The sequence below is a fragment of the Geotrypetes seraphini genome, chromosome 14 (assembly GCF_902459505.1).
Source record: "Geotrypetes seraphini chromosome 14, aGeoSer1.1, whole genome shotgun sequence".
NCBI classification, from domain to species: Eukaryota; Metazoa; Chordata; class Amphibia; order Gymnophiona; family Dermophiidae; genus Geotrypetes; species Geotrypetes seraphini.
Genome location: NC_047097.1, coordinates 54,618,207 through 54,690,295, shown reverse-complemented (window position 1 = coordinate 54,690,295; position 72,089 = coordinate 54,618,207). Strand labels below are relative to the sequence as shown.

Genomic DNA, 72,089 nt, shown 5'->3' with positions numbered 1-72,089 from the left:
GGGACCCCCCCTTCCACTACACTTAAAAGATTCACTTGCTATCTAGTGTTAGGGTAAGGTTTACATACGATTATGGGAACCCTTTACATAAGCTGATATCTGGAAGACCCTAATTTGCTCAGACTCTTCAGGCCCCATCCCTTGGGAGGGGCTTCAGGCGCCCTCATTACCTCACGCTTAGACTACTGCAACTCGCTACTCTCAGGCCTTCCGCTTAACCATCTCGCTCGGTTCATAGACAACCCTGCGAAAGACAAAGGCGCGCGCCGACAACTGAGTGCAAGACGGAGGCGCACACCGAAGAAAATTAGTTTTTAGGGGCTCCGACGGGGGTTTTGTTGGGGAGCCCCCCCCAGTTTACTTAATAGAAATCGCGCCGGCGTTGTGGGGGGTTTGGGGGGTTGTAACCCTCCACATTTTACTGTAAACTTAACTTTTTCCCTAAAAACAAGGAAAAAGTAAAGTTTTCAGTAAAATGTGGAGGGTTACAACCCCCCAAACCCCCCACAACGTCCTCACAATGCGGCGTGATCTCTATTAAGTAAAGTGGGGGGTTCCCCCCCCACCCTACCCCCATTGGAGCCCTAAAAACAGTAATTTTCTGCGGCGCGTGCCTCCGCCCTGCGCTCAATTGTCTGCGCACGCCTTTGTCCCGGCGCGCTTTTGACCTGACACCACATAAAACCTTTGAAATCAAAATGATAAAATATTTTGACACCTTCCAGACAGGACTGTGTACAATTCTGGAGGCCGCATTATCAAAAAGATGTGCTGAGAGTTGAGTCGGTTCAGCGAATGGCCACCAGGATGGTCTCAGGACTCAAGGATCTTCCGTATGAGGAACGGATGGGTAAGTTGCAGCTATACTCACTCGAGGAACGCAGAGAGAGGGGAGACATGATCGAGACGTTCAAATATGTCACGGGCCGTATTGAAGTGGAAGAAGATCTCTTTTTTCTTAAAGGACCCACGGCAACTAGAGGGCATCCATTGAGAATCAGGGGAGGGAAATTCCATGGCGACACCAGAAAATATTTCTTCACCGAAAGGGTGCTTGATCGCTGGAATAATCTTCCGCAACACGTAATTGAGGCCAGCAGCGTGCCAGACTTTAAGAAAAGATGGGATTGGCATGTGGGATCACTTCATGGGCGTAGTTAGGGGGTGGGTCATTAGTGTGGGCAGACTGGATGGGCCGTGGCCCTTTTCTGCCGTCATTTGCTATGACTTAACAGAGATCTGGACTTCCTTTCCTACTACAAAGACATTTAAAATTGCTCTGCCACCTTTCGGTCTCCTACCCACCCACCCACCCCTCCATCCCTCTTCCTATCCCGAAATGCTTTCATGTTTTCCTTATATATACTGAGATTTGTCAACATTTTCTTATTTCTTTTTTTTTTTTTTTTTGTAATTCTTTATTTAAACACTGTACACACACAAAGAACAAAATGAAACATTACAGAGCGCAACACAAAGGCTCTGCATATCCCACATCAACAATCTGATCTGAAGGTTACCTTCGAAAGCTTATAAAATGCATTGAGTTAGTCCAATAAAAAAAGTAATCACCTTATTTCCATTGTTTTTTTTTTAATTTTATTTCTTTATGTTACCTATACCCTCCACAGAAAAGAGGAGAGACTGCAGGAAAACAAGAGGTAGCCTTTCCAATGATCGGCTTGGTCATTCAACCCCAGGGAGTGCCAATATCCTCTGCTTAATCACTGCTAAATGCTGAAGACTGAAGAAACAGCCAGACATGATGTTCCTGAATTGCAGGACCGGCATTAGCGAGATGCAATCAGGACAATTGCCCTGGGGCCCATGCTATAGGGGGACCTAGACCTGCTGAAGCTGCTGCCGGCCTGCCCCAAAAGCCGCCTCTTGGCAACTCCCGAGGGAACAGGAAGTCCTGCACATAGGGCAGGCCGGCAGTAGCAGGCTTTCCTTATCGCTGCTGCTGCTGGCTGCCTGACGATACAATTACAGCAGCTGGGCCTGTGGAGGAGGTAAGTGGGGGAGTCAGGAGCCAGAGAGATCATGAGGTGAAGCAGTGTCAGGGGAGGGGAGGGGGCTGGAGAAGCAGCATGAAGGGAGGGAGGGGGGCTAGAGAAGAGCATGAAGGGAGGGAGGGGAGCTAGAGAAGCAGCATGAAGGGAGGGAGGGGGGCTAGAGAAGCAGAATGGTGGGGGGATGGAGAAATAGCATGGGGGCTGGAGAAATAATATGGAGAGAGAAAGGGAGGGAGGGAGGATCACTGGAGAAACAGCATGAAGGGAGCGAGGGAGGGGGCTGGATAAACAGCAGGAGGGAGAACTGGAGAAACAGCATGGAAGGAGGGAGGAAGAGCTGGAGGAACAGCATGGATGAAGGAAGAGAGGAAGGGGGAAACAGTATGAAGGGAGTGAAGACTGAAGAAACAGCATGGAGGGAGGAGGGGCTGGAGAAGCATTATAGAAAGCAGAGAGTGCTGGAGAAAAAAGCATGGAGTAGGGTAGAGCTGAATGGGAGAGGAAAGACAGAAACACCACCTGTAGGGAGGGGGGTTGGAAGGAGAAAGAAGCACCCACAAGAGGGGGGTTGGAAGGAAAGAGAGAGAGAGAGAAAAACCCACAGGAAAGGGGGGTTGGAAGGAGAGAGAGAGAGACACACACACACACACTAAAATGGTACAGAGGATGGGAAGGGGGACCGATGAAATGGTGAAGTGTGGGCAGGGCTGTGGGTGGAGTATTGGCGGGGTCAGGTGTCCTCTTTTTTGTCTTCACAAATATGGTAACCCTACCCAACATCCTGTTATTCATAGAATCACTTTTAAGTTATGTACAATTATTTTTAAAACTCTAAACAATAAGACCCCTGCATTTTTATTTAGGTTACTTATTCCATATTCTGCAAAGAGAACTCTACGATCTAGCGAACAAAATCTGCTATCTATTCCTTCATTAAAAATTATTAATACGAGGAGACAATTTATTTTTTCATGTACAGCACCGCAGACTTGGAACGCCCTCTCTATTTTTTTACGGGAGGAGAAAGAGTTTGGAAAATTTAAAACTGAGTTAAAAACCTTCCTTTTTAAAGATGCCTTTACAATATAATTTTATTATTGGAGTATTATATTTTACTTTGTTATACCTGTGTTACCAATTTCCCTTTTGTATTTTCCCTCAATGTTTCATCTTTACTTTAAGAATTGTATTTCATCCCTCCTTACCCTATGTTTAGTAATGTTAAAATTAAGAGCAATTTACCATTATTTAAGTATTTGTACGTATTGTATTGTTTTCTAATAATTGTAAATTTTATAGTGTACATCGCTTAGAATGTTTGATTAAGCGATTAATCAAGTCACCTAATAAACTTGAAACTTGAACATCTCCAGTATGAAACTGGGTAACTTGGCATCTCGGCATATGTTCTCTGCTCCCTGCTTGTGTAATTCTGATGGACAGCTCTGGAAGGAGATACGACTGTTATTCTCTTACACAGAAGAGACCTGTGGCAAATCTCTGAGAATGGACTGTAGCAGTCCACAGATATGACCCAGGCAGGCATGACAAAAGAGAGAAATAAGATGTGGAACAAAGAAAGACATTTCAACTGAAACAAACAGGGAAAAATCCAAGTATTCCCTTGTTTGAGCACTGGGAATGGATGGAGGAAAAGGGGAAAGGGAGGGGAGGTGAAAATGCGATTGCAGGCAAGGACCAAACTTTCAGTGCTGGCAAGAGCAGCCTTGTCTGTGACATCATCTCTGGTATTTCGGACTCTCAGAGGGGAAATGATAAAACAAGAAAAGAAAACATGACTAGGAAATAGCAGACAGGCCGAAAGAAAGTTTTCTGGGTCCTAGAGTCCCTTGCGCAGAGCCACATGCTGAGCACAAACACTTTAAAAATATTGTATACAGATTCCAAAAGTATGTAGGTGTCTACAGATGTCACCGAGGGGCAGAATGCACAATGCTCTGACAAAATGGTAAAAAGATAATAATAATCATATATAATAAAATGCTAGAGCGCGCACGCGCTCTCGAAAATTCGTGCGGTGTGGCACCGTGAGGCGTGCTTCTGTGGCAACATTCTAACCTCACGGCGCATGCGGGGGCTGAAGGCGCGCGACTGTGCTCTCTCCCTGCCTCGGCGCGTCACCGCCCGCCCTCACTCACCGCTGCCTCTCACTCGCTGCCTGCCCGCGTCCTCGCCCGTGTCACCTCACTCGCCGCCACCGCCGATCCTCTTCAGAGCAGTCTGCGATCATGGCCGGCTTTAAACAACCTCACAGGCCTTTCTCCAACCTCAGTAGCACGCTCCCTCTGACGCACAGGATCGCGTCAGAGGGAACGTGCTACCGAGTTGGAGAGCAGCCTGCGAGGTTCGCTAAAGCCGGCCACCACAATCGCAGGCTGCTTTGAAGAGGAGCAGGCCAGAAGACGCCGGGATGGAGGGGAGGGTAAGAAGGGGGATCAATACCAGGAGCCAGGGGTAGAGGGAAAGGGAAAGGGGGCTGCTTTGGGGGGAGGGGTGTGCTGGGGGGAGACAGAAGAGGCCATGGATAGGGAGAGGGAAAGGGGGCTGCTTTGGGGGGGAGGTGTGCTGGGGACAGCTTTGCTCTGAGAGGAGACAGAAGGGGCCATGGAGAGATAGGGAGAGGGAAAGGGGGCTATTTTGGGGGGGAGGTGTGCTGGGGACAGACAACTTTGCTCGGGGGGGGGGTGAGACAGAAGAGGGCCATGAAGAGATAGGGAGAGGGAAAGGGGGCTGCTTTGGGGGGGAGGTGTGTCCTGGGGGAAGACAGCTATGCTCAAGGGGGGAGGGGGGAGACAGAAGGATACAGACAGCGGTCAAGGAGAGAGAGATTAAGAAACACAGACAGACAGACACATCTATTCTAGCACCCGTTAATGTAACGGGCTTAAAGACTAGTAATAATAATATCATGTCTAGAGCAATTTTCTTTTATAGGGCTATGCACAAACAGCATGCATGCTATTTGTGTGGAGTAGCCCCGTAAAAGAGGGGAGGAATTGTGCCTGGCACCTTCTCAGAAGACCAATGGCTAGGCACAGCTCCTCCTCCTGTCTGCAGCTGCCACTATCCGCTCTGCCAGCTCTCAGCTGATCGCAGCTCTGAAGCCGACATCAGCTGAGCAGAGGAAAGATGAACAGAAGCTAGCTTCAGGCTAGTATTTTGTTTTTTAAATAGGCGCAGCTGCTGCGCGCGTGTTGAGCGAGCACGCAACATCCGCACAACAGCTGCACTCATTTTTTTTTAAAATGTATGCAGCTGATCCAGCAGCCCCTGCTTTCCCTGCTGGCTCAGCCGATCACGGTTCTGGAGCTGCGATCAAGATGAGCAGGGGCTGCCTGCTTAGATGTGGTTTTTTTGTTTTTTTTTTAAGGGGGGGGGCACAGGTGTTGTGAAAGTGCACAACACACGCACAGCATTTACCAGCAGCTCCAGAACTGCTGGAAATTTTTGGGCGGAAATGGGGGGGGAGGGGGGGGCTTTCCCTTTTAGGCATCACAAGGAAAGCTCATTAGAATACGAATGAGCTCCTAGTAATGCATTTCAATAGGATTCTAGGTGGCAGCCAAACCTTTTGAGCATTGGGACCTGAGAAACTCCATTAGGTAGGACTTCTCACAGGTTGCTCATTTCCATTTACAGAAATATGCAACTTTTGTGACTGGTCACTTTGTTGTTCATTAAATAATAAAATGAGCCCCAGGTAAAGTCCTATTTATGATGTTTAACCAGGGCTGGCTCAACTATTAGGCAAGACTAGGTGGTTACCTAGGACAACAGCTTCTTGGCAGCCGCAAAGAGCAGCTGCAGTCAGAGCACCACGAGCAGATACTTTAACCTGTATTTCATAGCATATTTGTGAAATGATCACGTTTATTTGATTTAGCAAAATCACGGGGAGAGGGGCTGGAGGCAGAGGGCCTGAAAGTTAATTGAGACAGGCTGTATGCCTGAAGGTTCACTTGAAGTAGTGTTACCAGGTTTTCTGTTTGGAAAATCTGGACCTTAGACCCGCCCATCCCTGTCCCAGCATGCCTCAGTCCTGACAAAGTGCCGAGTTTTGAAAAGCCGTCCGGGGAAATCCGGACGTCTAGTAACCCTAATCTGAGGTGCCCACTGCCCTGGCATAGGCTCTGCTTCTACCCAGCTAGAAATTCCTCTGCCAAAGAGATCATAACGACTATTTTATTAACTATAAGAAACTCAGGGCTTCTATTGCTAAATAGCGCTAGAGGTTTGCAGTGCAGGCCAGTGAGGTAAATGCTCCGGCGCTCATAGAATGTGTCAGAACATTTACCTCGCCGGCCCGCATTAAAAACCTCTAGCGCCATTAAGAACTACACATTTTAACTTAATAAGATAGATTAAATTACTGTGCAGACTAAGGGGAAAATTCTTTACATGGCACCAAAAATTAGGCACACCACGCGTTCAAGGACGAGAGCACTCTATAGAATAACCCGGTGTGAAATGCAAGTTGGGCATGGATCCGTGCTATTTTGTAATAATCAGTGCACCGTCTCATCCCAACGCATACAGACATCTCTTTGAAATGCTAATAAAACAGCCTATGATGGTCTCATTAACAACTGACTCCGTGCTTATTCACTAGAGTTCGGTTGTTGGGTCTGAGCTTTTCACATACACACAAATATTATGTATTTAAATATTTAAAGAAAAAGTGTTATTAAAACTTTATGAAGTGATAACTATTTTTGGATTACGATCAAGATCACTCAACTGAAAATTTTTTTTTCCGAGTATAGAAACATGATGGCCGACAAAGGCCAAATGGCCCATCCACAGCATCCGCTATCTCCTCCTCTCCCTAGGAGATCCCAAATGCCTGTCCCATGCTTTCTTGAATTCAGTCTGTCTCTACCACCTCTACCAGGAGACTGTTACACGCATCTACCACCCTTTCTATAAAAAAGTATTTCCTTAGATTACTCCTGAGCCTATCACCTCTTAACTCCATCCTATGCCTTCTCATTCCAGAGCTTCTTTTCAAATGAAAATGTATAGTTTATTTAGTTATAGTTCCCCTTTAATAAGGTGGGTTACAGTAATACATTCATGGTAAGTATTACAAAACAACCATAAATACAGACACACAGAAATTTCATCCACATATCCTACAAAATAAGCGGCCATATTTCATTTCGAAAAAGAGATGTCTCTTCAAAAGCTTCTTTAAAACAGTTACTTCCTTTTGCTTTCTAATGTAAAAGACTAACAGCCTCTTTTACAAAGCCACGCTAGCGGCCCCGAAGCCCAGAGATTTAAAGGGCTTCGGGGCTGCTAGCGTGGCTTTGTAAAAGAGGCCGTAAGTAGCCTTCCTCTGAACTGACTCCAGCCTGTTTATATCTTTTTGAAAGTGTAATCTCCAGAATTGCACACTATATGAGGTCTCACCAGAGTCTTATACAGCAGTTATCAATACCTCCATTTTCCTACTGGCCACACCTCTCCCTGTGCACCCTAGCATCGCTCTAGCTTTTGCCGTCGCCTTTTCAACCTGTTTGGCAACCAGCCAGATCTGCGTTCAAATCATAACTAATGCCAATTAAGTGCTTGTCAAGTCCAAAAATTAAATATTTGCTGCCCATTAACTAATTATTTTGCATGCAGATCTTGGATCTGTGCCCAATTTTGGACAACCTTTATAGATTCTGGGGGTATATGGACAGTGTGCTGAAAATTCTTCTGTCACAAACACTCCTCAGAGCTATGTTCTGGCGTGTCCCCTACAACCAGGGGTATCTTCAGGCCTTCTACTTGGTCCTAGGTAACTGCCTAGGCCTGGGAGCAAAGGTTAGTACTGGCTTCAACCAACCAAATACAAAACTCAGGCAGAATCTATCACAGTCAAGAATTGGCTTTATTCTGACCTCAGTGGTCAAAAAGGTATAACAAAGAAAACACATTCAGCTTTTCACAAAAATCAGTTTTCAAAATAAAGTCACGCACAGGAGCATCTCACACCCCAGAGCTACAGCCTTGCTCAAAACAGTGTGAAACATAGGTTACAAAAATCCCCCCAGTAACTCCCATCCCTCCCCACTTCCCTCCACCCCTTCCCCCCCCCCAAGAGAAAGCTGAGAATCTCCAAGCCCATGCACCCCACACCCTTAACCTGAGGAAAGTAAGAGATGCACATGCCCCCTGCCACAGTCACCAATACACGTCAGGCCCTCCGGTCCACCTAATCCGTACCCATCACCTAAACTAAACTAAAGCTTAACTTTGTATACCGAGTCATCATTCTGAGAAAGCTCGACTCTGCTTACAGCAATTAAATAAATAGGGAATGATTTACAAATCTCTACAAATCGTCTCCAAATATCCTCAAATTGTCTGCACCTCGGCAAGGACGCCGAAAACCTATATTTCTCACAAACCCAGCCCAATTTTCAATGTGTTGTGCTTTCTGTTTTGAGCAGTGTTATAAATAAAGAATTATATTAAAAAAAAAAAAAAAAAAGGAACACATATGCTCCTGGCACACAATACCAAGAATGCTAGGAGCTTCAAACCCCAGCTCTAGTCCAGCACTACAGTAGCGATTCATCAGCATTCGACTCCTTGCATGAAGGCATAGACCTCACTCCCGATTGTATTTTGAAAAGAAATGAAAAAAAACACCTACATTTGTCTTGACTGAGACCATCCACTCTGGCTCAGCCTTCAAATTACCCTTGTTTGCCAGAAAACAAAACTTCTTTCCTGTGGCAGTTTCTTTATAGGCAGGAACAAGGTTATTCAGAGCATAGTGCATATCAGAATATTATAATCCCCAGCAGCAGACAATGAACATTCTCCCAGCACCAAACAGCAGGGAAACTCTGCCTCAGGCTCTCTAGCAACTGTAGCATAGGCAGCACAGCTGAATGGGATTCTGTGATTGCTTCACCACCACGGCAAGCACAGTGAGTTTCAGCATACAAAAAAACATTCACTCTGCCTCAATGCCTTTTGGCTCAAGCTAAGCATACAGTTAGCAACTTGCAAAAGAAACCAGGTAAGTAATTACTGCTTAGCCAGGAAAACTGTCCACCAAAACACAAAGTATACATTGAAAGGAAAAAAAAAAAACACCAGCTGTCTCACAGCTACTCACTGCCTCAGTTAATTTTCATGAGCTCTGCTTGGACCTCTGAGATAGGGCAGGCTCCCTGGATTTCCACTTCCATCAAATCCTCTGGAACATGAAGGTTGGAAGTAGAGCAACTGGCCTCTACTTCCTGCATGGGCCAATCTACCATCTCAGAGTCTTATTACTTTCTCCAAGGCTCCGGCCTTGCTTCATCCTGCTGGAGAGCCTTTGCCACTTCACTCTCCATTCCCCTGGCCTTACTGCTTACTTCCCTTCAGCCCAAAGCCACTCCCCTTCAGCCTGTAGAGGGGGATGGGCTTTGGTTTCTCAGCATGCTGCCTAAGCTCCAGCTTCCCGTCTGTTCTGCCTCAATCTCCTAGGCACAGCCACTTTGGCTTTAGCTGCCCTAGCTGATATACTGACAAGGTGCACATGTCGTGTTTCTGCCTGCTCATGAACATCCTGATCCACACCAGATAGCACTGAAGCAGGGCTTGGATGGAGTGTGGCAAGTGATCCAGAGTACAGTCCATCCTGCATGGATACTCGTTGCCGCTCACTATTCCAAACAATGCCACTGAATGTCAGTGATTACGGCATTTAGAACAAATCCAGCTGGGGTGTTTAGATATCGACCCACATGTTTTTGCTAATAATGCAAGAAAGAAACTGATTGTAGATTGTTCAAGGCCAGCTGAGAGAAGAAAAAGTGCTTTAGAACTGTTTGTGCATATAACTTTTCCAATGCTACAGTCCTTAGTAAATTAAAACAAATACCAAAATATACTCACCTCATACCAATCTTCAATACTCCCTCCTGCTCATGGACTCAGCTATCCCAGTGCTCTGTCCCCAAACCTCATCTCCACCTCTGCCTCCTCAAGCTTGACGTATAGTACCACTTCCCCCCCCCTGACAATGGGTTCAGGTCCCATCCAATATTGCAGCATTGGATGGTTAGGATGTCCAAAACAATGCTCCCTCTAAGGATTGGCTGGGTATGCACAAATTTTTTTTGTGTGTGTGTGTGAGCGACAAGTTCTAAAAAGATACAGTTTTCCAGATTTGCAAGTATTTTTGTGAGCGACTGTGTAAAATCTGTGAGCAATGCTCCTAGAATGCATGAGAGATTGCTTACTTAGAGGGAACATAAGTCAAAACCCTGCTGGATGAGCTCCCACCCATGCTGCTTCAGCAGAAAGGAAGCCAATGTGGTACTTTAGCTGAGGATGCTGGTACTTCCATGCATGCTCAGTTCTGAGCATGTGCAGATGTGCCATCATCTGCAGCTGACAACCCCGCCAGCTTCCTCGCTACTGGGGCAGCATGGGTGGGGGCTCAGCCAGCACATCTCTTTGGCTGCTGGGACTTGGGTATCCCTGCCAGTAAAGGAATGCATCCAAGATGCATTGAGAGGGGGAAGCACACGGCCCTGTGGGCAGAAAGGAGTGAGCTTCCCTCGTTCCGTTTGCTCTTCCGAACGTATGGGAAGGGGTTCTAGGGATGTGGGAGGCGGAGATGTCAGGGGAGGTCTGGGATGTCAGTGGGATATTGGGGATGTCAGGAGGATAAAGAAGGACTCTTTCAAAAAATGGAAATGCACGAAGACAACCGAAGCCTGGAACAAACATAAAGATGAACAGAAGAAATGTCACAAGGCGGTGAGGGAAGCAAAACAGGACTATGAGGAAAAAATAGCCCGGGAGGCCAAAAACTTCAAGCCCTTCTTTAGATACGTGAAAGGGAAAAAACCTGCAAAAGAGGCAGTGGGACCCCTGGACGACAAGGGAAGAAAAGGGTACATCAAGGAAGATAAACAAATCGCAGACAAACTAAATTCCTTCTTTGCGTCCGTTTTTACGAAGGAGGACACCTCAACAATACCTGAAGCGGAGAAAGTGTTTGCAGGAGAAATAGAAGACAGCCTCACCACAGTTGAAGTGGACTTAGCCCAGATATACTATCAGATCGACAAACTTAAAAGTGACAAATCACCTGGACCGGATGAAATTCACCCGAGAGTCTTGAAGGAATTGAAGATTGAAATTGGAGAGTTATTGCAAAAACTTGCAAACCTGTCAATCAGAACTGGTCAGATACCAGACGACTGGAGGAAAGCGAACGTCACGCCAATTTTCAAAAAAGGATCGAGAGGAGAACCGGGCAACTATAGACCTGTGAGTCTTACGTCTGTCCCCGGCAAGATGATTGAATCACTGATCAAGGATAGCATAGTTCAGCACTTGGACACACACGACTTGATGAAACCCAGTCAACATGGATTCAGGAAAGGGAAATCGTGTCTGACGAATTTACTCCAATTCTTTGAGACCGTGAATGAGCAAATTGATAGTGGAAAGCCGGTGGACATAATATACTTGGACTTCCAGAAAGCATTTGACAAAGTTCCACACGAAAGACTTCTCAGGAAGCTACAAAGCCATGGCATAGAGGGAGATATACAAAGATGGATAGGCAAATGGCTGGAAAACCGAAAGCAGAGAGTGGGCATAAATGGGAAGTTCTCCGACTGGGAGAGAGTGACTAGTGGTGTGCCCCAGGGCTCGGTACTTGGGCCGATCCTTTTTAATATTTATATCAATGACCTGGAAAACGGAACATCCAGTGAGATCATCAAGTTTGCAGACGACACAAAACTCTGCCGGGCAATTAGATCGCAGGAGGACAGTGAGGAACTCCAGAGCGATTTGTGTCGGTTAGAAAAATGGGCGGAGAAATGGCAGATGAAGTTCAACGTGGAGAAATGCAAGGTAATGCATTTAGGCAGTAAAAATAAGGAATACGAGTACAGAATGTCAGGTGCAACTCTGGGGAAAAGTGAACAAGAAAGAGATCTGGGTGTACTGATAGATAGGACCCTGAAGCCGTCGGCACAATGCGTGGCAGCGGCAAATAAGGCAAATAGAATGTTGGGCATGATAAAGAAAGGAATCTCGAGTAGATCGGAGAAAGTTATAATGCCGCTTTATAGGGCAATGGTCAGACCCCACTTGGAATACTGCGTCCAACATTGGTCTCCCTACCTAAAGAAGGATATAAAACTGCTGGAGAGGGTGCAGAGACGAGCAACTAAACTAGTGAAGGGTATGGAGAAACTGGAATATGAGGATCGACTTAAAACACTGGGATTGTTCTCCCTTGAGAAAAGGAGACTGCGTGGGGATATGATCGAGACCTTCAAAATACTGAAAGGAATTGACAAAATAGAGCGGAGAAGATTATTTACAATGTCCAATTTGACACGGACAAGAGGACATGAAATGAAGCTAAGGGGGGGCAAGTTCAGGACTAATGTCAGGAAGTTCTGCTTCACACAGAGAGTGGTTGACATCTGGAATACTCTCCCAGGGGAGATTATTGCGGAATCGACAGTCCTAGGTTTCAAAAGCAAACTAGATGCATATCTCCTTGAGATAGGCATATAAAGATATGGTTGGCTATAAAATAAGCCAGGTGAATACCTAGCAGGGCCTCCGCGTGTGCGGATCGCCGGACTTGATGGACCGAAGGTCTGATCCGGAGATGGCGCTTCTTATGTTCTTATGTTCTTATGTTCTTATGATATGGGGGATGTCAGCGGGATATCGGGAATGTCAAGGGAAGGTCCGGGATGTCAGGGGGAGGGGTGTAGGGCTCCACAGCTCAGCTGATCCTGGCAAGGAGAATCCCCATCAGCTGAGACACCAGGAATCTCCGAAACTGGCTCAGCTGATGGGGATTTCTTCTGCCATGATCAGCTGATGGAAAGCCTATGGGTTTTTCTTGTTGTTGTTCTTTGGGTGGTGGAAGGAGGTCATGACCACTGGGGGAGTAAGGGGGGTGGGGTCATGCCTAAAATCCTCCAGTGGTCTTCTTGTTAGTTTGGGCACTGTCTAAGTTCCCTCAAGGAAAGCTTTGATTATGGCTGGGGTATGTCCAGGTTGAAGTCCTCCCGATTCCTGCCCATAACACACCTCCCAACACGCCCCTTTACTCTTTGGATGCATGGCAGCTTAGAAGTACAGCTGCACGTTCAGAAAGTTGGTTTTGATTATCACCATTTGGACATCCAAGTGCCGACTTAGGCTGGTTTTTGGACATTTAATTTTTTTTGATTATGAGCCCCATAGGGTCTAATATTCATGCATACCTGCTATTCAGCTAAGTGTGACCGACCGGGACCGTTTGGATAGTGCCAGTGAAAATCACTACAGGCTGCGGCACTATTTGCCTAGGCAGAGATAAAAATGATCCGGATGATAGCGTTGCCTGCTCTATCCGGATATTTGACACTGTCCAGATAACGGCAAGAAATATCCAGATTTATTTAAACATTGCAGCTGATGTTTAAAAAAAAAAAAAAAAAAAATCACTGACCATAAAGTTTAAATACTTCCCTGGTAGCAATCTGTGCATTTTCCCTTTCTGTTCCAATGGTAGAAATGCTATTTAATTTCTCATGTTACCGACACACTCTGCTGCCCAAGGTATTCAGAGGTTTCTTTCTTTTTAGGGGGGACCTGACAACCAGTAAGCCACAAGAGTTTAGTCAATCCAGCAACCAGTAACAAAAGCAATAAGTCTTGTTACCGGTTGCTGAACTGAATAAACTCTTGTGATACTTCAGTGGCCATCGCCCTGCTTTGTTTTTCTGCTGTTTCTCTGGAGTGGGGGAGTTAATTGAAGAGGGTGTACAGTTGAAGGTTCCTGGAGTATCTGATACCTTTCCACTGGCCCTGAATCCTGTGGCGTAAAAAAGGGAACATGGATAGTGTGACCATATGGCTCCAGAAAAAAGGGGACGGATTGAGACATCCGGGTTTTACTTCCATTGAAAGCAACCAAGATGTCTCAATCTGTTCTCCTTACTTCCATTGCTTTCAATGGAAGTAAAACCCGGATGTCTCAATCCGTCCCCTTTTTTCTGGAGCCATATGGTCACACTAAACATGGTAAATATGCATGTTGGCTCTTGGTAGCATTTTTATTTATTTATTTTTTTGTAGTAAATCTAGCCCTTATATTAGGTGGACCACTTTTATCAGCTTTTGTTGCTCTCCTCTGGAGTTTCTTCATAATCTCCACAATTCTGGAAACCACAATTGAATAATACATCAACCAACCCCCTCAAAAAAAAAAAAAATCCCTTGCTTTTGTTTTTCATATTTCACAATTCGAGTTCCACTTCTGTGCCCATTTGACAGAAAGTTTTACTAAAAACCATGCCAAAGGTAAAAGATGAATGCATTCCATAAACATGTTTTTGAAAAGCACTTTGTTACTGGAATAGAAGTCAACAATTCAGCTATAACAATTGTCTAATTAGAGCAGGGGTGTCAAAGTCCCTCCTCGAGGGCCGCAATCCAGTCGGGTTTTCAGGATTTTCCCAATGAATATGCATGAGATCTATTTGCATGCACTGCTTTTATTGTGTGCTAATAGATCTCATGCATGCATATTCATTGGGGAAATCCTGAAAACCTGACTGGATTGCGGCCCTCGAGGAGGGACTTTGACACCCTGAATTAGAGGGTTATGCTCAGAGACATGGAGGTAAAAGGGGAACTTGTTCTCCAAAAACCTCACCACCCAATCATTGATTTACCCTCAAAATTTACTGAAATACTATTGTGCAAAGCATCAAAATATCTAAACTGAAACTTATCTGTTGAGCAATGTTCTATGGCCTCTTTTTTATTTTATTTTAGAGCAGGGGTGCCAAAGTCCCTCCTTGAGGGCCGCAAACCAGTCGGGTTTTCAGGATTTCCCCAATGAATATGCATGAGATCTATTTGCATGCACTGCTTTCATTGTGTGCTAATAGATCTCATGCATATTCATTGGGGAAATCCTGAAAACCCGACTGGATTGCGGCCCTCGAGGAAGGACTTTGACACCCCTGTTTTAGAGGGTTATGCTCAGAGACATGGAGGAAAAAGGTTAAAGATGGGCTGGGTCTGTATATATCAGTGGTTCCCAAACCTGTCCTGGGGGACCCCCAGCCAGTCAGGTTTTCAAGATATCCCTAATGAATATGCATGAGAGAGATTTGCATATAATGGAAGTGACAGGTATGCAAATCTCTCTCATGCATATTCATTAGGGATATCTTGAAAACCTGACAGGCTGGGGGTCCCCCAGGACAGGTTTGGGAACCACTGGTATATATTGTCAGTATGAGTCAGGGAAACGAAAACACAATCTTTAATCAGCTCTGTAAGGTCTCCTCTCATTTTCTCACCAGGAGGAGAGAAATGTTTATAAAGTGCAATGCACACTTTTTAACCTAGGGTGGAAACAGCTGCTCTTATCTTACAAGAAAGATGTGAACATTGCAGACTCTAGGACCAAGTGGAAGTCACCCCAGGCTACTCTGATATCCTGCAAACTTTTTACAGCCTGCCTCTTGTTCATTCAGGGCTAGAGCATAAGCTCTCCAGCCAAGAGAAAGCAGAGGTTACATCCCCACACAGTACTCAAGAGCAATTTCAAGAATAAACCCTTCCATCTACAAACCAGCTTCTTACAGAAAATCAGCGTTGTTTTGTTTTGCTCTTATATGTTTGTTTAGCTTGTGTTCTCTCCAAGTTTATCCAGCTAGATTTAGATTTATTTTTTTTCCTCTGGTCCCCAACATGCCTTCAGGAGATTCCTACTGTTGGAAACAAGCAAGGAATAAACAAAGTTAGTTTAGAAGGCTGAACAAAAAATCGTAAGGAACTTTGGAAACTGCTTGGAAGGTGCAAATCACAAGGAAATCGCTTGAAAGGAGGAAGCTGTCATTTTGCAGAACATTTTAAGTGGCATTCTCCATTTATTTTCACCATTTTATATAAACACACGTGCATATACATTTTTAATTGTAGAATGTTGCCTCTAGGACTTTGGGCTCTTTGGACTTGGTTGAATCCGGAGATCTTTGTACTGGTATGTGGACAGGAAACCAATTCGGACAGGAACCAGTGGAGGCAGATGATCCAATGGGAGAACAATGGCAGAGTCTACAGTCTTCTGAACACTGCACCAGAATATGTTCCTGCTACCCAGCACCATGCAGAGACTAATCCTAGGGTCATAGTGGCTGATACTTCAAGGAGCCCAGGTCGAAGAATGTCTGGGAATACCAGAAGGCAGGCCCCTTCCCAGCCTGTACGTACTGGGTCTGACACCATTCGAGGTCAGACACGTCATCCATTTGGGTTTGGCCAGGTTCCAGACAACTGGAGGGATGGAGCCACTGGAGACACTTCCAGTTCCCATAGGAGACCATCTTCAGGAAGGTTGCGTCAAGCTGGTTCCTCTTCATCATCATTTTCTTCTTCATCTTTTTCTCAGACCCCTTTTGGACAGCCACAGTTCTCACCCTACCCCCAACCTCCTTATGTAAATCATTATGAGACATATGATCCCCAACCTCCTCGAACATATGACGACAGCGTTATGTACTTTCAAGGCATGGGAAACGCAGGAGGTGGCGGAGGTGGCTATCCATTTCAGCCCAGAGTAAGGTACAATGAATTTGGCATACCATCCCAACCCCAGCTTGTTGATGGGCTAGACCGGCGATTCACTCACAGTGTATTCCAGGACAGTGGGACTGGCGAACAGGCCGGACAGGAGCCGTACTCCTCCATTTCACAAAATCCCCAGGGCTCCCCCTCTCTAGGTATACTTCAGGTTGGTCCTGGAGATTCTGCAGGGACAGGGACCAGATATGGTACTGATCCCAGATTTGGGTATTATCCACCCTATGGAAATGAACCGATGGAACCGTATGTGCCACCGCGTAATGTGGAACCCTATCCACCTTTCCGGAGCTTAGATCCTTATCCTGCTGCACCAAGGGCAGACCCCTATATTCCTGGAAGAAGTCCTGAGACATCCCACACAGGTCAGGAGAGCCAGGCTGTTCAGCATGCCAGAGTCACTGTGGGCAGTGTCTTCAGAGCCGGCCAGAATGGGCGAGGTATGTTTTCTCTTGTAAAATCAGGGACTGAGAACAGTATTCTTCAGAATAATGGATTGTCACAAGTCCGTGAGAAAACTAGTTAAACCTTAGCTGGTTTATTTAAATCACAGTACCCTGTACAGTGATGCAGTTAATCCCAAATGAATACAAGCTTTGGAATGTGATTTAAGAAAAAAGAATGTTCTGTGAAACTGGAACTAATCGGTAATTTAGTTTGGAGACCAGCGGAGGAGGTTCATAAACCTGTTGGTGCTTTGTCTCGGAACACCTACAGATAATGCAAGTTAGTGTGTGAATGTTTTTTTCTAGAACATTGGAAAAAGTGTGCGCCTAATGTTCAAAGGCTTTATGTTTTTAACTTTGAGAGTGATGCTCATAAATTGACCGCTTTGAAAATGAACTAGGGCTGAGTGCATAAATGTTGCTCAAAACTTCACTTAACTAAGGGCTCCTTATACAAAGACGAGATAGCAAATCCCCCGTGGCTTATTCAGCGAAGCCCATTCAAGTCCTATAGGCTTCGTGCAGGTACCTAGAGCAGATGCTGCTGTCAAAGAAAAACCAAGAGATTCTGAGAGCTGCACAAACTCAGTATGTATTTTCACCTGCAGGAAGAACGGGCAGTTTTCAAAGGCATTGTAAATGGCTTTTAGACATTATTCTCATTAGATATATATATTTTTCTTACAAAACGAAAATTATGATGTTGAAATATGTGTTGCTGTAGGGTTATTCTGGAAGTGATGGGGGTTGGGATGATCATGATTCTTGTTTATTAAAATCTTAGGGGAGGGGGAACTGCTAGGTTGGTAGGAGTATAAAAGCCATTGAGAGGAGGCACACTACTACTACCATTAATTATTTCTATAGCACTACCAGACTCATGCAGCGCTCCACAGAGTCACAAAGAAGAAGAACAGTTCCTGCTTGAAAGAGCTTACAATCTAAACAGGCAAGAAACAGGATGTCATGGATTCAGTTAAGGGGAACGCTTACTCTGATGGCTGGGTTGGAGGGCAGAGGGGAGTACAGGACAATCAAGCCATTGTGACATCACTGATGAGGTTGGCTCTTATTGGTGGAATGAGGCATTGTGACATCACAAGCTCAGCTCAGCTTCCCAAAGACTGAAACAGGATGTCATGGATACATTAAGGGGAACGTTTAATCAGTGGGCTGGGTTGGAGGGCAGAGGAGAGTACAGGACAATCAAGCCATTGTGACATCACTGATGAGGTTGGCTCTTATTGGTGGAATGAGGCATTGTGACATCACAAGCTCAGCTCAGCTTCCCAAAGACTGAAACAGGATGTCATGGATACATTAAGGGGAACGGTTAATCAGTGGGCTGGGTTGGAGGGCAGAGGAGTAGGGTTGAGGATTGAAGGCTATATCAAAAAGGTGGGTTTTCAGTCTGCTTTTAAACAAGGGAAGGGGCTTGGCGGACAAATTCGGGTAATTTATTCCAGGCATAGGGGGCAGCTAGATGAAAGAAACAAAGTCTGGAATTGGCAGTGGAGAAGAAGGGTAAAGCTAAGAGAGACTTATCTGAGGAACGTAGAAGACAAGTCATGCAAGCACACGGCTCCAGGGCACCTAATAAACTTGTACTAACCGTGCTGGGACCATACACCAGGGCACTTTCTATACCCCTGCAATTATGGGCCTTCTATCTGGCTACTAGTCTTCTCCATGTGCTGGGAACACTGACAGTACCACACAGGGGGGCGATCCACCCTGGGTGCCTTCTGGGTGAGGACGCTGGCACCTATTCTCCTCTCTGCCCCCCACTCTTTCCTGACCCCCCTTCTTTTCTCTTTCCTCTATAATTTTCCCAGCGTGAGCAGTATCAAGAACTTGCTGCCTGTGTCGGTGTTGGCTGTCTCCGATATCACTTGCGGGAGTGACGTCAGAGGGAGAGCCGACACGACGTGGGCAGCAAGTTTGTAATGCTACTCGTGCTGGGAAAATGAAAGAGGTATGGGGGAAAGGGGGGGAGCATACACAGCAGGGCTGTGGAGTCGGTAGATAAATGTTCCGACTCTGACTCCTCAGTTTTTTGTACTTCAGACTCCGACTCCGACTCCAGGTACCCGAAATTTCCTCCGACTCCGACTCCTCGACTCCGACTCCGACTCCACAGCACTGGTTAATTTTCAGATCGTTAAAATGGAATGTCAAGTTGAGAGAAATGAGCATTTTCGACACCACCTTCTTTTTGCTTTTAATCAAGGTTCTAAGGCCGCAGAAGCTGCTTGCAACATTTGTGCTGTGTATATAGTGGGTGCTATAGCTGAAAGAATCGCTCGTGATTGGTATGCCAAGTTTAAAAATGGAGTCGGTAGATAAATGTTCCGACTCCGACTCCTCAGTTTTTTGTACTTCTGACTCTGACTCCAGGTACCCAAAATTTCCTCCGACTCCGACTCCTCGACTCCGACTCTGACTCCACAGCCGCGGGGGTCATGAAGGAGCGGGGGGGGGGGGGGCATCATTCATCCTCGCTATGCCATGGGGACCACATCCCTAGCCCTGACCAACATGGGCAATGGAAGACTTGCATAGTGCTTCAGCTCTGTTGTACAGTGCCACCTCGCTGCTACTGGACCAGCTGACTTCCAGTTCTAATCTGACCACTGGGCCTGGAGTGCTTTACACTGTATTGCACCAGTGTACAAACAGAGCATGCTTTATTATGTTGCTACTTTGCTAAAAACTTATCTTTTTGGATTGGCATACCCTTAATTCCACTTCTCAATCAGGGGCTATTTTGGTATCATATCGGTACGGACGTTGGAGAGACTTGCAGCTGCTGTTTTTATAATCATATTTTAAGTTTTATAATTTTTTAATAGAATTCTACTCTGTAATTTATTCTTCTTCTGTATTTTTACTTTCCTGTTGATAATGGAGTTCCTTTCCTTTTCTTTAGTACTATGTAAACCGCTATGATGATATAACGAACAGCGGTCTATAAATATTAATGAACATAAACATTTACAACTATTAATTTGGATAGCATATAGTGGGGGAGGGGGGGAAGGAGAAAATGTAATTGGCATTGTTTACCCCTGAGATGGTATTGCAGAAAACCGTATTGCTCAGAGGTTGTAAGTTTCCATTTTCAGTGGACAGTGCATGCATGATACTGGAGGATGAGAGAACGTCAGACCATAATGAGTCCAGTTGCAGGTTTTGTTTGCCAGTCCCAGAATTCCGTGCTGGAGTATCACACCTGGAAACTGTACACCGAAAGGATAATTGATCGATGGTAGTCGAGGCTAGACTCAGGCTCGACTTCAAGGGACAATGGGACAGACAGGTGGGGTCTCTCCAGAGGAATGCTTAAAAGATGGATTCCCAAAGGAGGGAGGGTTCTTATGTGGGCAGAATTGTTGGGCCGTCGCCCCTTTTCTGCTGTCATACTCTATGTTTCCATCAGGGTAAAATTAAAGCATAAGCAAACCAGAGTCCAAATGTACTAATTCAATGGCTCCCATGGCATATTTTTGTCCTGTTTAAGTCTGCTGATGGCAAAAAAAAGAGTGGGGGAGAGGAGGCAGAGCCTGCCTCTCCATTCCATGCATTCTGTTGTCCATTGTCCTTCAGTCGGCGGAAGGGGTCGGCGAGCAGTGCTTCTTACCTGTTACTTCTTCATCTATAATCAGAACCACATGGGGCCCCATTGTGGAGTTTTAAATCATACTTATACCGTATTACAATTGGGAGCCCAGCAAAACGTTACTACTACCATGGCATACTCCATATATGGATTCATCCAAACGCGGAAGGGCATCATCAATACCAAGGTCTAAGGCCAGATAAAGGTATAAAAACAAATTCTATTTTCTACCTTTGTTGGTATTAAAATATGTCATTTTTTGGGAATGTGCATCTGCCCAAGCTGATTTGTTCGACTAGGGCAGGGGTGTCAAAACTCAATCACATAAGGGGCCAAAATCTAAAACGCAGGCTAAGTTGCAGCACAAATTTTTTATTAAGACACTTAGTCTTAGTAAAAGTATAGATCCTTCCTCACCCTCAGACTTCTGTGGTGCAGTCGGACACTTGTGTGGCATGCCCTGCCCCAACCTAGCTTTTACACTGGGACTGGGTCCTTCTGCCTGCAAATGGGTACTGAGGCAGCGTGGTGAGGAGCTTGGAGCATCACTGGGAAGGGGGGAGGCGGGCGGTACGTTCAGGCCCTTGGAGCGCCACTGGGACTGCATGGTCAGGCGCTTAGATGCGGCACAGTCACATAAAACAGCCAGGCGGGCCGAATTTGGCCCACGGGCCTTGTACTTGACATGTGTGGACTAGGGGGTACTTAGCTTGAAGAAACACTAGCTTCGTAATTAAGGGCAGCCAGCTGAGAATCAGGGAAACTTGCTTCAACTTGCTTCCACCGCAGGTCTTTGTGATCTTGGGCAAGTCACTTAATTCTCCATTGCCTAAGATACTTTTGCTTTAAGCAGACAGAAGACAAAGGTGCTTTGGTTTGGCAACCAAAACACTTCGCCACACCAAGAGTTCACCCTTGCCTCGGGAGAAAAGATAGCCCTAAGCAGATTGTCTAAAGTCGTTGGAGTTATCCTCGACTCGGACCTAGCCATGAGAGACCAGGTCAGCTCACTGGTCAAGAAGTTCTTCTTCCATCTAAGACAGCTCAGAACCATTAGATCAGCCTTGAGCCCGACACAGTACAGGATGGTTCTCCTCCTCTACCTTGACTACTGTAATTCCCTCTACTGCTGTATGGCTGAAAAAGAACTTAAGAGACTACAATTGCTCCAAAATACAACAGTGAGGCTAATCTTACATAAGACTAAATATGAAAGGGTAACATCTCTCGTTAAAGAACCGCACTGGCTGCCAGTCAGAAGCAGGGTCCAATTCAAAGTAGCATGCATGGTACACAAGGCCGTATATGGTGAAAACTCAGCTGGACTCACATCTACCTTTCAAATCACACAATCCTTCAACAACTTGAGGACAATCCAATGATGGAAACTACCACCCCTATCCGCCTGCCATGTTCGAAGGAAGGCTCTCTTTGAGACCACCCTTGAGTTCCAGGGGCCCAGAATCTGGAAAAACCTCCTGGGCAGCCTTTGACAAATACTCACGTACTTCCAATTCAGGAAAGCACTGAAAACACACCTTTTCTCCGCAATGCACTGACTCATTCCCATGCAGTCACCAGCATAATATCTTCCATGCAAATTTCTGCACGATATTTATGTCTTTTTTAGCAATTCTAATACTGTGTAAGCTGCACAGATTCCCAGCTGACATTTGTGGGATATAAGAATTGAAATGGTATGGTATGGTATAACCCTACTCTGTTCGGGAGATTGGCTCAAAAGTGCCAAGAGATGGTGGGTTTTTGACTATATCAGTGGGTTAGCTATCCATCTACTACTCCAAGAGGCTTATGTTAAAGCAGGGCAGCACCGCTCTCAGACCCATAAAGAAGATTTGGGCCCTGTTTGATATACTTCCCCCAAGCCATTCAAGATGCTGTCTGAAACAATAACTTCAGTTACCGGCCATATAGAGCTTAGTCCAAAGATGAAGAAGCAACCATTGATGATAGATGCTCCACTTGAGAGTACTCTACCCGGCAGATTATTAGTACGAGGCATATTACCCGTCTCTGATCTGAAAACAAATGAAGCGCAGGTATGAGTACAAAATGAATCCAAGAAAGAGATCACTTTAGAAAAAGGATCACACATAGCCCATGCATATAGAGTGAAATCTGAGCAAGCTGTTCTCTGCAAAAAGGCATCAACATCAAAAATGGATCCATCCTTGTTCAGTTTTTGGGGACTCACCTCTTCCTCCTTATTGGAAAGATAGATTGATACAACAGCTTTTAAGCAGAAACAATGTGTTCTCAACACATGAGTGGGATATAGGTTTGGCCAAAGAAGTAGAACATTCCAAACCTCTGCAGGATCCACACCCCTTTCGGGAGAGATCGAGATGGTTAGTGCCTGGAGACAGAGAAGATGCCAGAAAGCGTAGAATTTTCATAAATTTTGCACAGAAATCCTCCAGGCGTAAATAGTATGCACTCAGTGGATTAAGTGCATGCTAAAATGATTCAACCTGAGTTAAAATGACGGAAATAAAATAAAACAGCATTTTGTTCGGTTACTTTTGTGTTATTTTGAAGAGACACAAAACTAAACATTTGTTATTTCCCTGCATGTTTATGACAACAGCACTTCATTAGCATCCATGGATTATTATTATTAAAATATTTACGCTTCGCCTATCACATAATTCCTACGTTAATTACAATTAAAACATTCAAAATAACAGGAGCCCAACACCTGCTTCTTCACACTTGCTTGATCTATTTGAAACATCTGCTTGTCCCAAACTGTACAGCAGAGAAGGTGGCAACTGACCAAAGGCATTAATCAAATTGTTCTGTGGGAGGCAGAGACCACAGACCTTTTCCACCAAAGCCATTAAACATCTCTCTGACAGTTTATCCGCTGCCTGCCTGAGCTGCATTTGAATCAGTGAACCAAAAGTAAAGATCCCCTCACCTCTGTTGCCAGTTACCGTACATCCGTCATCAGATCAACCAAAGAGCATCATTGGGTTGCCGTGGGATCACAGAGCTATTCAGCCTTAGGATGAGTTGGCCCTGTGGTTCGGTGAAAGGTTACAAATATTTTCACTTCAGGGATTGGGATGGTTCAGAAGATCGGTACAGAGATACACAGCCTTTTTTATTTGGTTTTTTTTTTTTTCAAGAACTGAGAGCTCAAGAGAGAGACAAATCCACTTGTAATCCTAGTGGACAAGTATTCACATCCATAAGAACTAAACTAAACTAAACCTTAAGTTTATATACCGCATCATCTCCACGGAAGTAGAGCTCGGCGCGGTGTACAAGAACTTAAAAATGAGAAAGGGTAGGAAAAGGTTTACATAAGTTTATAAATCGAGTGGAAAAGTAAGGGAAAATAAATTACAGGTTAGAGAAGAGCCAGGTTTTTAGTTGCTTGTGGAATAAATGGAGGGAGCTCAGGTTCCGCAGCGGGATAGTAAGGTCATTCCAGAGACCTGTGATTTTGAAAAGAAGTGATTTTCCCAGTTTACCTGCGTGGAGAATACCATGTAGGGAGGGAAGGATAGTTTTTAATTTATGGGCGGTCCTAGTGGAGTCAGGGCACGAGGAGTTGAAAGAAAGTGGTATTAGGGAAGGAAGGATGCCGTGAATAATCTTAAAAGCCAGGCAAGAGCATTTTAATTGGACTCTGGAAATCACTGGGAGCCAATGAAGATTGGCCAGGAGTGGGGAGACTTCTATAACTTAAATCTCATTTGACAGCAAAGAAGACAAGGACTAAATGGGCACTAAATGAAGCCCTTCTTTAGAGCTCGAGATGTGATCCTTTTCTGCCATGTGTGGATAAATAACGTTCGCAGGACAGCATAGTTGAGGCTGGCACAGCCACTGTTAAGCTCCGGCCTCTGTGTAGAGGATTTCAGCTCTTGGGAACATAACAATGGCATTCCGATCCCTTTTGTTGGCATAATATTTGTAGACGTACATTTTGAAAGCCAAAACGCAAACGCCTAGCTGTAAAACTGATTCTACAAAGCCTCATGGAAGCCAACACCCCCCCCCCCCCTCTAGCCCTGACTCAGCTGATGGAAAATGACTCCATGCCTGCGGAATGCCGGCTTGTTCTTGTGGTCAGCCTGCTGCAGCCCCCCCTGTGCCTGTTGCATGGTGTGCAGAACAGAGAGCAAGATTCAAGGGCTTCACCTCATTTCCTCCTGGCCCAGCTCCAGAGGCAAAGTGGGAAACAGAAGGTAAATATTTTCTTGTCAGCTAGCAATACTAAACAGATGTGAATGTCAAGGGGTGGGGGAGAGGAGTGTTTTTAAAAAAAAAAAATGTTTTTTTCTTTGCCTTCTTTTTCTTTATGCCCCGCTTTAACCCCTCCCCCCCAGTGACCCCCCCCCTCTTTTATCATGCATATGCTCTGTTCCAGTTATCGTATAATTTAACAATTGCCTTTAATTTTAGGTTCACCCTCATATTTTGGGGCTGATATTCAGTGGGAATTGTCCTTAAATGCAGTAGGGATAACACCAACTCGGCCTGTCCCTGTTGACGTGGAGTTATGTGCTCACCCTAAACCTTTCCCTTCTGTATTTTATTGACAAAATCATTACTTACTCAAATATGTGTAAAGTCATGCAGGGACTACCTCATACTCCAATACCCCTTGTACTCTTAACCTTGGCAGGATAGATCTCACAACACTGATCTTTTATAATGGCTAGTGTGATGACAAAGGTACGACTGTAAGACGGTTGAGGTGATGAGAAAAAATAAAAGAAAGAATAAGAGGCAGGACAGACCCCAGGAGGGGGGAAGAAGGAAAAAGGGGAGCAGGTTGAATGTTGGCACAAAATAAAGCTCCGCTTCCTAGAGGAAGGAGCCAACTGGCGCACACTTGATGAACTGATAGGCAGAGTAGATGGAAAAGAAAGATGATTTGTGATGGGAAGGCTTTCCTAAGTAAACGGCCAGGAGCAGTTGCAGGGCTCACTTCTCTGAAGGCCAAATTTGACAGAAGAGAAGGGTCAGCAAGTGAGGGCAAGAAAAAGCTAGGGTGGGCGTGGAAGAAGGAGATGGAGGCAAACTGGATTAAGTTGAGATGTACAGCTTGATGGAGCAGTTCATAATCCAGAAAGCAGGGATGTGCACTTATAGGTGATTAGCATATGTTTCAAAAAGCTTGAAATGAACTGAAAACATGTTCAAACAACTGGAAAAGTATAGGAAAAATTACCCCCAAACGAACCATTTAACTAGGGAATGGTATTCTTTCATTGACTTTCTCTTCTGAAACAACAGGTATTCTTCATATGTTGCCCCTCTGGAGAGAGTCTTTCTCTGCCACGGAGCTGACACCAGCAGGTTCCATGTTAGAAGCGTGAGTGGAAAGTTTTAGATACTTCTGCTTGATTAGGCATCCTTGGTATTCTAAAGGTTAAGAGCCTATTAGGGCTTGATTGCTATAATTGCATTCCTGTCATTTGTAAATAGTCCAAAATCCTTTTGAGGTTCAGCAGCAAGCATTGGCTATGCCTTCCCCGACAAGTAGGAACCTCTTCTGCACTGAATGGCCGGAAGGAAGCCTGCAAATGCAGCGGGATCAAATATCCAAGCGGAATCTTTTCAACAAAAGTGTAGGTTATTTTAAGAAAAGGAAAAAAAAAAAAGATAAAATGATTTCTGCTTTTCTGCTATAATGGGGGGCGAGAGTGAAAGAAAGCTGGGAGAAGCTTTGAGGTTAATATTAGAGGGGGTGTTTAGAGAAGGTAGTGCTACACTTAATATGAAATATACTGAAATCTATCAAGGCAGCAGAGAGAACACAGTGCTATAAGTCAATTCTAAATACAGTTGTAGCCTGGTTCCTCTGTACAGACTCAAAGGCCCACCAGGTTTCCAGGTTGGAGAAATTCAATCATGTAACACCTTCCTACCGACTTCTGCACATTCGAGGAACGTAGGGAGAGGGGAGACATGATCGAAACATTTAAGTACCTCACGGGACGTGTCGAAGTGGAAGATGATATTTTCTTTCTCAAGGGACCCTCGGCCACAAGAGGGCACCCGCTCAAACTCAGGGGCGGAAAATTTCATGGCAACACCAGAAAGTATTTCTTCGCAGAGAGAGTGGTTGATCATTGGAACAAGCTTCCAGTGCAGGTGATCGAGGCAGACAGCGTGCCAGACTTTAAGAATAAATGGGAGGGTCAAGATAAGGAAATTGGGTCATTAGGGCATAGACAGGGGGTGGGTAAGCAGAGTGGGCAGACTTGATGGGCTGTAGCCCTTTTCTGCCGTCATCTTCTATGTTTCTATGATGGGTCATTTGGCCTTTATCTGCCATCATGTTTCTATAATCAGAAAGTTCTATGACATCACAATGCAGGTGTAAAGAGCCTTAGCCTATAGGAAGAGGAGATGCAAATGTTAAGAGCCTTAGCCAATAGGGAGAGGAGGAGAGAGTGGCTGCTGCAGACACCAGAAAGTATTTCTTCACAGAGAGAGTGGTTGATCATTGGAACAAGCTTCCAGTGCAGGTGATCGAGGCAGACAGCGTGCCAGACTTTAAGAAGAAATGGGATACCCATGTGGGATCCCTACGAGGGTCAAGATAAGAAAATTGGGTCATTAGGGCATAGACAGGGGGTGGGTAAGCAGAGTGGGCAGACTTGATGGGCTGTAGTCCTTTTCTGCCGTCATCTTCTATGTTTCTATTTGCTTTAAGGTACTATTTGGTTTAGCCCCTAAATACATAACTGACCTTTTCTCTTTCTCAACCACTAGACATAAGAGAAGCTCACACTTGAATTTTGTTTCTCCACCGGTTAGACGATGTAAATTTAAAAAAGATCATCAACATCTTTTCTCCCATCAGGCAGCATTATGGGGTAAAGATCTGGAACAATTACTTATGCTTACTAATACTTATGGGGAATTTAGGAGACACCTAAAAACATATCTGTTCCTGAAGTACTTAGGTAGCTGATTTGTACAATCTTATTCCACAATAACTGATCTCTAGAGCTGTTAATCACTAGCTTTTTCTTTGTTAGTTTTACTTAATTTCTAGCATTTTTAACCATTGTAAACCGCACAGAACTTTAGGGTCCTGCGGTATATAAACTGTTGTTATTATTATTATTATTAAATTTTAAGTTCAGTAACCATTTCCACTCACTTGCTTGGGCTTTATACAATACCAGCTTTAGTGGCAGAAATTGCACCTGCCCTACAGGGGTAAATGTCCACACCTTTAGTTTTAAGTACATGTGTAGATTACCATATTTTTGTAATCAGCATGTATCCATGCATCCCTCCCTTCCACCTCCCTCCTCTCGTCACCTACTTGTCTCAATTATGTCCTTGTCTTGTCATTAACTTTCCCTGTTTTTTTTCTTAGCTATTTATGCAATTATAAATATCTTATATATATAAGATATAAATATATATATATTTATATATATATATATATATATAAAATATAAATATTTTTTAAAAAATTTGTATTATTGTAAATCTTATATATATATATATATATAAGATATTTATATATATATTTTTTTATTTGTATTATTGTAAACCGACCAGATACTTGTGATGGTCGGTATATCAAATTACAAATAAACTTGAAACTTGAAACTTGAAACTCCATTCAAACTTCACCCCTCTAAATGCCTACCTGCTAAATATGCACCATCTTGTCACGTACTTGTATGCCAGGTTTGTTTGTTTTTTAATTCCAAACTTTGTATTGGTTTTTGAAAAAGAGAACAACCAATACAAAAACAAAACAGGTGTGGAGCTATATAATAACCCACTTAAAGGAACAAGAGATGGTACAATATAATTACATAGAGCTAATTGCATCCTGCACATACACATCCAACGAGGACACATATTGTTCTTTTCTATATGCAGCAGCTTCATACATACAAGGCAGACATCATTTAAATATGAAGTGTCTTTCGAAGCAATCAGAACCTGCTGAGTGGCTGGCCCAGACCTTCTCTCTGACATCCGAATTAGAGGTCTGCACGGGAACGGGGATCGCGGGGATCCCGCGGGTCCCGCGGGGATCCCGCGGGTTCCCCCCCTGGCCCACGGGACTCCCACGGGGACGCCCCCTGGCCCACGGGACTCCCACGGGGATGCCCCCCTGACCCACGGGACTCCCACGGGGACGCCCCCTTGCCCACGGGACTCCCACGGGGATGAAAACAACCTACCTAAATTCTGGCGATGCAGCTTACAAGTCTGGCGTCGCGTCGGGAAATAGCCATGTTGAGCAGTGAGCTCAGCACGTACACAGATGAAAGCCTTGCTTGCTGATTGGTCCGGCGGCCCCGCCCCACCGTGCCGCCGGACCAATCAGCAAGCAAGGCTTTCATCTGTGTACGTGCTGAGCTCACTGCTCAGCATGGCTATTTCCCGACGCGGGCATTAGGCTGTTTTTTTGTCATTTCGGGTGGGGGATGGCAGCGGCAGCAGCAGCCTGAAAAAGAAATCATCCTGGCCGGGTTCGGTGTCATGCTCCGGAGCTTCTACAGCCTTCCTATCTCCCTCTCCCTTCCCCTGCTCCGCGGCTCTCTTCGGCAACTCAGCAGCAGCTTCTGACGTCGGGGCCTACCCTCTGCGAGTCCCGCTTGTTTCAACTTCCTTTTTCCACAAAGGTGGGACTCGTAGAGGGAAGGCCTCGATGTCGGCAGCTTGTCTTGATCACCGCTGCTGACGAGTTGCTTAAGAGAGCCGCGGAGCAGGGGGGTGTTGCCAGGTGCAGGTAGAAGGGAGAGGGCCAGATGCAGGACTCGTGGGTGAGGGAGGAGAAGAGAGAGGGGAGAGAAACAAAAGGAAATATTTCATACTGGGCTGGGCCGGAGTGGAGAGAGGGTGGAAAGATTCTGGCTACAGGGTGCATTAACAAAGGAAAAGGGGTAAGCAGGACCTTCTGAATAAGGATAGAGATACAGAGGGGACATGAAGAGGAGGTGAAATAGAGACAAAGAAGTAATGCTGAAAAAGTGTGTGTTGGGGGGGGGAGATAAAGACATTGAAAGGGCAAATGGTGAATATGGGGTAAAGACAAGGACAGAGACAAATGAAGATTCTGAAAAAGTGGTGAGATAGGGATATAGGTGAGATGGACACAAAGAAGGGTGATGCTGGAAAATAGGTGGAATGGTAATTCTGACAGACACAGAAGGGAAATGCTGGATCAAGGAGAGATGGGGCTCAGGCTGGATGGAATGAGGAGAAATGCCTTGTTGGCCCGGAACTTCCTCTCCTACGTCAGAATTGACGTCAGGGAGCGGAATGCTGGTCAGCGCGACGCTTCTGCAGGGAAAGCTTGGGACAGCGGTGGCTTGGGGACTATTCCCCGATGGCGGTGGCAGCAAACCGAGTGGCTTGGGGGAGGGCACGGAGAAAGAAAGAAAGGGGGCAGACAGAGAGACAGAAAGAAGGGGGAACAGGGAGACAGAAAGAAAAAGTTGGGGGAGAGAATGAGGTCTGGAGGAGAGGAAACATACAGGAGGCTGAAAGAAAGGAAGAAAGATTGGATGCACAGTCAGAAGAAGAAAGTGCAACCAGAGACTCATGAAATCACCAAACAGCAAAGATAGGAAAAATGATTTTATTTTCAATTTAGTGATCAAAATGTGTCTGTTTTGAGAATTTATATCTGCTGTCTATATTTTGCACTATGGCTCCCTTTTACTAAACCGCAATATTGTTTTTTAGCGCAGGGAGCCTATGAGCATTGAGAGCAGCGCGAGGCATTCAGCGTAACTCCCTGTGCTAAAACCTACTATTGTGGTTTAGTAAAAAGGGAGGGGGTGTATTTGTCTATTTTTGTATTTTGTTACCGAGGTGACATTGCATAGAGTCATCTGCCTTGGGAAATGTATATGGCAGATATCTTTGTTTTGTGTTCAAAAGAAAAGGAAATGCATTTCTGGTTTTATTTCTACAGTGTTGAAGTACTTGTTGGCCCTTGCTGTGACTGGTGGGGATCCCCAAGCACCGCCAGCAGAGGACCTCCTCTAGAGATGGTCAGAACTCCCCTCCACCAAGCGCAGCAGTCGCTGGCAGCATCCATGAGCCACTGAGGTGCCAGCATCTGTGACTCAGGGACGCTACTGCTGCCTGCCAAGCTTGGCAAAAGGGACCCCAGGCCAACTGCAAAGGAAGTCCTCAGCTGACAGTTTGTGGGTTCTCATCAGCTGAGTATTTATATTTTATATTTACATTAGAGGTTCTGGTAGAAACCCATTTACAAAGTATGTATTCTTCCCAATTAATATTTCCAAATTAATAGTCTCTTTGCTTATTTGTAAATGGGTCTCTACCAGAGCCTTTAATTCAGTAGCATAATTAAATAAAATAACTATTTCTGAAGTTTATAGGGAAGGATGGTGACGGAAGGGATTCCTCGCGGGGACGGGTGGGGACGGAGGGGATTCCTCACGGGGACGGGTGGGGACGGAGGGGATTCCTCGCGGGGACGGGTGGGGACGGAGGGATTCCTCACGGGGACGGGTGGGGACGGAGGGATTCCTCACGGGGACGGGTGGGGATGGGTGGGATTTTGGCGGGGACGGGTGGGGACGGGTGGGATTTCTGTCCCCGCGCAACTCTCTAATCCGAATTGACATGGGGGGGGGAAGGCTTGTGGGCCAGTGGTGTGCAGCGTGCAATCGCTACACGTGCCTAACCCTTCCCGGCATTGTGGCAGCAACGGGGGGTAATTAAATGGAGCGGGCAGCAAGCAGCTAGCAGGCGGGCGGCGGTTCGTGTACCCCAGGTTGAGAAACACTGCTATAGAATAGGCAAAGGATGGTTTCTTTATCCTGCAAATAGCGGCCGCTAAGAAAGCAAAAAGAATGCTAGGTATAATCAAGAAGGGTATTACAACTAGGACGAAAGAAGTTATCCTGCCGTTGTATCGGGCGATGGTGCGCCCGCATCTGGAATACTGCATCCAATATTGGTCGCCGTACCTTAAGAAGGATATGGCGTTACTCGAGAGGGTTCAGAGGAGAGCAACACACGTCTGATAAAAGGGATGGAAAACCTCTCATACGCTGAGAGATTGGAGAAGCTGGGTCTCTTTTCCCTGGAGAAGAGGAGACTTAGAGGGGATATGATAGAGACTTACAAGATCATGAAGGGCATAGAGAGAGTAGAGAGGGACAGATTCTTCAAACTTTCAAAAAATATAAGAACAAGAGGGCATTCAGAAAAACTGAAAGGGGACAGATTCAAAACAAATGCTAGGAAGTTCTTCTTTACCCAATGAGTGGTGGACACCTGGAATGTGCTTCCAGAGGGCGTAATAGGACAGAGTTCAAGAAAGAATTAGACAATTTCCTGCTGGAAAAGGGGATAGAAGGGTATAAATAGAGGATTACTGCACAGGTCCTGGACCTGTTGGGCCGCCGCGTGAGCGGACTGCTGGGCATGATGGACCTCAGGTCTGACCCAGCAGAGGCATTGCATATGTTCTTATGTTCTTATTTCTCTGTGATATGAGGCTTCAGGCTTTACTTAAATTAAAACAGAGAAAGCCAGCACACCAGATCTTGGGTAGGAAAATTGAATTCACTCTCAGCCTTACTGTTTCCCAAAGGGATTTTGCTCAGGGTTTGATCCCAATTCAAGACCTATTATTTTGTTGGACTGCCCTTCCCAAGCTCCACTGCCCTCCACAAGCATTGCAAAAGGACCGGGGGGGGGGGAAGTATCACTGCCTTCTTGGATGTCTATCAGCAAACGGAAAAGAACAGCATCTTACTGAGGACCTCTTCCTCCCTTGCTGAAATGTTCTAGCTTTGTGTATTGAAAGTGTGATAGGAATGGGAAGACCTCATACCACTGCCCTTCAGGAACAGTGAGATCTGATGCTTTTCCAAGTGAATTTGGCGAGATGGTTATGGAACTGAATCCAGCATCCTGGGGGGTCATTAATCTCAGTGCCTCCTGCCTCGGCACAATTACCTCACTTTCCATTAGTGGCTCATTCTTAAAGAGTGAGATTACTCGATGGATAAGAATAACAAAAGTAATGGAGAGAAAAACAAAGCTGGAGGCTCAGCTAATGCACGTTCTTCAGATCTTGGTAACGAAGCAGGAGTGGGTAGAAGGGTGGGAGGCTCATTGCTTTTCTTTCTTAATTTTTAAAAAGAAACTTGAGAATTCTTTGGGAACATGGACACATTTGAAAGCAGATAAAAATATTTTTCATTGAGATTGCCTTAGCTCAAAGTTTGTTCTTTAGTTACCATCTCATAATCTTTAAATAAGCAGTGATCAGCTCTCTAAAATAATTTGGATTAGTCTATCTAATGTTTGAAGTCTACTGAAATAGCCAGTATTGGGACAAGATGGCAGTGCAGAAACAGGAAAGTATGATCATCACTCCTGCCTCCCAACGCTGGATGTGCATGGGAGAGGGGGGCCCAGGATTATAGGAAAAATATGAAGCTCAGATGGTAAGGGAGGGGGTCCATATGCCACCGATGAGATTTTGTAGGACATAAAGGGTGAATGGAGGGACCATTTGTGCAGTCAATAACATTTTTTTTTTTTTGGGGGGGGGGGGGGTTTGGGATCCAGAAGGAATCAAACAGGAGACTGATCCAGTTGGGTTTTGTTTGTTTTTTTAAATCTTGTCAATGCATGAACCAATATCCACTCACACTAACGGGAAGGAAGATGTTTACTCATGATGCAGCAAATGGCTACCTATTACTCTTGTAATGGGTGCTATTCTGAGAGAACACAGTAGTAATTTGCAGACTATAACTTTAGTATATTGGGAGTAAGTGTGCACTGAACCCAAAGTGGGGAGGGGGCCCTAAAAGCCCCCTTCAGACTTTGCTTCCATCTGCTTGAAGTAGGCTTGGAGCCCCTTGAGGAATGGAGGCCCAGGGCAATTGCTCTGGATACCACCCTCTTAATGTTGGCCCTGCCTGGCCCAATGCCACAACTGAAGAGTGAAACTGCTAATAGCCCACAGGCCTAACGGGAAAAGTTAATGGAAGCAGGTGATCTGCTGAGTGCTTCGTCCCAAATTTTGAGAAAGGGAAAGCACTGGGGAGCTCTGAGCTCTAGAGCTACAGCGTGGAGAGAGATCTATTGGAGCACAAAATTACTCGAGAACATAATTATCTGTGTTATAGAAAAAAATTAAAAAGCTTTTGTATTTCAAAAATGTTTATATAGTAGATGAAAATTGTTTTAATTGATATGACATTACTGTAATCTGCACTGAACTTTGCATGATAATAGTAGAATCATCCAAGATGGCTGCACATACCTATGTGCTGTGAGTTGCTCCTCTTTCCTGACATTTTTTTAATTGAAATGTTGAAACATTGAGAGAGAACTGCTGTACGAGCCTCCCTCCCCTATCATTTCTGAGAAGAACTGGGAGAAGTACTTAAGAATTAGTGAGCAGCCCACTTGAGACCAGAGGGGGAAGGGGGGGGGGAGAAATCCGTGATGGCTCCATGATCACATTAGTAATATTATTAAAACTATCTTTTATAGATTACGTAAAATTCGATCTATTTCCAAATTTCTATGTTCAAAATCACTTAATATTCTTATTCACTCTTTGGTGATTTCTAAGATCGACTATTGCAATTCTGTGGTGAAAATGTTTTGATTTTCCCTGATGTGGCTCGTACCACTCAACATAGGACAGGGGTGTCAGAGTTCCTCTTCGAAGGCCGCAATCCAGTCAGGTTTTCAGGATTTCCCCCAATGAATATGCATGAGATCTATTTGCTTGCACTGCTTTCATTGAAAACCTGACTGGATTGCGGCCCTCGAGGAGAGACTTTGACACCCCCTGACTTAGGAGGAAGGCATTTATTTTGTTAAGACCACGAGCAGTGGTGATAGAAGCCACATTCTTTCTAAAGTTCCCGTGTAAATGTATTTTGAAATATAAAGAAAAAGAGATCCTTGCAGCTTGAGCAGTTTTTGAAATTATATGAAACTTGAATATTAAAAGTAGTGGATTTATGACTTTAGTTTGAAGTTAATATAACAATACACCACTAGAAGGCTTAGGCCTCCTTTTACAAAACTACGATAGCAGTTTCTAGTGAGGGGAGCCGCGCTGAGGGCTCATTTTACTAAGGTGCTAAACGCTAACGCTTCCACAGAGCTTGCGTTATTATTTTTCACTTAGCGCGTGGTTAGCGCGCGTCAATCGTCAAATTCCCGAGCGCACTAGCCACTACCACCTCCTTTTTAGGAGGCGGTAGATTTTCGGCTACCGCACGGTAATTTTGTGCGTGCGCTAAAAACCCTAACGCATCTTTGTAAAAGGAGCCCTAAATTTCCTACCTACCTCTCTCTCTCTCTAGACTGCCAATTCCTAACAATCACATCTGCTGGGGTTTTTATTGTTCCCTTCTGTCTTTTTTCAGGACTTCCAGATTTAGTACCAGATCCTAGTTATGTCCAGGCATCGACCTATGTGCAGAGGGCCCACCTCTACTCTCTCCGCTGTGCTGCTGAGGAGAAATGCCTGGCTAGGTAAAATATATATGTAACTAACAAATCCCATCCAACCACTTCTGACCTCGTGTCTCTCAGATCTCCAGGGTCTCTCTTCCCAACTTATCCCACAATATTGTCTTTTTCTTTTCCTTCATGGTCTAGATCTGGTGCTTCTCTTTGAGATGAGCTGGAGTTGGGAAGTGGTGGTGTGAGTCCTAAAACATGGCAATCTCTGCCTCTGTATTCTTTGTCTATGTTGTTTTCCCATGAAAAGGGCAGTTTGCCCATATTCAGACTTGCTGAAGGGACCTGGAAAGTCTCAAAAGGTCATGTAGAATAATTTTTTTTTTATTGGACAGATAGGAGGTAAGATACTTAGACATATGTGCCACTTACATGTGTCGTAAGCACATGATAGGTAACATAAGAACATAAGCAATGCCTCCGCTGTGTCAGACCTGAGGTCCATCGTGCCCAGCAGTCCGCTCACACGGTGGCCCAACAGGTCCAGGACCTGTGCAGTAATCCTCTATTAGTACCCTTCTATGTGTGAATGTGAAGTAGATGCTGTACTTATATGCTTAACTAAAGTGATGCATATAAGTTGCATAACTATGGGTGGGCCTGGGCCCACGCAAAATTGTGGCACTCTTACTGTGGCCAGTGGGGATCCTCATACTCTACCGGCTGAAGATGCCTCCTTAGGCAGCCTGTGCTCTTCCAAATGGTTCATAGACAGTAACGCGGAAGACAAAGGCGCGCGCCAACAACTGAGCGCAAGACGGAGGTGCGTGCCGAAGAAAAAGACTGTTTTTAGGGGCTGCAACGGGGGGTTTTGTTGGGGAGCCCCCCTACTTTACTTAATACAGATCGCGGCGGCGGCGTTGGGGGGGTTTGGGGGTTGTAACCCCCCACATTTTAGTGAAAACGTAACTTTTTCCCTAAAAACAGGGAAAAAGTTAAGTTTTCAGTAAAATGTGGGGGGTTACAATCCCCCAAACCCCCCACAACGCGGCACGATCTGTATAAAGTAAAGTGGGGGGGGGGTTTCCCCCCCCACACCCCTGTCGTAGCCCCTAAAAACAGTCTTTTTCTTTGGCGCGCACCTCCACGCTGCGCTCAGTTGTCTGCTCGCACCTTTGTCCCGGCGCGCTTTTGACCTGACACCCTTCCAAACGACAACCGGCAGCAGGAGTTGATGCCAACACTGCCCCCCCCCCCCCCACACACACACATGCTAAGTTTTCGCACATGCACAAGCACCGAGCATGCGTGGCTTTCCAGCGGCGTCATCAGCTCCAGGCAAACGCTGTTGGCTGCCACTTTGAAGAGCGCTAGCTGCCCGAGGAGGAGCAAATCTTCAGCTGGCGGGATTTAAGGATCCCCATCAGCTCAGGTATTTAATATTTTGGATTGGCGGGTGGGAAGAAGCGGAAAGCGGAGCTGGGTGGATAGGGGACCGATTCCCTGCCCACCCACTTTGGGCTCAGGCCCACCCACAATTGGCATCTGTCTATGCCCCCTGACACAAGCAGGCATTCCCATTTAGACCTGCCGTTGACATGATGTAACTCAGTGGTCTCAAACTCGCGGCCCAAGGGCCACATGCAGCCCGCCAGGTCCTATTTTGAGGCCCTCGGTATGTTTATCATAATCACAAAAGTAAAAAAAAAAAACGTTTCTTGATCATATGTCTCTTTAGCTATAAATTACAATTATTAAGACTTAGCCAAAAGGAAAGATTTATAAACTATAAAGAGTTTTACCTCATGCAAAATTGTCATTTTTTTTAATAAGACACTAACTATTTTTTTTGAGGCCCTCCAAAGTACCTGCAAATCCAAAAGGTGGCCCTACAAAGGGTTTGAGTTTGAGACCAGTGATGTAAATGTTTGTGCCTAAAGTGAGACACTCCCATGACGACATGCTGGTATCCTATAATGGCACCTTGACACACTGACGCTGTTATTGGCACCAGCAGAAAGAATCCGTGCACCTAACCAAGGTGCAAATTTCACTTGTATACAGTACTGCCTTTTTTGTAGTTTTACAACCACACTCAAAGCAGTTTACGTACAGGTTCTTCAAGCATTTTCCCTCTATCCCAGTGGGCTGACAATCTATCTCTCTAATGTACCTGGGGCTGAGGCTGTAGCTCTAACTACACCACGTTTTCCTCCAGTACAATATCAGAAGTGAGCCAAGTCTAGAACAATGAAGCCATTGTGACATCACTGATGAGGTCGGCTTTTATTGGTGGAATGGGGCATTATGACATCAGGGATAGGGATTGGGACTTGCATTCCATAGAAACATAGAAAAAAGCGGCAGAAAAGGGCTATAGCCCACCAAGTCTGCCCATTCCAAGTATCCCCCCCCCCCTGAATTTACTCCCTTAAAGATCCCACGTGAGTATCCCATTTTTTCTTAAAATCCGTCACGCTGCTGGCCTTTATCACTTGGGGTGGGAGTCTGTTCCAATGATCCACCACTCTTTTGGTGAAGAAGTACTTCCTGGGGTCGCCATGAAACTTCCCTCCCCTCCACCATTAAATAGGTTTGGGTTTTTTTTTTATAAATCTTTATTAATTTTAAAATATAAATAGTGCAATACAATGAATTTAAACATAAACAAATAATTTTTTTTAAAAAACCACTCATTTTCTCCCCCCCCCCTTAACTAATAAAAGTAGATATACATTTATAATTTCCATACAATAAATAAAATATGTAGTTTTACAACCACACGCAAAGCTGTTTGCATACAGGTACTTCAAGCATTTTCCCTTTCTGTCCTGGTGGGCTCACAATCTGCCTAATGTACCTGGGGCAGTGGAGGAGTAAGTGACTTGCCCAGGGTCACAGAGAACAGTGTGGGGTTTGAACCCACCACCTCAGGAGTACGCATTAGTCCCTGGTGCGGGGAATGATGTGCTGAGTCAGAATCTCCCCGCCTCTTAGCCGCACTGACTGTCTGTTCTCAGTTCTGCTCCTAGTAGTGGGGGGTTTCTTCTCAGGAACCGTATTGTGAACATCCCGAGGTCAGCGTATGCGAGGCCGTTCAAAGCTGGTAGGCATTAGTACCAGAGGATTCCTCTCATTCCTCATGTGATTTAAAGCAGGTCTTTGCCTGTGCGTGACTTCAAGCGAAACTGGAATGCAAAGTACAGCAGCGCCAGGCCACTCAAGCCAAGTGGCAGAGCGACAGAAGTGACACTTCTTTCGTAGTGTTACCAATTAGCCCAGGGCAACAGAAGAGGGATCAGGAAGCAAAACTGATCAGTAGTGGCAGGGCTGGTTATTGTGTTAAGTGGTAGCATGGAACAGTAATGGCCAGTTACAAAGAGAAGCAATTATAATTCGACTTTCCAAAAGTTTGATACAATGTAAATCACCCTGGAAATTACTGGACTCATATGTTCAATCTATTTCATAGACACTCCTGTCTTCTTCTTCTTCTTCTTCCTCTTCTTTTTCTTTACCTTCATCTTTTTCCTCATTTTATTCTTTTTCTTTCTTCCTTCAATTTCTCTTTCCTCTTATCTTTTCTTTTATTATTTTTTCATGAACAGTCCTAGTACTTTGGATCTTTTAAAACGATTCAATTCTACATTGCACACTGTAACTGAATATTTGTTATACTAAATGTTTTGTTTTATTTTTTGATATCTTGTACTTGAACTGTTTCTTATATTTTTTCAAAAAACTCAATAAAAAATATTGAACTAAAAAAATAAAAAAAACAAAAAAACAAAGAGAAGCAATTATTTCTCACAGACTAATGAAGGGAATTTGCGGTTCACTTCTTAGAGTTGTCTGTGTGAGGAAAGATCTGCATGTGCCTGGTGGTGCTATATAAATAATATAACTGGTTTCTAATTTTTTTTACTGGTAATAAATGGGGGGGGGAAAAAAAAAAGAAAATAAGATAGCTTTTTATTGGATTAACTTACCTTATTTGCCGGCGTATAAGACGACTTTTCAGTACCTTAAAATCCTCCCCAAAGTCGGGGGTCGTCTTATACGCCGGGTACTGTTTACATGCCCTTACTTTACATGCCCTAACATCTCCTTCCTTACCTCCTTACGGTGCTTACGGTACTAGTAAACCTGCCGGGACATCAGCGGGGCCATGGCGGGACATCAGTGTGACAAGGGTGCCATCTCCTTCATCCTGCGCAGCGGGAAGCAGCAGCGCTCTGGCCCCACCCCTTTTCTCTTGACTACGTCTCTCGCACATGCGGCCGTGTGTGGAGTCTAGCCCTTAAGGAAGTTGCGGGGGGCGAACAGGAGGCTTTTGAAGGCTTTTAAAGGGAAACTGTCATGCCAGCCAACTTGCTAGGGACTTGCCCGGCACTTGCTCTCTCCCTCTATGTGTTATCTTCCTTCTATCATTGACAGTTTCAGTTTGGTTAACAGTTTAGAAAACAAATAGCATGGCAGCTCCCATGGGTTTATTGTTCTATTCAGCTTTAGTAAATTAATTAAAATTGTTGAAATAAATTCTGATGTTCTTTTAAGTTTTATTTGTTGTGCAGAAGGTGTGCGGAAGAAGGGGTAGTCTTATATGGCGAGTATATAACAAACTCTATATTTTAACTGTAAAAGTTGGGGGGTCGTCTTATACGCCCAGTCGTCTTATACGCCGGCAAATACGGTAATTCATTTTTTGGTTAGCTTTCAAAGGCAATACTCTCTTTCTTCAGGTCAAAAATAACCAAATGATGACAAATATCAGATATATACGTGAATCATAAAAGCATTCCAATGAGAGTCTCGCAGGGAAAGGTGGGGGGCAGGGGTGGCGAGAAACAAGGAGAAATGATTTCAAATGTTTTTATTGGTTTTCAAAGACGAAACAAAGTACATACATAGTCAAGAAGGTAAGCATTGAAATCAAATAACAAGCGATGAAAAGGTAGTGTGGGATCAATCACTAGTACCATAAAATAAGCATACATCATGTATCAAACTAAAATCGATAAGGTACTAAGAGATCCCAATGCAGGGTGTAACAAAATCCTGGAGAGGAAAAAGAAAGAGAAGAGAAAGTAGAAAGAAATACGATATTATGAGGCTGACATACAGTGTATGAGGGAGAAAAAGAGAAAGACAAGGAAAGGGCAGGGCGGGCATCTACATCCACAAGAAGTTGCAAGTCAAATGTAGGGCACAGGAAATTCACAATACAGTCTCCGGGCGTGTCAACGATTATGGAGAGAAATGTTGTATAGGTTCCCAAATGCGAGAAACAGTCAGGGATCTATTGGAGAATTCTGCCGCTTTAATTTCATATAGATGAATCATGAGAAGAGTGTTCCACCAAAACACAACATTAAGAGCATCTGCAGATTTCCAATTGTGAAGAATCATTTGAATCGTGAGGGCCATCAGTATGTTAAGGAGAGATTGTTGACTAGGAGTGAGTGGGTCCGTCACCGCCAGGGCTCTAAAGAGAAGGATATCAAAAGTAAACCCAGATGTAATAGGTAATATACGCTGAATAAGGCACCAGATCTTACTCCAAAATGAAGCAAGAATAGGACAGGCATAAATCATATGGTAAAGATCGCCCAATTCCGTAGAGCAATGCCCTGCAAAGGTTAGAATCCCTAAGGCCAGCTCGGAACATCTTGTAAGGAGTCCAAAAGACTTGGTATGCTAGGAAATAAAGACAATTTTACCGAAATAGCGTTCCCAATCTTTGTCAGAGCCATGCCAAGTAATGAAGGTCACCCAAGTATCAGTGGTTCTTTTTGATATGGGGTAAAGATGCGATCTAAGTTCTTTATAGAAGAGAGAGGTCGTGTGTCCAAAGAAAAATCCCAGTCGAGAGAAGGTAAGGAAGTGGGACGTCTGAGAGAAGGAGAAAATAGAAGGAGAACATTTCTTCAAGCAATGAGAGAGTTGAAGCCAATGAAAACATTCTGTAGGGGGGAGAGTGAATTTATCCAATTCGTTACTGTTAAACATTGCGCAAAAGGAAAATAAACGCTTACAAATAATCCAGAACACGGCAATAAAAATTATTCATAACGGAAAAAAATATGACCATGGAACACCCTTTCTCATAGATTCGCACTGGCTTCCCATTAATCAACGTATAACATATAAAATATTGCTTCAAGTATTTAAGACATTATCTACTAACCAACCTCAATTTATCGACCGACTACTAATACCACATAACACGACTCGTTCTCTTCGTTCCACAACTCAAGGGTTGCTTATGGTTCCTTCCTTAAAAATTATCGGAACCAGAAGTCATGATATATTCTCAGTAATGGCTCCTCTTACCTGGAATTCCTTGCCTTTATACATAAGAGAAACAAAAGACCTCAAAATATTCAAAACCTACTTAAAAACTTTTCTCTTTAAAGCTTCCTTTAATCTTTAAACAAAATTTTTTCTTAATAATTTTTTATCCCAAACCTCATGTTTTTTCCCCCGTCTGGCTTTTCCTTTCTTCTCATCTGAAGAACAACAATTTTGTAACTTTTACCCTCCCTTTCTCTTTCCCGTATGTACCTGAGTAAGTTTGTTTTGTCAGTTTGTTTGTTTCCCTCTTTTAAAAATTGTACAACGTATATTTTATTGTAATTCGCTTAGTATGTAATAAGCGATTCATCAAATCTGATTAAACTTGAACTTGATCCATAATCTGAGAGAAGGACAGGAGAAATGAATGGGTGATCAAAGAGAGACAACACACTCTAATTTGACAGTTTATAATATGTTAGGAAACCCAGATCTTTGTTATGTACTGTCTGATAGGTGTCAAAAACGGTGCCAGGTCAAAAGCGCGCCAAGACAAAGGCGCGCGCAGACAACTGAGCGCAACGGGGAGCTGCGCGCTGAAGAAAATGACTGTTTTAAAGGGCTCCGACAGGGGGGTGTGGGGGGGACCCCCCCACACTTTACTTTATACAGATTGCGCCGTGTTGTGGGGGGTTTGGGGGGTTGTAACCCCCCACATTTTACTGAAAACTTCAATTTTTTCCCTAAAAAACAGGGAAACAGTTAAGTTTTCAGTATAATGAGGGGGTTACAACCCCCCAAACCCCCCCACAACGCCGCCGCGATCTGTATTAAGTAAAGTGGGGGGGTTCCCCAACAAAACCCCCCCGTCGGAGCCCCTAAAAACACTCTTTTTCTTCGGTGCGCGCTTCCGTCTTGCGCTCAGTTGTCGGCGCGCGCCTTTGTCTTCGGCGGTTTTGTCTATGAACCGTCAAAACAGTTCATTATTTTAACGCCAAGGGTCTTATGTTTCCTGGATTGTCTTAAAATTTCCGTTCAGTATTCTCACCATGAAATCATTGTTGCAGTGCTCTGGTCCTTCAACATGCTTTCCCACAGAAGTGTCGTCCTGGTTAGTTTTGTGGTGTCTAATATGGCACCGGTGTAAGTTGATTTTTGTCTTTAGCATCTGGCCGATCTTCCTAACGTATGATTTTCCCTGTAACTCTTTCAGCACTGCCTACAGCGCCGAGGCCACCGACTATGATGTCAGGGTGCTTCTGCGGTTCCCACAGAGGGTGAAGAACCAGGGAGCAGCTGACTTCCTACCCAACCGCCCACGTCACACCTGGGAATGGCACAGCTGCCACCAGTGAGTATGAGAGGGGTGGTCAATCCAAGCAGGACTGGGGCTAGAGTAGTGCATGGTAAAAGCCGGTGATATCCCAGAGACTGCTAGAGCATATTTATTTATTTTTAAATTTGATATACCGCCCAAAATCTCAGCGGTTCCCAAAGTAACATACATAGAAACATAAAAATATACACACTAATACACAGTAATCCAAAATCGTTATACATATAATAGAGAGTTGCGCGGGGACAGAAATCCCACCCATCCCCGCCAGGATCCTCTCCGTCCCCAACTGTCCCCGCCAGGATCCTCTCCATCCCCACCCATCCCCGCAAGGAATTACCTCCATCCCCGCCCGTCCCCATAAAAAGTAGCAACTACTTCTGACAGGATCATCAATTCCACAGTTTCTTTTGTGTTTGCGCTGCTGTTTTCCTTGTGGAATCTCTTTGGTGGAACCCTTTTTTTGTTTTCTGTTCAGGTAATTAACTTATAAACCCCCCTCTTTTACTAAGGCTGACGTGTCCATTATATTATATGGATGAACCCTGCTTCCAAAGCCTTCCATCCCCGTGGGAGTCCCGTGGGCTAGAGGGGGGTCCCTGTGGGAATCCCGTGGGCCAGAGGGGCGTCCCCATGGGAGTCCCGTTGGCTAGAGGGGGGTCCCCATGGGAGTCCCGTGTGCCAGAGGGATGTCCCCGTTCTGAACGTGAACTCGCAGGCCTTGAGCATGCGCAGATGCTCAAGGCCCAGCAGAAGAGGAGGCCGATCTCGGCACCAAGCACAGGACATGCCGGTGCCCAGATGATGGTAAGAAGCGGCGGGGGGTGCCCAATCATAGCGGGGGGGGGGTGCCGGATCACATCGGAGGGGGTGCCGGATCGCGTCGGGGGGGGGGGGGGTGCCGGATCACGGAGGGGGCGCTTGAAAATCAAGCCACGCTCGGTTTCCAAGGCACCGATTTTGCAAATGTTTTGCTCGTCTTGCAAAACGCTCACAGACCGGTGCACTCGTAAACCGAGGTACCACTGTATTCTATTACAAAATCTTAGCACCAATTCTGTCATAGAAGCTTGGCACCAAGAGCACAGCATCACAAGAACATAAGAACATGCCATACTGAGTCTGACCAATGGTCCACCTAGCCCGGTATCCTGTTTCCACAGTGGCCAATTCAGGTCATAAGTACCTGGCAAAAGCCCAAATAGTCTGCACTGTCTTAGTACAAATACTGACAGGCAATTTAGAAGAGGCCTTTTCCACAAATAAACTTCTGATCTGAACTTTCATCTGAATAACTAAAGCATTTTTTCTGTTTTGTCCCTATCTCTTCCTCCTCCCTCTTATTTTCATCACCCACCCGCTCACTTCCCCACTCCTCTCTTTGCCCCCTTGTCTTCTCCCATACCTTTTTGGCTTTTTTGTACTTAGGCCCTTCTCTCTGGAACTCCCTTCCTCCTCAGTGCCTCTTGAAACCTCACTTCCAAAATCCAAAAGAGCTATGAAGTCGTAGCTCTTCAAACTGGCCTTCAAGTGATATCGACGGTGCAGCTCCACTGTTTCCTGCTTCCGTCCTTCCTTCATTCTCTCTCTACTGTCCCTTTTTCAACCCTCTTTCTCTTCTAGGGGAAGATTCTCAAAACTTTAATGTGGTCGCTAAACCAGTTCCACCAGCGAAGGGATTGTGCTTCTGCCCCTAATGACCACCAGGGTTACAGCTAGACCCGGGAGGACCTACCTGGATATCGGGGAGGGGGAAAGACTTTCTTATTGTCACAGGTTAGGGGTACAGAGAGGGAATAAGGGGACATTGGGGGCAAGGGATCTTATTTTTTTTTTTTTTTACAAAAAAAAGGTTATTCAAGTGTCAGCCTGATATTCAGTGCTGGCACCCGCATAGCTAAGCAACCTAGAGCTGTCCCAAATTAGGCCCCTGATCTGCCCCTTTTTGGTTGGAGAGCCTGTGGGGATATTCAGCGGCACTCTCTGGTTAAGTACCGCTGAATATTCCCACCTAAGCAACAGGAAGTGATTTAAGTGGGTAGAAAGAGGCTCCTGCCTGCTTAAATCACTTTGAACATCGAGCCCCAAGATCCTGCAATGATAACTGAGAAGCTGCTGAGAAGTTGAAGCATTGCAGCCTGAAAGGTAGGACATGCTTCTTTGTATGCTGCCAGAGACTAAACTGGTAGGCCCATTAGGGACTATGCATTTGTTTGCATTAGAATAATAATAATAATAACAGTTTATATACCGCAATACCGTTAAGTTCTATGCGGTTTACCATAGATTAAGCGAGGTACAAATTGATTGAATTTAAGAGGGAGGAAGAGGAGAGTTAATAGGACCGGAAATGTGTTGTTGAGAAGCAAGAGATTAATAGGACAGAGGAATCACTATGGAGGAGGAAGAAGATGAGTGGGTCAGTTGTCTAGATACTTTAGGAACAGTTGAGTTTTTAGACGTTTTCTGAATTCCTCATAAGTAGTGGGCGAAAGCAGTTGATCTAGGTCTTTTATGTTGAACTACCATCCTAAGAAGGCTGACAGGCCTATTGCAGGTGTGAACCTAACTATACAAACTAAAGATTTGTTTTCCTTGTCTTTAAATTGAGTTTTGACATAAGTCCTCTTTCTGTTGATTTTTTTAATAGGCACTATCACAGCATGGATGAGTTTAGTCATTACGATCTGCTCGATGCTGCCACAGGGAGGAAGGTCGCTGAAGGTCACAAAGCCAGCTTCTGTCTGGAGGATACAACATGCGATTTTGGTAACCTAAAGCGCTATGCCTGCACTTCACACACTCAGGTAAGGAGATTTTGATGGGTAATGTTATGCATTCACTTAGGCAAGGGGCATTCGGGTAGGGGATCTTTGAATGGGTAAGTCATGAGTAGAGAATGACATGGTGACAAAATTCATCACCATTCCCGTCCCTGCAGATAACCGCGGGAAACCATCTTCATGTCATTCTTTAAGGAGAGAGGGAAGAATCAGAGTATGAATGGCCACAACCACTGACCCACAAGCTTTGCTTTGAAGAATGCTGGTGTAGAAGGACTGAGGTTGAGATAGACACTAAAGAATGACAGTCTCTGGTATCCAGAGCAGATATTGTGATGTCATAATGCCTCATTCCACCAGTGCCTAAGAGCCAATCACATCAGTGATGTCACAATGGCTTCATTATCCTTGGCTCCCATAAGAATCAGAGTATGAATGGCCACAACCATTGACCCACAAGCTTTGCTTTGAAGAATGCTGGTGTAGAAGGACTGAGGTTGAAATAGACACTAGAAAATGACAAGGGATTATTATCCGCGGGGACGGGAACGGTGATGAATTTTATCACCGTGTCATTCTTTAGTCATGAGCTCTGGTTTCTGACACCTTCTGTAGAGATATTGATAGCCAATGGATTGATATATATTTGACAAACAGCCTGAAAATCCATTCTGAAGGTACTCAATTGTTATCTTAGTCATAAGAATATCCATACTGGGTCAGATCCATGGTCCATCTAGCCCAGCATCCTGTTTCGAACAGTGACCAATCCAGATCACAGGTACCTGGCAGAAACCCAAATGTTAGCAACATTTCATGCTACCCATCCCAGGCCAAAAGTAGCTTCCTCCATGTCTCTCCTTGTTTATCATGTGCACCTTACCTGCAGCTCTTTCACTGGGGTATAGGGAACAGGATATATTTTAGAGCGCAGTATCTGGATGCAAATTGGGAAAGGGAATTTGTATACCGCCTTTTTGTGGCTTTTGGCATTTCAAAGTTGACATTCAAAGTGGTGGGCACAGGAGGATTAAGTGACTAGCCCAGGGTCACAAGGAGCAGCACCGGGATTTGATCTCACAACCTCTGGGTGCAGAGACAGCAGCTATACCAGTGAGCCCACACCTTAAGTCTGTCCCAGTATGGCAATTCTTATGTTCTTATGTGAGCTGAGTATAGGACAATCAAATCCATTGTGACATCACTGATGAGGTTGGCTCTTAGGTATTGGTGGAATGAGGCATTATGACATCACAATCTGAGCTCTGGAATGTTGCTACTCTTTGGGTTTCTTCCAGGTACTTGTGACCTGGGTTGGCCACTGTTGGAAACAAGATACCGGGCTTGATGAAAGGTAAAGTGATTAAGGACTTGTCTACTGCCTTTTTGTGGCTTTGATATTCAAAGTGGTGGACAATGGAGGATTAAGCGACTTGCCCAGGGTCACAAGGAGCAGTACTGGGATTATATCTCACACAGAGGCAGCAGCTCTACCAGTGAGCCACACCTTGAAAATTGAAAAACTGCATATAGAAAATAAGTATTATTTTAATTGCAATTCAGAGGATAAGTTTTAATAGTATGTAAAGAGATCCTATTAGGATTAGTGTCACACATACCCTGTTTCCCCGATGGTAAGACACTGTCTTATTTTTTTTGGAAGGCCAAAATATGCTCTAGGGCTTATTTTCGGGGGGATGCCTTATTTACCCATGAAGAAGACTACAGTGCACAGTTATTGTTGAAAAAAAACAGAATTTTATTACGTTCGCGATAGGTACGTTCGCAATGAGTTCGTTGGAGGAAGAAAACGGTTGGCTGAAGAATCGGTCGGCCGAAAAATCGTACCGTGTATGGCCAGCTTTATCCATCATACCATATATTGTACCATTTAATGTCCCCAATGTTCTCCATCAGGGAAACACAGTAAAGAGATTATTCTGTAGTGCAGCATCAGAGGGGACTTGACAATGTGAAACCATTGTTTATATACTGTATGCATTTTAAACAGGCTTTATATACAGTAAGTGGTATTGCTCACAGCAAAAGAAACCCGTCTGCGTGTCTCACTTTTGGATGTTCTGGCCGTGAACAAACTCCTGCAGTCTCCGTTAGGGAGGGATGAGGGAAGTGTTTCCTTGCGCGGAGTCACGTGCGCGCGCTGCAGTCCTGTCACTTCCTCCTCTTCACTTCATGACGGGGCGCGGCACACAGCCATGGAGGCAAATACGGTAAACGGAGGGACCACACGGAGTCACCCACCGTACCACCCGATTCGGGTAAGCGCAGGTATCGGTGGGTGGCTTATTTGCGGGGGGGTGCCTTATTTTACATTTTTTTCTAAAAAGGGGGGGCTGTCTTATTTGATGGCCCTGCCTTATCATCGGGGAAACAGGATATGTCTGGATGATAACCTTCATAAAACAAAGACCCCTTATTTTAGAAGCATCTACAAGTGTAAATAACACCATTTATTTGTATGGATTGTGTACAGATGCAAATATTGATTTAATAAAGCTGCTGTTTCCCTGTTTTAGCCCCCCCGATTTTAAGATTGAGAGGGGGTGTGGTGGGGATATGGCATGGGCATGATTTGGGCATGCCAAAAATCTAGACAAATGCTTCCTATTTAATCGTGGGAAGCCATTTTAGTATTGAAAAAAAAAATATGCATGTCGGGTTTTGCAGATGCCCTGAGGCAGCTAGAAAGTGAAGGGGCAAAGTCCGACAGAACCCCCCCTTTCTCCTACCCCTCTCAGACGCCTCCCTCCCTGTCACAATTACAGCACACCCTGGCTACATCTCCTCTGATCTCCTCTCTGGAAGCTACTGGCAGTTTCCCCGATGATGTCGTGGAGAGCAGAAGTGATCTCCGTTTGCTTCTGCTCAGGCCAGTGCCCATTTTCAAAATGGCATTTCTTGACCCCCTAGTGATAGTCAAGCTCTTTCAACTGAAAGAGACCCATGGTTCATAGACAAAATCACGCGAGACAACGGCGTGCAGACAACTGAGCGCAAGGTTGACGGCGCGCCAAAGAAAAGCACTATTTTAAAGGGTTCCGACAGGGGGTGTTGGTGGGGAACCCCCCTATTTTACTTAACAGACATCGCGCTGGCGTTGTGGGGGGTTTGGGGGGTTGTAACCCCCCTCATTATACTTGAAACCGAACCTTTTGCCTGTTTTTTAGGGAAAAAGTTCAGTTTTAAGTATAATGTGGGGGGTTCCACCCCCCCAAACCCCCACAACACCAGCGCGATGTCTGTTAAGTAAAATAGGGGGGTTCCCCACCAACACCCCCTGTCGGAACCCTTTAAAATAGTGCTTTTCTTCGGCGCGCCGTCAACCTTGCGCTCAGTTGTCTGCGCGCCGTTGTCTCGCGTGATTTTGTCTATGAACCGTGGGTCTCTTTCAATTGAAAGAGCTTGACTATCACTAGGGGTCAAGAAATGCCGTCAGAGCCCTTTAAAATAGTGCTTTTCTTCAGCACGCTGTCAACCTTGCGCTCAGTTGTCTGCGCTCAGTTGTCGGCGCGCCGTTGCCTCGCGCAATTTAGTCCCGTCACCGAGACCCACTCCTGACACCTTTTTAATAGGGAAGAATTTAAATATCTCCTCCCTCTCACCTTTCTTCCAATGTGTATAATGAGGCACCAGCTCTGTAATGGGCTCTGGGTGCATCTAAGCCATTATAGAACACTGGCGCACCAACATGGAGTCACGTCCACATTGACAGGTCAATGAGTGGCAATGCGTTTAAATCAGTGTCTCTCAAACTGTGTGCCGTGGCACAGTGGCACGCCCTGAAGAGATTCCAGGCGTGCCACAAGAGATTCTAAAATTTTACTTTATTTTTAAAAAATTCCCTTCATAAGTATGCACAATAGAAGACATGTACCTCGCATACGCAAGAGTCTGTCAATGTTAAGAGCGTCTGCATGTGTAACGATGCAACCATCCAGGCAAGTATCATTCTTTGAGGTGATTGGTCTTTGAAACTAACAGCAAGTAATTTTATTTTTATGTGTAATTTTTATGCAGTAGTTATCCTAACTTGAGCAACAAAGCAGTCGAGGCTTTGTTACCATTTGGATTTTCTTATCTTTGCAAACTTGGATTTTCAGCTCTGACAGAAATTAATTTATAACATTTTTATTGAAGAAATCAGTAAATATACAATATTATAATACAATAAAATAGTCATTAAATTAAAATTCATCATATTAATTTCCATCAAATATCTTTCATTTCTTCAAAATATATTTCCAAAATACCCATTACATCTCTCAATACCCTCCCCCTAAATCCTACCCCCTTTCCCTTTTCCTATTGACCTCTCCCCCCTATCCTTCCCCCCAAATTTAGTTTTTAACTTTTTTATTGAAAGAATCATACTAACCCCCCCCCCCAAACCCAATGAAAGTTGACAAAAACACAGAATAATAAAAATAAAGAACTGGAATTTTAGATAAATAATCATAGCTTCAATGTAAATCATTAAGAATTAAACTTCTTGCCTTAGTTGAAAGATTCTGAATATACGGATCCTAAATTTCCATAAACATACGGATTTTCCTAGCCAAACGTCTAACTTCCCAAGTCTCAAATAACAATAGACGATGAAATTGATTCCTCCAATGCCAAAAACTAGGAGCTTCTTTTGATAACCAAAATTGCATTATACATTTATGTCCTATTATACACGCCTTTTGAAATAAGAGACACTTCTTTTTACCAAGCCGCAGCTTTTCCAAAAATTACTCCCCTTGATGAATCTACAACAGAACTACCCCATATTGAGCCTAAAAATAACAGGATGGCAGACTAGAATGACCTAAATTAAATTTTTTTTGAAAAAAGAGAGAACAACCGCAGAAGTTTGATGAAATGTGTGTTTGCTTGTCGACTACTGGGCTGTGTTATCAGTTAATTTGCACTCCAAAACAAACTCATCCATCACTTTAGTTTTACCGTTGTTATAATTATCCATACATAGCTTAAAGAACATTAAACAAATAACTCTCACATTTATTTTATTGTTGGTTTTGCAATTTTATAATTTCAGTTATAATGTGTCACGAAAAGCATTTGCTCTTTTTAGTGTGCCAGAGCTAAAAAAAAAAAAAAAAAAGTTTGAGAGACTAGTTTAAATGATACCCTGTTTCCTTGAAAATAAGCCCTAGCATGATTTTTAAAGATGCTGCTAATATAAGCCCTACCCCCAAAATAAGCCCTTATTTTGGGGGTAACGAATCTGTACAATCTCTCCCATCTCAATCTCTCCCATAAATCTGATCCGTTAAACTCTTAGCCACTAATCTCTAACTATACATGTTCCACTCAACTTGTAGCATCTTTCTAATCATTGTAAACCGCATAGAAATTCACGGTCCTGCGATATATAAACTGTTATTGTTATTATTATTTGTAGGCAAACAGAAGTTTCTACCAAGTGTATTGCTTTTTCATTCTGCGAGGATCCTTCAGAATTGGGGGTTGATTTATCCCTGATACAGGTTCCATTGCATTGCTGTAAGAGTGCCATTTCAGAAGTTTTGTTCTTTACATGTCTTGTGCATCAATGGATTTTTTTTAAAGGTGAACCCCCAAAATATGATCGACCCCTGAAGACCCCCTCCCCAAATGTCCCCGACACTCCCTGACTCCATCCATGACACTAGTGCTGCCTGATTTGCTACAAAAATTGGACTCATCAATTCAGCAACCTCCACCCCTGCTGCTTTAGGAGGCCTCTGAGCGGAGGTATGTCAGTCTCATGGTGGGAGGGTCGGAGCGGTTCTGCTGCACAAGGGGATGAGTAAGAGGGGAGAAATGATACTGCACATGGGGGGGGGGGGAGAAGGAAGAAAAGAAGAATTGTGGGAGAGGAGAGGAAGGGAGAGATGATTGCTGTACATGAAAAAAAATAAGACATCCCCGAAAATAAGCCCTAGTGCATTTTTTTGGATCCAAAATTAATATGAAACTGTCTTGTTTTCGGGGAAACACGGTAATATTTTATAATTTGTGCATGTTGCATGGTAACACACCCATGGTCCATCCATGCTCTACTCCCCCCCCCCCCCAGGAGTTATATGCTAAGCAATTTACTCATGTCCGTTATAGAATACTGCCTCGCACTTATGCACAGAAACACCAATTAATGGGGCCTATTAGAGAATAACACAGGGACAAACTTGTCCCCGTCCCCGCAGGAACTCAATTTTCCCATCCCATTCCCGTGAGTTTTCTCGGTCGCTGTCCCTGCCCCATTTCTGCAAGATCTAACTTAACCGTACAAGCCTTGAACACTTATGATTTGAGGCTTGTGCAGATGAGGACGGAGCTTAGGCATTGGTGGAATGAGGCATTATGACATCACAGTCTGTGCTCTAGAATGTTGCTACTTAGGATTCTAAAGTGTTTTGAGGCTTGTGCAGATAAGGGCGGAGCTTGCATGAATGGGGAAGGGACAGGAAAAGAACTCGCTGGGAAGGGAAAATGAGTTCCTGTGGGGGACGGGGAACAAATTTGTCCCCGTGTCAATCTCTAGTGCCTATCATACATGTTTAAGTGCCACTATTCTGCAATCTACATGTGCTTTAGTTGCCGGCTTATAGAACTGCCCTGTTAGTAGGGTAAGGCCCGGCTGGTGCCTGGTTGGCAGATTTCCTGGGAAGACCAAGTGCTGTGGGAGGCAATTGAGACAATATTCTTTTAAGTATGTGATGGTCACTACAGGATACAAAAACAAATAACATATAGGCCCTCTTTTACAAAGGTGCGCTAAGCATTTAAAATCAATGCGTGCGCCAACATGTCCGTAGGATAACATGCACACATTAGCGTTTAGCATGTACTAATGTTTACCGAACAGTAAAAAGCATAGCGCACCTTAGTAAAAGAGGAGGGGGATAGTAAATGACGGCAGATAAAGACCTGAATGGTCCATCCAGTCTGCCGAACCATACATGCTCCATAAATTAATTTAGTTTAAATGGTCCTTTTTTTTTTATACTTCTGGGCCAGAAACCCAGTGCCCTGCCTGGTAGTGTGCTTAGGATTTATCTACTGAAGTCTCCGTCAAAGCTCACTCCAGCCCATCTTAACCATCCCAGCCATCGAAGCCCTCCCGTTACTGTCCCCACACTGTCTCCGCCGCAGAAAATCAAAAAAGTGACCTTTTTGTTCTGAAACGTCATCCACACAGGAACGGAAGGGAGGTGAAAACCGTTCTCCCGTAGAGCTCAGAGAGCTGTAACCTGTTGCTAGTGGGATCCTTGATCACGTATCGTTTCTTCTTTTCCTTACTTTCTCATAGGGTTTGAGCCCCGGTTGTTACGACACTTACAATGCAGATATCGACTGCCAATGGATCGATATAACAGACGTACAGCCTGGAAATTATATTCTTAAGGTACGTAGCAGTCTTTACAAAACTGTTGTTCTGGTTGTTTCCCGGGCAATAAAGGCCCCTCTGGCTTCTCTCTTATCGCAGTATGGAGATCGGGATGTGGAAGGTGAAATCCTCTTGTTGAAAATGACAGTGGTTGAGAATTGGAATTCACAGTAAGCTTTGAGACACACTTTTTAATAGTGTATGGTGGGCTTTTATTATTAAACTATGCCTAGGCCTAACATTTGGGTAATTTACTGGATGGGTGAAGTGCTCTTTTTCTGCCCTCAAGCGCTGTGCTACTAAAGGCCAATTCACCCATCCAGTATGCCCAGTACCTATTGTCCTATTACCAGCTGTAGGGTATGACCTTTTTAAGGTATTGCTTCTTATCTAATAGAGATTTGATTGTTTTCCTACTTGTCCAGTGGCTCCTCTGTGGTACTGGTTGGGGGGTGGGGTGGTGGATGATGTTCCTGCTGAGGTCACTACCACCTGAGCAGCTAGGCTCTTCCTGTTTCCTGTGCTATGGTCTCCAAGCATGGTCTATCCTAGTGTTGCTGCCCCCTGCTGATGGAAGAAATCGCCTAATGCTTAGTGCAGTGGTTTGTGAATTAGGGGAACTGGGGTCAATTCCCACTTCAGCTCCATGTGACTCTGGGAAAGTCACTTCACCTTGCACCACTGCCCCCCAAGTACAAAATAAGTATGTTGGGGTTTTTTTTTTTTTAATTTCTTTATTCATTTTAAAGCCATAAGTAAGTACAAAATAAAATACAATCATATAATTCTATCAAAGCACTTAAATACAATTATAATCTATGACAAAAAAGATTATCACCCCTCCCCCCCCATAATGGCGCCCAACTATTTTCTACCACATTTTGAACTTTACTCCCCCGCAAGAATAACCAGAAACCACAACCTCTTTGCCTACCCGAAGATTACAGGCTGCAGATACCGAACCTTTCTAGATAGAACATTCAAGTTTCAAGCTGGTAGGCAGCAAACCTGGCTAGGCCACCTCATTGACGGCGCCAGGTTGACATACGGCGCTTTTCGGAAAGAATTAAAGACCACTCTGTTCAATAAATTTATTCCATAGCCAGACTTTCTCCCCCCCCCCCTTTCAAAGCTACCGCTCATCATACTGATTCTACTTTTTTCCCCATTAACGGTACTTGGTATTCCGTATTCTCTGACTCTTCAATGTCTTCTTCTCATTTGTATTCTGCTATTCGCTGGTTTTTCCAACCATTTCAATGTAACATGTTAAAATTATATGTAACCTATGCATATCATTCTTCTTGCCAATTTACACCATGTAATCACTGATCGCTCTGAGACCCCTTCTCTATCTGTATGTTGCAATTCGCTGACTGTACAGCTATTCTTCTCTGTGAACCGCCTAGAAGTCGCAAGATTATGGCGGTATAGAAAAATAAAGTTATTATTATTATTAATAATTATATCTAAGAACTACACTCAAATTGAGAATTGAAAAATACATTGCAACCCGCCCTCCCACCCTGGACGTGTATGACCAAAGGGCATAATCAGCAATCACTCTTTGCAAAATTTTGTCAATGGCTCCCAAATCTTCTGAAACTTCTTATAATATCCCTGATGTATGGCCATATTACGTTCCATCTTAAAAACATGACAGAGAGACTCCCACCAAAAGGAATAGTTCAGTCTATCCCAGTACCTTAGAATGTTTATTAACATTTGATATTCCGCTAAATCTCTCCCAAGTTCTTAGCGGATCACATAAAATACAAATTACAGATGAAAATAACTAGGTACATATAAAATATAAAACTCCATTATACAGTGGTACCTCGGTTTACGAGTGCACCGGTTTGCGAGTGTTTTGCAAGACGAGCAAAACATTCGCAAAATCGGCGCCTCAGAAACCGAGCGTGCTTCGATTTGCGAGCGCCCCCCCTTCGAACCGGCACCCTCCCCTCCCGTGATCCAGCACCCCCCCCCCCGCCATCGGGCCCCCCTGCCGCCATCGGGCCCCCCCTCCCCCGCCGCGACCTGAGGTCCCCCCAACCCACCCGAACCCTCTTCTTACTTTTCTGTAGCCTCCGCAGCGGCACCGGCACCAGCATGTCCTGTGCGTGGTGCCGGTGCCTGAAGATGTGCTTCCTGTGCTGGGCCTGAGAGTTCATGTCGAAAGTGGCCGGCGGGCGGGAGCTGCTGGGCCGCGTGAAGGGTGCTGGGGGTGGGGGGATGGAGAGGAGAAAACGCTGAAGATGGGGACGGGGACGGGGCGGTAAAAGAGACAGCGGGGCGGTGACGGGGTGGTGAAGGGGATGGCAGAGACAGGGACGGGGCGGTGAAAGGGACAGCGGGGACAGGGCGGTGCAGAGGATGGTGGTCCGGGGACGGGGCAGTGATGGGGACATAATTTTTCCCCGTGTTATTTTCTACGTATTGATCCCAGGGCAGGCAGTGACTTCCTCCATTCTTTCTCAGTAGCAGTCCATAGATTTTTTTCCACCAGAAGTTTGTCCAAAGATTTTTTTTTTTTAACCCAGAAATGCCAACCGCTGAAACCAATTTCCAGATCTAACTATTCCACTGAGCTAAATTGAAAACTTATGTTCCATCTCTTTACCCTGTCTGGGTTGGTTTGATTTTCAATCCCCAGGCCCCTGCTGCCATCGGACCAACTGAGCCAATCTCTGGGGCATTGCAGTCTGTGAAGAGTCACATGGCAGCCACACCTGACCCATTCCTGTGGAGTCGGTTGATAAGAGCCTAGGCTGCAGGGATGAACCTGGGTGACAAGGATAGTGAAGTGAAATGCTGGACAGTGGTGCGCTGAGGCAGACATTGTGGGCAACTTAGAACAGGCCACTCATGTAGTACTATGAAGCTCTGGTTACATTCAAAATTACTGAGGGTCACATAATGCTGGATTGGGGGCAGCATCAAGGAAGGACGGTCAGAGCACAAAACTGCAGGATGCCACAGTGTAATTTCTAGGTGCCGTGAAATCTGGTGGCCAGGATTTGTTGAAGTAAGCCCTGGCCTGTGGCCTGTAGCAGCAACTGGGCTAGAAAAAGAAAGGGAATTGTCTGCATTGAATGTGTTGTTTATAAATAAAACTTTGACAAAAAAAAAAGCAACAGACAAGAAGGGGGTAGAAAACTGAGGAAAACACAAGGTAGAAGTTGGTCCTGTTTACCTGTTTTGTTGTTGGCTGCACTATCAATAAAAAATTATTTAAAAAAAGAAAAGAACAGTGAAAAAAATATGATTAGAACTGTTTCCAATGTAGGAATATACCCACATTTTCTTTTTTTTTTTTTTTTTGGGGGGGGGAGACGATAATAAGTGAACATTATTATAATAGGAATTATTTTCATAGGAAAGAATATGTCAGTTATTACTCTTAGGTTAGCATTTTATAATAAATTATAATATTTTGGACCAGTTAAGTTTTCTGCTCCCCGGGACAGCTGTGGTCCAGGGATTCAGGATTGTTGCTTTAGGCCAAATTCTGGGCCCGTGGGTCAAGAAAGAGCCTTGGTGCATGCTGCCAGGATCATCTTGGCAATGTCCGGATTAGGTACAGTATGTTGGGCAGAGATATTAAATAGCAGAAAAAAAAAGATCCAGGGTTGATGCAAATGAAGGCTTAGACTCGGTTCCAAAACAGCTGGAAGGACAAAAGAGCAGTAGGAAACCGCTAGTTAAAAAAAAAAAATAATAACAACAACAATTTTAATTTATATCGGGGCTTTGTCCACACAGAATTGCAAAACGCCATCCAATGTAACACTTCAGAAACATCCAGAGTCAACCTGGGGACGGATGAGACAGCAGCATATAATTTGACGCGAAGCTATGTGGAAATTTTCCAGTGGGGATTGGGGAGAAGATACAATGTTGCTCTTATCAAATGCTTATGTGTAAAGAGAAGTACAGGGAGATGAAGTGAGTTGCCCTGAGGGTCACATAGCCAGCGATAGAGAAGATATGAACTTGGAGCTCAATTTTGGAGTCTGGTGATTTATTGTTTTAATCAGTAACCCTCATGACTCCCAAAGCTTTGTTAGCTAGATCCAGGCAATTTGTTCCCCTGTTTTTTTTATATTCTTACTACTGATATTTCAAAAACTGAAAACGTTGTAAAGGAGGTGGCCCCCACATATTTGAGCTTGGAATAGGTGGCTGGAAAGGCTTTTTAGATAAGTGCATAAGATGGTGCTGAGTTGCTCAGCGCCTCTGGCATGTAGGCAGATACAGTTTAAGCAGATAAGCTGTTTGAATGCAACACTGGTTCTTTTGGGGAAAGTGGGAGAGGATGTGGGGGAGGAAGGTTTTTTTTTTCCACAAAGGTGTTGGGAGAGCAGGATCCCATTGCCCCAGGTACATTAGATTGTGAGCCCGCCGGGACAGACAGGGAAAAATGCTTGAGTACCTGAATAAATTCATGTAAACCGTTCTGTGCTCCCTTGGGAGAACGGTATAGAAAATTGAATGAATAGTGTGAAAAGTTTCAGCCTCTGATAACTAGACCAGAGCTGGTATTGTGACATCATAATGCCTCATTCCACCAATGCCTAAGAGCCAGCCTCATCAGTGATGTCACAATGGCTTGATTGTCCTATACTTGGCTCACTTTTGCTACATTTTGATTTCTAGAGTGGCGCAGTGGTTAAAGCTACAGCTGCAGCACCCTGAGGTTGTGGGTTCAAACCCACGCTGCTCCTTGTGACCCTGGGCAAGTCACTTAATCCCCTCATTGCCCCAGGTACATTAGATAGATTGTGATCCCACAGGGAAAAATGCTTGAGTACCTGAATAAATTCATGTAAACCATTCTGGGCTCCCTTGGGAGAACGGTATAGAAAAATGAATGAATAAATAAATAAAATAAATTTGGAAATTCTGGAAGAGGGTGATACTCAAATTAGAATTATAGCAGGGTTTGAGTAGGGTTGCCAGATTTTCCAATCGGAAAATCCAGACCCCCCCCCTAGACCCGTCCCCAGGCTTGCCCAGTTCCACCCATCCCTGCCCTGTAATGCCCTAATCCTGCCCCCAGTCCCCCACCCGCTCTAGTCGGGCATGAAGGAAGTCCACACATTTGCGGATACCACACAATGATGTCACACATGTTTATGTTTCTTTATAGTGAGTTGGGGGAGTGAGGGGAAATTTTCAGCAGAGCTCTACCTGTACCAAAAAAAAAAAAAGTTTAAAAATTACATTACTCATCACAGGACGTATTTGTTTCAATGTGACATGAAATGTGTGATTTTCTGTGGTCTTTACTTTTTCTTGTTCCACTTTTAGGTTGTGGTGAACCCTAAGTACACAGTACTGGAATCTGATTTTACCAACAATGTGGTGAGGTGCAATATTCACTACACGGGCCGCTATGTAGCCACCAAAAACTGCAGAAATTCTCAGTAAGAACTAAGTCTTATACTAGTCACTATTCAAAATGATTTAATCCGCCTGAAACGGCTGCTGACCCACATAAATGAGACCATATATATCCCTAGGGAACTGGATTGCAATATGATAGGATATGATTCTACCCCACTCATGTAAGCTTCAAAAGGATGCCTCAACCCCGCCACTCCACCGCAGTGGAGTGGTGGGGCTGAGGCATCCTTTTGAAGCTTACATGAGTGGGGTAGAATCATATCCTATCATATTGCAATCCAGTTCCCTAGGGATATACAGTGGTACCTCGGTTTACGAGTGCACCGGTTTGAGAGTGTTTTGCAAGACGAGCAAAACATTCGCAAATTTGGTGCCTCATAAACCGAGCTTCCGTCGCTGTACGAGCGCCCCCCCCCCCCCGCGAAACGGCACCCTCCCCCCCGCAATCCGGCACCCCCCCTGCCGCCACCTGAGATCCCCCAAACCACCGGAACCTTCTTCTTACTTCCAGTGTAGTCTCCACATCGGCACCAGCATGTTCTGTGCCCGAAAATCTGCTTCCTGTGCCGGGCCTTGAGCATGCATGCATGCTCAAGGCCTGGCACAGGAAGCAGATTTTCGGGCACAGGACATGCTGATGCCGGCGATGCCGATGCGGAGGCTTCACTCGAAGTAAGAAGAGGGTTCGGGTGGGTTGGGGGATCTCAGGTGGCGGCGGGGGGTGCCCGATGGCGGCGGGGGGGTGCATGATGGCGGCGGTGCCAGATCGTGGGGGGGAGGATGCCCATTCGTGGGGGGGGGCCTTCGGGGGGAGCAATGCCGGTTCTTGTGGGGGGGGGAGCAGCGCTGCTGGCCTCGGGGGGGGGGAAGGTTTGGGGTGGGAACATATCAAAGCAAGTTTCCCTTACTTCCTATGGGGAAACTTGCTTTGATATACGAGCATTTTGGATTACGAGCATGCTCGTAATCCAAGGTACCACTGTATATGGACTTGTAAAGGCAAAACTGGATAATAAATAGATAGATGTTTGCCATTGACTGTTAAGCCACATAAATGGGAGGCATTCTGGGGCAGACTCAGCGGTTGGCCAGTTAAGTGCTAATATTCAGAGTAACCACATAAATAGGACCGCATAAAACACAGTCCTATCTTTATTCAGTAACCTGCGATTGCTTATATTTTAAATATCAACTTACTCAACCAGCCCCCTGTTTTACTAAGGTGCGCTATGCGTTTTAGTGCACGCTTAATATACGTGTGCATTAACCGCTAACGCATCCATAGACTAACATGCACGTGTTAGCATTTAGCGCGTGGTTAGCGCGCGCTAAAACGCTTGGGCGCACTTTTTGTAAAAGGAGGCTTTGGTGTTGGCTGGCTACCCATAAAAGTCTGAACATGGCCCCGGCATTGACTATCGGGGAATAGCGCCCGCGGTGGTCAGCAAAATATATACCAGATGTCCAGGAAAACCCAGACATGTCTTCCTTTTAGAGGGCTGTCCGGGCGCCCGGAGCGATTTCCAAAACCCTACAGTTTGTCCGGGTTTTGAAAGGCCCCCCGAGCTCAGAGCCGCATCTGGAGGGCCTCTGCGCAGGCACGGATGTCGATGTGATGACATCACACAGAGGCACGCATGGATGGGCTGTCATCCCATCAGCATCTCAAGCGTGCGCAGAGGCCCTCCAGATGTGGCAGACACGAGGCTCGTGTGGGTGCGGTTCTGGGGGTGGGCCAGGTGTCCTCTATTTTTTAAAGAGGAAATCTGGTAACCCAAGCAAAATGCTCACGGACGCTGGCTGAATATTTACTCCATAATTGTTGGAGTCACTCTCAAAACCTTAATCTTGCTTTTTTTTTTTTAATCTTGTTTACTTTCCTGAAGTGAGTTGAAGGCCACAGAAAATATTCCTGTAGAAATTTCTTGCCTTACTGAAAAAAAATACCTGCCAAAGCCTCAAAAATGTCCCAAACACAGCTGAAATGTGGTCGCTATGGTGCGGATTCTATAAACGGCGCCTAAATTGGCTGGTGCCTAAAAAAAGGCACCGGCCACGCGTCAATCACACTTAGGAGCCATTTACAGAATCGCGCCCATTGGCACCCGAAATGAAGGTGAGAGTTTCTAAAGGCCCACATTTAGGTGCCTAACCCCCTGTTTTACTAAGGTGCGTTGACCGATTAGTGAGCGCTAATCAAATTAGCACGCGCTAAAGGCTAACGCGTCCATTAACTAACATGCACGTGTTAGCGTGCGCTAAATTGATTAGCACGCGCTAATCAGTTAGTGCACATTAGTAAAGCAGGGCCCGAGTTTTGGGAGAATTGCGCTTTGCAGCACCTAACTCGCATTCCGCCCAAACGCCCACTTAGGCATTAGGCGCCAATAAGCGAGTTGCGATAGGTGCCTATCGCCCAATTACATTTTTTTTTAACAATTACTGAGGCTGTCAAGGGTATTTTGCCAATTAAGTTAGGCCAATTAAGTTGCCAATTAAGTTAGGCCCTTTACAGAATCAGCCCCTATGTCTTTATAAAATAGCCAAAATACTAAAACAATATTAGGAGCTCAAAAATAAATTGCTTGTGTTAAAAAAATCAATATAACACGTGCAGTCACAAGTCTATTTGTTCATAATAAGATACACACATTACACAAAACACTCTACTTGTGCATTCAATTTATAAAGTGCTCAGCCAGCAATGGTTGTCAAGAGGGACCATCATCGCACTACGAAAGTCCCTCACTGCCCTCCATACAAAAAATATGTGAAACTGCTTCTTATATTTATACAGTGGTGCCTCGCATAACGAACGCCTCGCACAACGAACGCTGCACACAACGAACTTCATGTCTTGATTCACACAACGAACTTCGTTTCACACAACGAACTTCACACAACGAACTTCGTTTCACACAACGAACTTCGTTTCACACAACGAAGTCGCCCGAGCTGCCGATGTATTGCATCCTTCCGCGCAGGCACTGCAGGCAGTCGTTAGTCACTGCTCTTAACTGCCCTCTCTCACTGTATACAGTCGTCCTTTTAAGATAAACTCAATATTTTTTATAGATCATGGCTTCTAAAAAAAGCAGGAAGGTGATTTCTGTTGAAATGAAACGGGAAATAATTAGAAGGAGTGAATGTGGGGTAAAACAGTGTGACCTCGTCAAAGAGTTTGGCCTCAGCAAGACCACCATTTTCACCATTTTGACAAATTTATCTTTTTTTATGTCATCTTAGCATATTTTATGCTGCAGAACGAATTATTTTTTTTAACATGTATTGTTATGGGAAAACGCGTTTCACATAACGAACTTTTCGCATAACAAACTTGCTCCTGGAATGAATTAAGTTCGTTGTGTGAGGCACCACTGTAATTCAAAAAATGACTTATCTGTTTCAAATGAAGTCACTTATGGGGGCAGACGCTTGGCGATACAGTAAACTTAATCATCACTCAAATCCATTTTAAATGCTGTGGAAGCCTTTGAAAATCCATGTTCAATAAACTAATTGGCCTCCCTTCAACATATATTTTTTGTATGGAGGGCAGTGAGGGACTTTCGTAGTGCGATGATGGTCCCTCTTGACAGCCATTGCTGGCTGAGCACTTTATAAATTGAATGCACAAGTAGAGTGTTTTGTGTAATGTGTGTATCTTATTATGAACAAATAGACTTGTGACTGCACGTGTTATATTTATAAAATAGCCCCTAATTTGGCACCTTCTTGCCCTCGTAAACCGGGTGCCGTGTCATGAAAGCATATTTCAGTATAGTTGAATAGTGATCGCATTATGTTGAACTGTTGGTTCGAGACGTCTATTAATCCTGCTCTGAAAGTTAGAAGAGAGATAAGAAGCTGGAAGTCAAAGGAAAGATAGTAGGAGGAAATGTTCCTGTTTTGCAATTTAGATTTCATCCCCTTTATCTGCTTTTGGTTTCAAACTCCTGTCGCCTTCATCTTCCCTTTTGACACCACCTTGCCTTGCTCTTCTGTTTTGTTTGGGGGTTTTTTTTTTTCCTTGGCTGCTCACAGCTAATATCAACCTTAAGGTTGCCAGTTAACTATCTAGCATCAGGAGGCGGAAGGGTGTCAGGTCAAAAGCGCGCCGGGACAAAGGCGCGCCCAGACAATTGAGCGCAGCGCAGAGGCGCACGCCGCACAAAATTTTTTAGGGCTCCGACGGAGGGGCGTGGGGGGAACCCCCCCACTTTACTTAATAGACATCGCGCCGCATTGTGGAGGCGTTGTGGGGTGGTGTGGGGGGTTGTAACCCCCCACATTTTACTGAAAACTTCACTTTTTCCCTGTTTTTAGGGAAAAAGTTAAGTTTACAGTAAAATGTGGAGGGTTACAACCCCCCAAACCCCCCACAACACCGGCGCGATGTCTATTAAGTAAACTGGGGGGGGGGGGGTTCCCCAACAAAAAACCCCATCGGAGCCCCTGAAAACTGTAATTTTCTTCAGTGTGCGCCTCCGTCTTGCGCTCAGTTGTCGGCGCACCCCTTTGTCTTTCGCGCCGTTGTCTATGTACCAGGCGGAAGGGCTGGAAGACTGATCAAATGAAGTTAGTGAAGAACGCTGCAGAAAACCCCTAGAAGTTTGGAAAAGTCTGGCAACTAAAGGATGTACACTTCCCCCTCCGCATTCGCGATAATAGGGGAAAAGCATAGCGGCAGATACCGCAAAACTGCAAATAACTTTTTGTATGTTATTCGCGGGTTTTCGGTAACAAACCCCTAAAAAAGATTTTTAAAACACGAATAACCTAACCTGATTTGCAGCGATTTCCTCCGTACAACGCCAGGAGAAGCGACTTCCTCTGTTCAACGCCGGGAGCAGCGATTTCCTGTGATGTAAATTTAGGGGCGGAGCCAGAGAACGAAAAACCGCGAATAATCGAAACCACGGTAAACAAATCCGCAAATACCGAGGGGGACGTGTACCCTTATTTTTGTGTATGCATAGGCCCTTGGATGGCATAATCTTCACTGGAGGTCTATTGTTCAAGCCAATTTTCTTCATTGCTTCTGTATCAGTATCATGAAACCTGCTTTGTTTGCGTTAGAGGAGGGTAAATGTTAATCTACCCCAGTTTTTCACTATATTCTCCCTCTGTCTAGGTCATGATCTGTGCTGAAAATTTTAAGGTGATTCAAAAGTATTTTCACAAGAACCTGACAGTCCAGCTCTGTGAAGGCCATGCTTGAAAGAGCCTACTCTAGGGCTCTGGGGACAGCAGAACATCTCTGGAGCATCTTCAAAAGACAAAGCAATGGTTTTTCTTGTAAATGTTTTATGGTTTTATACAGTTTTCCTTAACCTTTTCCACTTCCAGCCTGAATATTCCTGCTACAAATGGTTTAAAATTTTTTAAAAAAAATGTTTCTACACTTCTTAAAGTTACTGGAAATGTTCTAAAAATGTTACAGAAAACAACAGTGTTGGTTTTGTATATATAGTGTGCTTTATAAGAACAGGAGATATTAAATACCGTGCCTCACTTGTCTGAGGCATCTGATGCAGAGGAACTTGAGCTGCACACAAGTTTTCGATCCACCTTCACCTCTTCTCAACGGGAACTCTCGCGTCTCAATTTCCTTCATTCTCTTCTCTGTTTTCTCCCTACCCTCACTCACTTGCTCTTTCGTCCCCCTCCACAACACTCTCAGTTTCATTAACCCCCCCACCCCCTACTTATTACCGCAGGAACCAAAGCTTTTAATTTCATTTATTAAATGTATATACTGCTCTTACGGCTAACAAAGCTATTCACAGTGGTTTAAAAACTAACTGGCCGATATTCAAAGCCATTTGCCAACTAACCTGTGATATTCAGTGCCAATAAAGCGGGCAATGCCATTGAATATCACTCTGACCACCCAAAAACGAAATAGGCAGGTTGGGGCGCTATAGGGGGCAGTGTTAATGAGGAGCCTGGGGTTAAACAGGTGCCGGCAATGTACAATATATTTCAAGATACAGTGGTGCCTCGCATAACGGCCGCCTCGCACAGCGAACGCTGCGCACAACGAACTTTATGTCTTGATTCGTACAACGGACTTCGTTTCACACAACGAAGTCGCCCGAGCTGCATCCTTCCGGGGTTCCTGCGGGGTTGGATCGCAGCGGGGTTGGTCGAGCCGCGAGGGTAGTCTCCTTCTCCTTACCTGCCCTGTCGCAGCACACAGCCGAACGGAAATCTTCCCGATGTCAGCGCTGACGTCGGAGGGAGGGCTTAAGCAAAGCCCTCCCTTCCTCCGACGTCAGCGCTGACATCAGGAAGACTTCCGGTCGGCTGTGTGCGGCTGCGGCAGGGCAGGTAGGAAGAAGGCAATGGCGAACGAAAGAGGGGGGAGGGGGCGGTCCGCCCCGAAGAATGTGCACAGCTGGTCAGGTCCCCCGATCGACCGACAACAGGCCCGGCCGACAAACCTCCCTGCCCTGTAGCCGCGAATCTAAATTACCTCTTACAGCAGCTTCAATAATCCAGCTGCTGTAAGAAGGTAATTTTGATTCGCGGCTACAGGACAGGGAGATTTGTCCGACCGGGCCTGTTCTGTTGTCGGTCGGGTGCAAAAGCGCCACAAAGGTGGAGTGGAGAAGAAAAGACGCTTAAGGGGGGAGAAGGCCGCTGAAAGCACATGTTGGAGCAGGGGATGAGAGGGAGGGAGAGAAGGGGAAATATTGGACAAGGGCAGAAGGGATGCTAAATCATAGGGTGACAGGCAGAGAGAACAACAGGAAAAAGAGTGGAAGCAATCTTGAACCCTGAGGGTGAGGGCAGAGAGATGATTGATCATGGGGAGAGGGACAAAAGGGAATAGAGATGGGATAGGAAGATAGTGGAAGTAAAAGGACAGGGAGATGTATGTTTTTAGATGTATCTAAATAAAAATAATAACAAAAAATTTATCTTTTTTTATGTCATCTTAGCATATTTTATGCTACAGAACGAATTATTTTTTTTAACATGTATTGTTATGGGAAAACGCGTTTCACATAACGAACTTTTCGCATAACAAACTTGCTCCTGGAACCAATTAAGTTCGTTGTGTGAGGCACCACTGTACATAAATATATTGCCGGTTTTTCTTAGTACAGTGGTACCTCGGAATCCGAACGCCCCAGAACTCGAACATTTTGGAATCCAAATTTTTTTTTATTTTTTTTAAGTAAATTGTGCCCCAGAATACGAACTCTGCTTTGGAATCCGAACGCCCTGCACATTGTATATGTGTGTTTGTGCCCCAGAATCTGAATGCTGCTTTGGAATATTTGTTAATATTTTACCTTAAAATCCAGTGTATTTCCTATTAAAATTTGAGTTTGTGGCACCCAGGAACGGATTAATCCAGTTTCTATTATTTTCAATGGGAAAAATTATCTTGGAAGTCGAGCACTTTGGAACTCGAACAGGATTCTGGAACGGATTAAGTTCGGATTCCAATGTTTGACTAAACATTCAAATGTCATCCAATTTGCTACAAGAACCAACAGCATAGGAGACGTAAGAAATATCACAGACAAGACGCTGAACCCCTTTACACCGAGAGCATCATTTTCATTTTAAAAGCTGGTTTCAGTTTTTGAGGGCACATAACCCTAAATATTAGTGCAGTGCTCTCCCTCCTCTGGAGGAACATTTCAACTTTGCTGAATTTTGGGTTGAGATGCCTCTTTAAAGTGTTTAAAAGTTAACTCCGCCGATTCACTGCTAGAAACGGAAGCAAGACTGTACTGACTCGTGATGGTAACTCCCTACCCTGGCAGTGTCTATGCTGGTACGTGAAAGGCATGAATACACCACAAATACCTGAAGAACAGATTTGGGGGAGGAGAGACCGAAACAGTGCTTGTGAGTATAATGAAACATGGGAAATTTTTTTTTATCCCAGGCGTGAGACTGTAAGAACTAAAATGAAAACCTGGGAATAAGATGGAAAAAGGCCACCAGAGAACCCGGAAACAGGAATTGGTACTATGAGGAATCAGAAATGCTGCTATGGCTTTCCTTTCTTATGTTGTGCCCATAAAATTTAGTTTTATTCTCTGGGGCAGAAGTATCACAGCTGTGAGGCACTAAAAGCAGGGGCGGCCCTATAATGAGGCCAACTGAGGCGGTGGCCTCAGGCGGCACTCTTGAAGGAGTGGCATCTTGCTGCCGGTCTCCCCTCCCCGGCATCTAAGACTGGCATTTTTCCCATTCTATCCCCCCCCCCTCTCACCACCACCACATCTACCTTTAGTTTTCTGTAAAAATTGCCATGAGCAGCGGTAGCGATTCCCTGCCACCAGTCCCTGCGTCTTCACTCCATTGCAGTCCACCCCCCCCCCCCAAAGGAAACATTTTTGAAACCAGTGAAACTGCTAGGTGTCCACATTTTGAGGGGGGGGGGGAAATTGCCTAGTTGGACGTCTTGGCTGTCAGGATGTCCAGTCTTAGGACGTTTAACTTTTTGGACCGTTTTTGATCACAAAATAGTAAACTTCACATAAAGGGCGCCAGATGTACATCTCACCATAACCATTTTATAATTTATATTTAGCCTTCCAAAACTCCCCCCAAACCTACTATACTTACCTGTCTCCCATCCCAAAAGCCTTTCTGTCTGCAGGCGGCACTTATATGGCAGTTTTCATGGGTTCACACTTTCCACCATCAATGTAGTGTCTAGAGTGGCTTATGGGCCTGGGTCCTCCTCTCTATGGTTCACTAGCCCCACCTACCAGGCTATACATGTGTGCAGGTCTACAAGGCTTTCCCATACCAGGTTCTGCTGTTTTAGAGACAGGTGTGTATTGTTTCATTCAGATCTTTGTGGGGTGGGAGAGGGTTAGTGACCACTGGGGAAAAGTGTGTGTGGGAAGAGGGGGGGTCATTATTTAATGCCACCAGTGGTTATCTGGTCACTTTCTGGCACTTAGACGCTTTAAAACAGGTCTAGCTCTGGATGTCTAAGTTCCATCCAGGACATCTTGGGAAAGTTTCGGTTATCACCACAAGTTGTCCAAATGTTAAGCCTGCCCATAACACGCCTCCAGGATGCCCCTTCGAACTTTGTATGAGAGCAGCTAAGAAGTCTAGCAAGATGTCCAGAAAGTTGGCTTCAAAAATTCAGCACTTGGATGTTTTGGCGAGAAAAACGTCCCAAGTGCCAATTTTGAGACCTCTTGGTGTTTTGAAAATGCCCCAGATTGCTTTCAAAGGGAAAAATATCAACAAACAGCAGCAAAAAGGATTGAATCCAAACAAAATTTCTCACGCACAACATGGGAAACTAAGCAAACCAAGAAATTTTGGGCATGCACCAGGGCTGGATTTAGATGAAAAGAGGCCCTAGGCTATTCCACTTATGAGGCCCTTTCACCTCCCATTTTTAAGTTTGTAAATTACATGAGAGATAATAAAATACATTACTGTGATATATATCAATATGTTAAATGAAACATGTTCTTATTGATACTAACCTTTATAAAAAATGTGACACGGAAAATAAAAAAAAAAAGTCGAGAACACTTATTTGGACATTTATTCTCAGCACCATATATAGTACTTGTAACAATAACTAATCAAACATAACACACAACATTGCCCCTTCCTATGTCCATAGTGCCCCCAGTGCGTCCTTCCTCACCTCACTCCCCCCCCTCCGATGCCCGCCTGCCTCCCATCCTCTTCCATTGAACAACCCCATGCCATCCTGCCTGCCTGTCTTCCATTAAACCCCCCCACCCCACCTTCAATGCCAGCCTGCCTGCCTCCCATCCCCCTTCCACTGAAACCCCCCACCCCACCCCCGATGCCAGTCTGGGCCGCCCTGTCCTGACGGATCCATGTTTTGCCTCTCTCCCCACGGGGCTGGGCTTTGCCCAGCTGTTTCCAGACTGACGTCTTTCCCTCCCCGATCCTCCTCTCAGGGCGAGAAAAAGAAAGGGAGAAGCCGAGTCGGCGCCCCGTTGCGGCCGGAGCCAGTTCCGATCCTGAAGCGTAGAATTTCTCCTTATTTTCGGTTCAGTGTTTTAGTGTTCACTGTTTTTAGAATAGTGTAATTTTAATTTTGCTAACAATTTGAATGTAGGCCCCTCTTGATCTTGAGGCCCTAGGCTGAAGCCTAGTTAGCCTATAGGAAAATCCGGCCCTGGCATGCACACTCTCTGCACCCAGCTTCATCCCACCCAGCTTCACCCACGGATCAAGGCCTGCAATGATCTTTTATGGTCATGAGAAATTGTGATATAAAATTTAATATCCTTCAAGAAATGATCATAAAACAAAAGCATCACTACATCAGAATTATTGGTTTTAATTCACAAAATCACTCCAAATGCATCTCAGGAAATAAGACTGTGCCTTCCTACAGCAAGAAGAGCAAATCTTTCTCTCCATTTTTCTGTCACTGTGTTTTCATTCACTGGTTATGCCAGATACAGGGAAAAATGGCAGGATTAGACAAGCAAATCCTTAAAGATTTTGAGCTTCAAATCTTGTAAACAAGAGAGGAGCTGCCAAAACAAGTCAGGAATGCAAGAGATGGGGTAGTCATTCAGAACATGTCTAAAAAGCATGTATTCTGTTGTAATGTGAAGGGGATTTGGATTGCAAGGACCAGAGCTTGAAAATGATTTCCGGTTCAGGTGAAGGCTGAGACAGTTCTGGTTTTGCTCCACTGCATGCATGGATTTGTAGTTGTAAGTTACACTTTAAAAAAAAAAAAAATTTAAGCTGGATAAAAGTTCATAGAAGGACTGACCCAAGTCAGAAATACACCCCATGCTACACGCCCCTAGATCTTCTATCTTGCTCACTATGTAGCAGCCAAGCATAGTAAATGATGGTTAGATAAAGTCCTGAACAGTCCATCCAGTCTACCCATTAGTTATACCCATTAAAAATACCTGATTAAATTAACTTGTCTCTTCTTTGATATTTCTGGGTCATAGACTATAAAGTCTGGTATTATCCTAGGTTTCAAATGTTCAAGTTGCCATCTAATCAAGTCTTTGTGACATCACTGCTGAGGTTGGCTCTTAAGCATTGGTGGAATGAGGCATTATGACATCACAATCTCAGATCTGGAATGTTGCTACTCTTTGGGTTTCTGCCAAGTAACATAGTAAATGAGGGCAGATAAAGACCTGAACAGTCCATCTAGTCTGCCCATAACTTATACCCATTAAAAAATACATGATTAAATTAACTTGTCTCTTCTTTGATATTTCTGGGTCATAAACTATAAAGTCTGGTATTGTCCTAGGTTCCAAATGCTGAACTTGCCGCCCTAGCTCCCTCCAGCCTATCCATCCAACCTGTTTTTCAGGATATCTACCATAAAGGCTGTTCAGTAACATCCTCATGTTCCAAGTTAGTGGAGTTCCCTTTGATGCCCTCCAAAGCCCATCCTACACCAAATCCCCCCTGGGACCCAGACCATGCAAGTCTGTCCAGTACTGGCCTTAGCTCTTTAATTTACATCTTTCGTTTTCTAATTAGAGATCCTCTATCTTTCTCCCACGTTTTGTTTTTTTTTTTTAATCTTTATTGATTTTCCAAACTATCAACAGTGCATTAACAATTAGATGTACATATAATAAATCCAGATAAAACACTTTCAACTTTCAAAAACCACGAGCAATCACTTTTACCCCTCCTGCCCTCCCACCCAAAGAACTAAATATAGATGCCATCAATAACCTTCCCCATGTTAACATCTGTAAGAGTCAAAGAACTCTCCATCCCTCCCACCCACCCCTTGGATGTGTAAGTTATAATCAGTCAATTTATTATTGATAAAGTTAGTCAACGGACTCCATATTAATTGAAATAACTTAATATTTCCCCTGTGATCAGTAATCATTTTTTCCAACCTATAACAAAGACATAGTGAGTGCCTCCAAAAATTAAAATTCAAGCGATCAAAGTTCGTCCAATTTGTTGTGATCATCTGGATGGCTATCCCGCGCTTTTTTGAATTCCATCACTGTTTTCCCAGGGTAAGCAACGCACAGGACAGAATTTTGGAGACCCTCCCTCCCTTCCTTGCTCTCTGTGCACACTTAGGGGTCCTTTTACTAAGGCGCGCTAGTGTATCTTAGCGCACGCTAAATAATAGCATGCATTAAACGCTAACACATAAACATAAGCATTTAGCGTGCGCTAAAACGCACTTGCGCGCCTTAGCAAAAGGACCCCTTAACGTGGCAGTACGGTGCAGTCGCTCAGCAAATAGTTCAGCCAACGGTTGTAATCCACAAAGCTGCTACTGCAACGTTAAGTGTTTGGAGTATGTGAATACAGCTGGTGGGATGGAATTAGCGTGCATGGTCCTTTTCTAGTTTGTTTATTGCTCCTCCTCCTTTGTTCTTTAGCGGTAGGTGATCTGTCCATGCACGTTAATTAAAAGCCTGGTTTTTTGGCTGGAGAGTTTTTCTCCAGCAACTTGGGAGTTTTTACTCTCCGGTTTGGTTTCCAGGAGCGGAACGATGATAGTCTCATACACTCGTTAGTGAAGTTTTATGACTTCGAGAGTTTTATCCTCAGGATTTTGAGGTCCATTTTGACCATATTTCAATTGAATTTTGGTGCTGGATTGACCACCTGATGCTAATTAATGAGACAATTGGCTTCTTATATTACTGTGTCTTAATAGCCTCAACGAATTTTGCTGATAATGTATATATATACCGGCCAGTGAGGATTGGTGCTTCAATATTGTGTTCTAAGTCATTTGGGACTGGCAGGTTCTCTGGAGTCCTGCAGAGTTTGCCGGTCTCTCACTATTGAAAATATGATTTTGAAACAGCACCTCCCACTGGCAGGACTGTAGGTGGAGGACTCCCACTCAGCTTAGAGGGAACAGTGGCCTCCACATTGGACTTATTGTACCAGAAACAAAACTGACTGAATTTATACTAATATCACCTACTGTGTATCCATCCCTACTTTACGGCTTTTTTTTTGCCCCCCAACGAATGGATAGACAGAAGGATAGACAGTGATCGTTTTGTATAATTGCTTTACAAGGTTCCATTGATTGGAAAGCGTGAAAAAAAATCCATCCTGCTCCACCTAGTTTATAGCCTGCAGTCCAGCTGTTAATGTTGTGTGTCCTTTTACAATGTCTTTACACTGATTGCTCCTGTGTACCCGACAGCTGGTGCAGACACATAGCACCAATTAATGAAAAAAAGTTCTCGGCGGCAGGGTCACGGAGCAGCATTCTTTTAATTAAATGGGAAAAGTGGAGAGAATGCAAGACTCTCATCGTGAGCATGACCACAGTGGCTAGCCATGTGTGCTCTGTATACCGTTGCTCGCACTGTAATCCATCAAGAATAAAGGATCTCAAAATATTTTCCCAGTTCTTTGTGAACAACGCTGAAATCTGACAAACAAAAATACTCAGAGGAACCTCTGTGGAAAGAAAGGAAAATGGCTCCTGGCTCATTTCAGGTCACAGACTGTCCATCAGAAAGATTTCTTGAAGCAGGTATGCCAGATGAAGCAGGTAGGCTAGAGAAGATACAGAATATGAGTGTGACGCGCTCCTCTGGCTGCATGTACACATCTGGAAAAGTCCCTTGCTTTCCCTATTCCAGTTTATCCTACTGCAATTAGGTATTTATTCATTTCAATATTCAGCCAGTATGGAAATTGGTTTTAATTAAACCTGGGGCATAACCAGACACTCG

General features: G+C 44.7%; 1 protein-coding gene across 2 annotated transcripts; it reads left to right on the top strand.

Annotated features, from left to right (window-relative positions):
* Window positions 1-15,539: 15,539 nt before the first annotated feature.
* On the top strand, window positions 15,540-64,469 carry LOXL1 (lysyl oxidase like 1). 2 transcript variants are annotated; one of them, XM_033920705.1, is made up of 7 exons: window positions 15,540-17,095; window positions 35,132-35,240; window positions 42,676-42,813; window positions 45,449-45,605; window positions 52,900-52,995; window positions 58,291-58,406; window positions 63,521-64,469. In XM_033920705.1, the coding sequence occupies exons 1-7, from the start codon at window positions 15,997-15,999 to the stop codon at window positions 63,525-63,527; spliced, it is 1,722 nt and encodes a 573-aa protein (XP_033776596.1). In that variant the 5' UTR covers window positions 15,540-15,996; the 3' UTR covers window positions 63,528-64,469. The 2 variants fall into 2 exon arrangements, with proteins under 2 accessions (XP_033776596.1, XP_033776597.1); XM_033920706.1 differs by lacking the exon at window positions 15,540-17,095 and adding an exon at window positions 24,411-24,940.
* Window positions 64,470-72,089: the final 7,620 nt, after the last annotated feature.

Bases quoted from the DNA above. Each gene is read 5' to 3' on its own strand.
- LOXL1 (XM_033920705.1), top strand. From the start codon at position 15,997: ATGTTGCCTCTAGGACTTTGGGCTCTTTGGACTTGGTTGAATCCGGAG. The intron at 17,096-35,131 runs GTATGTTTTCTC...GTCTTTTTTCAG, and splicing joins AGCCGGCCAGAATGGGCGAG to GACTTCCAGATTTAGTACCA. The intron at 52,996-58,290 runs GTACGTAGCAGT...TTCCACTTTTAG, and splicing joins CTGGAAATTATATTCTTAAG to GTTGTGGTGAACCCTAAGTA.